Consider the following 72,089-nt stretch of genomic DNA (forward strand, 5'->3'; position numbering starts at 1 on the left):
TAGGAGCTTTTTTGTTCATTTTAGTTAGTAGAACCTACTGGCAAAGTTAACACGCTCAGTAGAAACTCACCCTGTATATAGCATATATGCTGTATATATTATTAGGTTGTAGTTGACAATAGTTTAGAAATAATGTGTATCAGAGAATAAATAGCAAATGAAGACGTTTTCATCAATTGATCCATCCAATATTTTATTCAGCAATACCATGTATAACATTAAACTAGTGCTCGGGTACTTCATCATGGATGCCTCTTGTACGGAGGGCAGGGGACTGAGACGTTACCCAGACAGACAGGAGTACAACTGGCTTGTGTTAGGATACACTTGAGCACGATAAACATACTTGGTAGACACCACTTGATCTCTGCGCTCTCGTTGTATCCGCTGTCAAAATATTTGGTCTCAAAGCTACATCGTCTTTGGTCATGTCTCAAACAATGCTTGATGAGTCTTCAGATTGTAAATGTTTCCTTTTCGTGATGTAGATTCTATCGAATTGAACTAAGCAAATTCTAACTATCATACCTTATTTCAAGTATTAGGTTGTTCAATGAAATAAAAAAGAGCATGTTAATGCTGTTACGTAAAAAAGTACCTTGCTCTATTATGACAAGGAGATGAAATTTACTAGTCATAATCCTGTTTTCTTATTGTAAAAATCTTTGCTATAGAATTAGATTAGCTGAAATAGATTTGCATTCAATAGGGGTGTTTTCTTTATATACATTTTAAAAAGTGACCTTGAGAAATTTAAAACAGTTAAATGATCTTATTAAATAGGTATACACACTTTAGAGGCGATTTAGGTAAACAATTACCGTATGGGTGTTTTGATGTAAGATTTTTTTCGCGCAATGGACTTCTATACAAAAATTAACATATTGACATTTCATAATACTTATCCTAGGATTTTTTATCTATGATTAAAAAAAAAGATAAGCTATTTTTTTAAGGCACGAATGTCAGAATACGAAATCCGGCTCGAAGGACCTTTTCCTCGACCTAGCATCTGCTATTTGCTTTGCATTGTTTTAGAAAACCGGTCGAGTTGAAAATCAAATAGCAGAGACCGCGGACCAAGTTATGTGAGAACAGTGCTTCAAGAAATAAGTAACAAGTCGATCAAGTTATAAATATGTATTGGTAAATAAATCGTTTAGTATCGGCGAAGATCTGTTCGACCACATTGGACTTTCAATGTGCCTATCTAATCGCGCATCGTGGTCTGTTTGCAATGTATCCCCCTCCCCCTTCTGTCGCCCACTATCTACAGTTGTCTCTTTGGGTGTTCCATTATTAAAATTGATACATAAATCCGATCGGAACACGAAGCATGTTTGCCCTTTCACGCTGAGCTGGGTGCGTCCGAGTTGAGATAGGAACTCGGATGTGCGAGTCGACTTGATGCAGAGGTCTTTGGAGGATTGTGTAATTTGTATAAGCGTTCTTGAAAAAGATCTAGAAAAATGTTAACTAACGTTTAGTTAATAAACGAACTATAAAACGACTAAACATACTTACACCCCCAATTTAGAATATCAAAAACATAAATGTAGCGACATGTAGCCGGGTCGTCTATGTCTTCATATGAATGTGTAGAATATACAGGGTGTTTTTTTAAAAACTTGCTATCTTTATTTGTGTAAAAACTGCAAAAGATAGAAATATGCAGTTTTAGGGGGCCCGATTGTTTTGAATTCAAAGTTACATTCACATTCCCCTTCTTTCCCCCCCTGCCCCAACTTATTTTTTTTTAATAGCAAGGTACCCCTTGTGACATAACAAATGAAAGAGCATGAAAAAAATTTAAAATCGGCTCACGAATTTGTGAGATAATCCCCCCCCCCTTCCCCCTACCCATAACTTTTTTTAAATAGCAAGAAAAACAATTCTCGAAAGAAATTGGTTGGCAGTTGAAAGAGCATGAAAAAAGAATATGTTTGGTGAAATTCATTTTTCATTTGATATGTCACAAGGGGTACCTTGCTATTAAAAAAAAAAGTTATGGGTAGGGGGGAAGGGGGGGGATTATCGCACAAGTTCATGAGTCAATTTTTTTCACCAAACATTTTCTTTTTTCATGCTTTTCCATTTGATATGTCACAAGGGGTACCGTGCTATTAAAAAAAATAAGTTCCGGGGAGGGGGGGGAATTTCTCACAAATTTATGAGCGAATTTTTTTCACTAAACATTTTCATTTTTCATGCTCTTTCATTTGATATATCACAAGGGGTACCTTGCTATTAAAAAAAAAATAAGTCGTGGGCAGGGGGGAAAGGGGGGATGTGAATGTAACGTTGAATTCAAAACAATTGGGCCCCCTACGTCAATAGATGATTCCCGCAAACTGCATATTTCTATCTATTGCGGTTTTTACATAAATTAAGATGCATGTTTAAAAAAAACACCCTGTATGAGCTTTGCTGTTTTCCTTGGAAGGATGTGTGTATTTCAAATTAAAGATATTTACTCTTGCTTATTATTTTACACTTGTTCAAAAACATGACCAGACTTGAAAAAGTACGTATCCATACGAAAAAATCAATATTTTCCCACCATTGAAGTGGGAAGCATTTTATATTTGTATAAAATCTCCAAAATTGTAATACCTTACAATATATATTGCCATAGTTAATTTTTCTATTCTGTTTATTAGAATGCAACTTGAAACTGATTACAAATTCATTTGAACCATTGTCTATTGGCCATTGTATTATTTTATTTAAATGAATTTTCCGTTTTGCAGAGAATGATTTTCCGTTTTAATTGAATTGATTCCATGCCAAAACGCTGGAATTCAATACATGTCAATAACATGATTATGTTAGGTATGTACATATAATCATCACAACTCGAGACCTATCCAATTTTTTTACCCTTAGATATCCGTAGAATATAATTCAAAATACTGGCCTTACTTCATATCAGTATTCAAAGAATATAATTTCCATGATCGCTTTGTTTACCTTACTTTACAATGTATGGACCGGGTGGGTATAATTGATGTACTTGTCATATAATTTACAAAGATAAGGTAATGGGAAGTGTTGGGTTGTGTCCTGGGAGCGGGAAGGGCGAGTGGGCAGAAATGTGTTACAAGAGCGCTTACAATCTTGTGTCGATATCGGTAATGTGCAATAATGTGTGGGCCACCCCTATGTACATGAGTGGTACACCCCTTACATTAAGGCACGACGTAACCAAATTGAGTTGATGACTTTTATCTAACATTAAATGTATAGTAAAATGTCACGAATCGTGCATTAAGATGGACATTTAATCGGTGACATGTTTTTATCATTTATTAATAACTTTTTATTTCTCTTGGTGCTATAAAACGGATTAAATAATATACGTTTTCTAACACCACTTGAGAAAATTGTTGACTTTCCTACATGTCTAAGCAGAGTCTGTAACGTCCGAAATGCCCATCGTACATTTCAAATATATTCGTATAACGAAACGTAAGCATAACATTATATTGCGTAGCAAAAGCTCCTTAGATTCTTTTTTGTACTTCAACTAAACTAATATCATAACAGCTTGCTGATTTAATATTTTTTGAAATTTATTTTTGAAACATAAACGAAAATAAGCTATTTCTAATTCACCTTTACAGTAAAAGACATACCGTATATTGCGACCACCATTAAACGTATAAAGCAGCGTCTTGTTTTACAATAAACCATTCTAGGGACCATAAAATCAATGATTGTACCACAAGTGTCTACAGTTTTGACCATGTTGCCGCTCCATACTTTTCTCCCACTCTGTCCAAGAGGCGAGACAAAGTCTCGGAGACACTGGCACGGACGTAGACGTGTAGACCGATAAAACAGATTGATTGTCTGTATACAGACACCAGATAGCCGGAGATGTTTATCGGTCTGTTTGCGCAGGGTCGTCTATGTCTTCATCTATCTGCACGATCTGATACTCTGAGAGTGAACAAAGTCGCAGCGATCTTCGGGCGCAACATCAGTCTAACTTTTAGGAATATTTTAAATTAACAATGTTGAAAGGCTAGTGTGATGACGTTATTAGACGTTTAGAGAATAGCATTGAATAGAATGATCCAGAAAGTGCGTTATGTGTCTGGAGTAGAATGCTCACAGCTTTTAACATGGTTTTGACGTCATTTATCGTTTCAACGCCAAAGTATCTTGGGAATAGAATGATTAGTGCACAATGTATTTCCAGTCAAATATACACAGTTTTGAAAGATGTTTTTACCTACGACCGTTTTTTAAAGTAGCCATTTCAGTACAGTTCTTAGAATGGAAAAGTTTCACTTAACAGCTGTTTACTTTCATAACAGCATAGTTTTTCTTATATCAACACGGGTAACGGACCAATGAGGTTCAAGGATTGAGAGAAAAGAAGTACAATTTTAATACTTCGAACGTCAACTAATCAGCTGATCAGCTGATCAGTTGACAATTATTGTAATTGTTGATCCGGCTTGTTCCTGTTTATACTCGCGTATTCTTAACCTAAGTTGGTGGAAGTTAAATGAAGGTTGATTTTAAAATATCAGTTAGTGAAAGTGATGTTGACGAGATGGAAATGAGAGCACAAACTGTTTGTGCTAATCTTTTGCCACCAAAATCAAAACAAAGGTATGCAATTACATAACAGCAATTCATCAAATGGACAAAACAAAATAAGGTTAAATTGATAATTGAAAATGTTCTTCTGGTTTATTTTGAAACCTCTTAACCACTTTTTCACCCAACTCGTTGTGGACCACATATTCGATGCTGAGATCTAACTGTAAATTAACTGTTTCACTATATTATTCAGTTGTCCAAAAATATATGCAATATTTCTCTAATTGTACCTAATACAGTATTTATGGTAAGAATGCTGATAGCAGAACCTATTCCCTGAAAAAGTAACGTAATAAACAAAGTTTTACAATCACGTAATTACATGAAATCAGCTGATTATACAATAAGTCGTTGCATCACTTTCAGTGACAATGACAAAAAACGAAAACATAACCTCTCTAGGAAGTTATGAGTAGTGATTGTTAGTAATAAAAAACCAGATTTTTAGTAATTAAAAAACGGTCGTAGGTAAAGTAGTGTACGCAACTCGCGTTAATAGTCTTTACGACACTCGTAGAAGTTTTCTACCCGTGTCGTAAAGACTAACTAAACGCAATCGTTGCGTAAACTACTATAACGCCACGGGTATTTAGTGATTGAGAGCATTAAAAGTTTTAAATGGCCCAACCCTCTTCAATCCTTTGAGATGTGCCAAGGATCAAATAAGTCAGAAACCAAAATGCTCTTACTATAGTAACGGGGTTTCATGTGAGGGGAAGGGGGTTATGAGGTAAAATTGGTTAGTCCTACTTTTGACCCTCAAAATATTAAATGTAGTGATTTTTTTCACGCAATTTCTAGAGCTTAAAAAGCAAACAATTGAAGATTTGTTGCACCCTTAATTTCAATCCATTAATCCACAAATCCAAAAAAAGCTTGTAAAAGCAGAAAAGATTTTTGGAATCCATATCATTCTTATGGAGAATAATAGTATCTTGTAGTTTGCTTGGTCATTGATATATTTCGATCAAAAGTTGGTTAATTAAATTTCATATAAACATTTCACAAATATACACTGTATTACATTCCTTGTACGTAGCAGCAAACATAAGTACTCAGTAAACCTGGTGTTATTTGAATATTCAATACATCTACATGTTTAAAGAACTACTTTTGTAAAAATCCAATCAAGAAATGGAAACTTACTTAGTCTACAGGGTTGCCGCGCTGAGGGTATTTATTGACTGCAATGGAGTTAAATCATGAAGCTAGTAATGAAAGGACATATTCCAACGTGTACAGCACTGAGCTTACGGTCAAACAAATGCCACCTGATTCTGATTTACACTCAAGAGCGTGTTAACCTTCTATTGAAGAATAGCTTGAGCCAGTGGATGCTGAGTATCAGTATCAGAATGGTTGGCGGCGGGTTGGGTGTTGGGTGCGGTATCCCACCAGGCAGTAAATACTATCTGGCCGTGTCCGCCTCGTTGTAAGGTAGGAAGGGTACACGAAAGAAGTTGTGAAGGAGTGGAGGGGGTCCCTGTAGCCCCAGAGTTATAGCGCCTGTTAGTAAAACATGGTCCCAGTATCGTGATGTATAACTTAACATGCACGTCGTCTCACACACACACAAGATCTCACATACACACGCACTCGCACACTCCTACCACCACCTTACCACTCTCTTCCACGGCCATATTGATCGTCTTTTCCTTTTTGGTCCCTACGATTTTCTCCAACGGATTCGACTTATTTATCCACTCGACTATCATAACTAATAGCCGGGAGATTATATCGGTAGAGCCAGAGAATAAGTCGCACTAGAGTAGTAAATTGTGAAGCGGTCAATAGCGGAAGGGAAACTACAGTTGTTCCGTACTCGAACAAGCCCTGCTAATAAAACGGATTTTTCATTAACTCCGTATTGAGCATTTTCTATATTAGCTTACATCAAAGAAAATAATTGTTTCCTAAGAACTAATCTAAATCATGGGAAATCGATCAGCTGATGTTCACTTGCTCTCAATCAGTTCTCCATTTGTCCTCTACGAGCACTGGTATTTCTTAATCATTCATTTATATAACTGAGAACAGTCGTTTTTATTGTTGAACAATCTAACAGCAAACAGAAATAGGTACAATTGATGAAAAGCATCGCTCATAACTTGTACCAAAAGTGAATTTCCAGCACTTGCTCCAATTATCCACTTCCTCGGCTTCGTTCGCACGTTATATTCGGTGCTCCTGTGCCAGGGCAGAATCTTTAGATTTAATTTTAATAATTTTATGTAATTAACCTTTTCTATATCTATCTATAACAGTAAACAAGGCAATTTTATTAACTACCCTGACTATTTGACGAAGTATTAAAGCTGAAACGATACATCAAACAACAACATTAAAGACAATACGTCTGTAACTAGAAGATCGTCCTTACTAAAAATATTTGGCAAATTTTTAAACAACAATTTTTATATTGTATTAAATTTATATAAAATATTTTACAAAAAGCATATAGTCAACTTTGAAGTGTTAATGGTTGTGATTTTATCCTTTGAGGTAGAGTTTAGCACTTTCATTTCGCTTTCTTAGGTTAGGTTAGGTTGGTCTTCCTCTTGAATCATTAAGGATTATTGATAAAATGATTGTTTTTCATCCTTAAATAACACTACCCTAAACATTAAAATATTTATCTGAATCGTATAACAACATGTTTAAAGCAGGAGGTTTAATGTCATCTATCATTTCAAACACTGGTTTACGATCCGAGATTTGGGTGCCGACAGCAGGTCATTGAAGTGGTTTCGATCCTATTTAACTCAGAGATCTCAGTATGTTGAAATGAAGCAATTAAAAAATAACGTTTTTTCAACCTCCTGCTCAAAGTTATCTACATGGGGTCACACAGGGCTCGATTTTGGAACCTGTTTTATTTCTTTCTTACATCAAAGGAATGTCCGGGTTATTTCAAAACAATATATATTTAATAAAATAAGTTTGTATGCAGACGATGCAAGTTTAAAAGTAAGCATTACATCTGTTTCCGGTTTGGAATTTAACTCTTTAAATTGCCTAAAAACAATAAATGCTTTCTGAAACTAACATCAATTACTTTTAAATTCCAGTAAAAACAACTTTATGGTATTTTCAACAGGTAAACAAAAAATCAAATTGATCCAGTGATTAATTTTAAAAACTCTAATCTTAATCAAGTTACTACAACTAAATTTTTGGGCTTAGTAGTTGATGAAAATCTTTCATGGAACTCCCATGTTGACCATGTTGTCAGCAAAATCAGATCTGGAATTTATGTTTGTTCAGCAGATATTTTGAAAAAGCTTCATTTTGCTTTCATTGAATCCGCAATATCATTTGGCACAAATGTTTATGGTGGAACACCAAAGACAAATTTGGATAGAATTTTAATTTTGCAGAAAAGGGCAATAAGACTAATGTTAAATTTAAACTGGGATGTTTCCGTAAGTGATCATTTCTTAGCCATGGGTATAATGACTGTGTACGGCATTTACGTTTTCCATACCGTTCTTTTAACTAAAAATCTTTTGTCTGAAAGTATGTTACCTAAACTAGGGGATAACCATGAATATGGCACCCGGCATAGAAACAAAATTGCTGTTGGTGCCCATAGATTGGAATTGTATAACAAAAAACCGTCATGTGCTGGAAGAAAATTTTTGGAAGGGCTTCCAGAGTGGTTGAGGAAAATTGATGATTGTAAAAAATTTAAAACCCAGCTTAAAATATACTTAACACAAAAAGTACTTTATAATTTTGATGAACTGTACAGCTGATATTATGTTGTAAGTTTAAGTAGTTTAAGAATTTTGACGCCATTCAATGTACATACTTGTATGATTTATGAATAAAGTTATTTTCAATTCAATTCAATTCAACTAATCAGGGCTGATGAAATGTTTGTCACGTGAATCAGCGACAGTGGGAGAGTATATTGGGAACAATTACGGAATACCCTCTATCAAGGCCAATGAAAAAGTATCAAATTAACTTCATTTAATATATTGATTATTGAACTTAATTGGGGTGGATGAAATCCAAAATGTCGATAAATCAGAACAAGAACCTTCAATTCTACAAGTATTGCCAATCCTCAACAAACCCCTACAATCGAGTAAATTTTGATGGTATTTATTTATTGTACTATACTCTGCCCTACTAATTTTCCTCCTAATTAGTCGTTTATGTCAATGAATCATGTGTTATATTAATCATCCATTGTCAAATGGTGTAAAAAACATAAATCTTGTCTCATTATTACAAATTCTAAATAAGTTGAATTATTCTTTTATAACAAATACTGTGTCGTTTATTCTTCCTTCAAAAATGTCTCTTATGCCATAGATATTTACTATACTGTATATTCCGTGATACTTTATCTAACTCAATTCAACTCACCTAATGCCTAACAGATCACACAACTCATATAAACGCGAATCTCAAAATTGTTTATTCAATAATGACCCCTTATGCACCACTCCCGTAGTAACTGCCGCTGGAGACAATAAAGTTGGAGGAAACAAAATGCGTAGGAAACTAAAACACGATATTTCCTCAGCTTGATACATGCGCGATCAGATAAAATTTTGAAACACGATTCGTTTTCGTTGCTGGACGTCATAAACCACGCCGTTCTTCCGTTGCCCAATCCGGGGACTTGTATTAATAAGACATTAACGGAGTCCTGTGGTGTCGGAGCCACAATTAACGTTAATGTGTTTTCTGTGTCCACCGAGGATTATCTAAGGCTCCACTGGAGTTGGAGTTGTAACTCTAGCAAGAGAGTTATGCCTGCTTGGGAACTTACTTGGTGGGGAGCGTCCAAAATGGCTCTCGTAACACCGGGGCACTATTTATCTACTTTGGTAATGTTAATGTAAAGGAGATTTAATGTTGGTTCCGGTGAAAATGGCTTTACGGATATATTGAAATGAGTTACTTGAATAAATTATTATGTTAGCATTATCAACACAGGTTTGGGACGATGAGACATTGTTTAATACAACGTATTATGGAATATTTTGTAATTTGAGCTAGCGCATAATCAAAGTAATATTTAACTTTTGATAAATATTTAATATATAATTTTTTAATGTAAAATCGTTTTAAATAAACTTTTTTCATTAATTGGATGTTTGGTGACTTAATCTCGAACACCTTAAAACTTGGTTTATGATTTTTCGATGTATCTTGCATAAGTACGATTATATTTTACATAAATTAAAACTATCATTAATGCAAAGTTAGGGAACGTTATATTTTCTCGTTATATATATATAGTTTCTCCTTTCCTTTTCTTTCATGAATTTATTTCATCTATCCAAAGCTCAGGTCTCAAGTACCATATTAACATGTGGCAAAAAACATCAATTGTAAGAAACTTTGCATTTTCAGCCGTTCTATTGAATCACCCAAACGCGTATACAGTATATCATTACAAAAATAATAAACAATCATTGAGAAAATGAAATATTCGCGAAGCAGCGAACTTAAATACAAAGGATAGTTGTAGTTAGTTTATTGTATTTTCATCCCACGAAATCTTAAAAGTAATGTTTGGAAAACCCCAAACTAAGAAGTATAACATCGCTATGCTACTCAATGATTAATTATTCGATTTTCTGATAAAACAATTAGACAGATTTATACAGTATTTCTACTTAAATGACCAAGGTATATTTTACATAACAAAAATAAAACTAAAAAACTAACCCTCTCCCCATACTCAACTTCATATTACCGTTTTGGAGTATTTGAAAACTTGTTCCTATAAGTTGTTTTAGACTTCTGATCAACATTTCACAAAACTTATGATTATGATAGTTATTTACTCAGTATTTGTTTGATGTTTATTAATACGGAGGAACTCCTCAACATTTTGAACAAACTATATTTTCTTTGCATTATGAGACATTGAACTATAAAATACAGTGGTCCTGAATCTTTTGATTGCCGTATGGAATTCGGTGATAGCTTTAAGAAAAATTACCTCAAGTTAATTAGTAAGGGTAGGTGACAACAGACATAACAACAAAAACATATATTTTGCTTGGTTTCCATGTTGAGCTGGAAGTCCATTCAAGTGTAAAACGACTATCGAATATAGGATTTCCTGCGTATTGGCAAATATTTATTTACGTATTTCTTTAGCAATGTAGAGGTGTTTTATATCATTTTTCTTCATTGCCTTATGTCATTGAAGTCTATCGTATCTTGTTTATGGGTGCTACATTCAACTAAAACGTTTTAACGTTGCAATATTTTAGCAATACAAAAGGACATATAACAAATAAAAATCCGGTGAGAATTTGATTCTATGATACGTTTGCAATGAATTTAACCCAATTTCTGCTTTACTATCCACTGACTTCCACAAGCAATGCTGTAGAGCTGCTGTTGTATGTTAGAGCTTTTTCAAAATGACGGTTTTCGTGACGCAGCGAGTTGCACCGAGGTAATAGGTGCAAATTATGTAATCGATAGAGCAACCACCATCGCCAATCGCCATGCCATCGGGTAATGGGGGCCTGATGGACGGTGGATAAGTGAAATTATCCCAGGGCCGAAATTGGACAACGGCTTAGGTGTTTTTAATGACGGCTCATCAGGGTTTGAACGAACGCTCTGCGGTTATTGGCAATTGCTGTTATAAATATATAAACACTCGGTGCTTTCAATGCATCCATTAAGCCTCATTTGCAGTTTGAATTATGTAAATGTATTCATAATCTAAACAAATGGCCCAAGTTTCATTACTGTATTGCTTATTTAAAACGGATCCTCAAATGCGAGCATTTGTTGTTATTTTGGTTGTAGAAAAGATGTTTTACGGTATTTCAACAAATTTAATTATATTAACGAATGTAGTTGGTGTTAAATTGTTAAAGTTGTGAAATACATTTATGCAGCAATACAATTTCGTAAGGTATACATGTGTGCAAAATTTTAACTGTTGAGATATATCTAGCCACAAGGACACGTGGAATATTTCAAAGTTGGGAAAAGTAACATGTTTTAGGAGTCTTCTTTTAAGTCATTAGAGATAACTCTTAGAGTGTTTTGTGGCTGATTTCAGACGAAGTAAATTTTAGTCGAAAAACTCAGACAAAACGTAAAAGAAAAACAAAAACTTAAAAAAAGAAAAAGAAGAGTTAAGTATTAATTTACCAATGAATAATATTGCATGGTAATATAAGATGCACTAAGAAAAAGATAAACGCTGCCTACTCAACACTTACTTTAAAAAGCATCTTAAAATCAACATTTAAATATACATTATACAGGAAGAATAAAAAGTCAAGACCCCCCCTCTAATATGTTTCCAAGTAAATATACAGAGATATCCTTTTGGTGGTCATGCAATCTTAGCAGGAAGTTTCATTTTATGATTTTGAAATTTTTGAGTGTCAAATGGGGGGATTTGGGGGGTAACTCAAATATTTTAAATGTAAAACCCCTTCAAGTGACACCTCATTTTAAAGTGTTTACAAAAACTTACAGAATGGTGAAAACCAGAGTTCGCTATCTCTTCTCTATCCAAAATGGTAGCCAATATTACCATTACGAACCAATTTTACCATTGATTTTCTACAACATTTGACGGGCAACCATTTTGGATGGAGAAGAGATAGCGACCTCTAGTTTTCACCATTCTTTAAGTTTTTGTAAACACTTCAAAATGTGTCACTTGAAGGGGGTTTACATTTAAAATATATGAGTTACCCCCCAAATCCCCCCTTTTGGGGGGACACTCAAAAATTTCAAAATCATAAAATGAAACTTCCTGCTAAGATTACACGACCACCAAAAGGATATCTCTGTATATTTACTTGGAAAAATATTAGAGGGGGGGGGTCTTGACTTTTTATTCACCCTGTATAATACAAAACAATTATGAATTTCCTTCGCTCCGCAATCACGACTCAACATTTCACATCTTACCTCATCTTAATTATTTTAATAATAACCTTTTTTACTTTAACCTCCGGAATATATGTTTATGAACAGTAATACAGGTTTTTGGTACTTTAACATTTGGACTGTCCCTGAATTACTAGCGTATTTTAGTTGTATTTCGGTACAGTTGTAACTCTCGAGTTTCTAGTCCAGAAACAATTTGTAACTACGCAGCCATATAACTCAGGTCACACCTCTCGTTAAATAGGAATATTTCACTTTCGCTGGCCGCCATTGATAACCATCGTGACGCCATTAAAAAGATAAGGATCTATTAGGTGAAGGAAACCGGCCAAAGCTTAACAAGTATTTAATTGTGATTTAATAAACTCGAAGATGATTAGTTCCCGTCCGATACCTTCCCAAATAGTAGCGACAATAGTATACAAATTATAGCCGTGTGCTCATTAGCAATAAACCGCTATGTATATTCATGAGCGCGCCCATTTACAGCTGATTGTATCGTTTGTCAGCTGATGATCATGCAGTAGTGCCAACCTAGAACGATGAAACCGACCAATCATGAGATATGTAACAAAGTGTAAATGGAGTGAGAATTTAAAAATAGTTGTTTTTACTTGCATTTTATCCACTCAATTGACGAACACCAGCTAGATGAAATGTAACATAATAGTTTATCAGATTTTAAAATATATTTTTGCATGGTTTTTTTCTGTGGTAACTACCAAAACAATAAATATAACTTAATAACATGTACTAAAAGGGTCGTAATCACGCACAAACCGATTGTTTACTGCTTTACACATTGGAATACAAACATTTTATAACGACTTGAATAAAATGAATACTGCTGAGATATGTGAATTCACTCTTGGTCGAACCAACGGTATATGATTTAATAACCACGACATGTTTTCGCCACATCTCCACGTCATTGAACATGCATACATTGATATCGTAATGATATCCACTTAATTGGTAATGTTAGTATGCGTTCGTCATATATTTAATCTTTAGTGTTATCTAATAGTTTGAACTTGCACTGCTAATGAAGACGAACTATTTTTTCGTCAGAAGTATTTACCTCAATAAACATAAACGAAAGTTGTACGTTTGATACCTCTTTGTGGTCCAACGTACGTCCGAGATCTATACGTCCGAGATCTATACGTCCGAGATCTATACGTCCGAGATCTATACGTCCGAGATCTATACGTCCGAGATCTATACGTCCGAGATCTATACGTCCGAGATATATACGTCCGAGATCTATACGTCCGAGATCTCTGCTACGCCGATCATTCTCCCACACGAGCTGTCTCTGAAACGAGTTTTGATCAACGTCCATTTGTGTCGAGATCAAGTTGGTTTTGGATTTTCGCCCACAATCGTTAGCGATGGCAATCGTGGGTTTTGTCGCGCCGTTAAAGTCCTTGTATATTTCCCTTGAAATTCAGATGTTGGCTTTTATGGAAGCCGTTGAGCTACCGGACCTAAGTTATTGGTCGTTCGGGCCTCGACGGTGCTATGAATAAATTTCTTTATCAACTTGACACGCGATTTAACATTAATTAACAATACCGAAATCTACATTCATATGTGAAGGGTACATAAAATGACAAGAATAGGAACGCGGACGGTTTTAAATTATGTCTGTGTAAATGTATTCATAACATAACTTTATTTGTCCACTTACTGTATTAAGTATGTATATGCACTAATGGTTTAACTTAACATGCCTTAGCTCTTACAATTTTCTTTGGGTTTTTAAAGAAATGTTTACCATTCATGCAGGTTATGAATTGATAGCTTTTGTTATTCATTAACATCAGCTAAAATATTTGTTATTTTAAGATTTATGATAAATATGGCTGTTGTGAGTAGAAATAGAATATAACATGTAATGTAAATACGTTAACGGAGTAGTTGGAGAAGAATTGGTCAATGATTTTTTCTCTCTACTGTTACCTACATCTATCTAGGACACATCAAAATCCCTAATCTACACCGGGGTTTCCCAACAAGAACTCGCTCGACAGACATTAGATTTGAGTTTTCTTTTGAAGCCCGTATACATTACATAATATGACCCATAACAAGTATTATTGTGAAATTGACAGAAGGTTATGTATAAGGATGGCGCCTCGCGTAGACCAGGGCAGGACCCGGGAGATAGCCTGGCCATGCATGCTAACAAGGGGCTGAGGTCGTTTGTCTTAGTTAAGGGTTTTGTCGAGGTGTCCAAGAGAATTAAGACCGTTCCACAATGGGTACTTGGACCTCGTGATCGGATCACCACCACCTCCATCGTCGTCGCTACGGCGCGGACATAGCGGCGCGGGCGTACCAGCTGCCCAACTGCCCAACTGCCCAGACACTGATGACCGTTGTATTGAATATCAAGGGTATGTTCAATATGTAGCAAATACAGCTTGTGATGTATTTCAAAACTCTGGTTAACTCCGGCAGTTAAAACAAGTATTCTCGTATTTATACCTTTAAACACCAGATTGATCACATGAGTATATGAATGGCTTGGATTTAGATAAGCCCACTATGAATGAATATTTAATACATTTAGATGGTGGTACAGTAGTTCAATTGCAACAATTTGACCTGCCCTGATCCGGGGCCTAGGGCGGGTCATAAACTAGTAGTTCGATTGCGACAAGACGGCTAAATCATAGATCTCTAGAAATTGTAAAGGGGATTGTAGTGTGCAAAAATTGCAGCGAACCAAAATATTCTTTGCGCCATACTACACTGTTTTAATGGACTTTCCACACATGGATTTGATCTGTTAACAGCTGTTTGTTGCTTGCTTAGTCAAATTAGATTCCATTACGTACCTCAGTATTGTAATGATATTTCACCGGACACCAGCTAATTATAATTGGCAATGAGTGGTTCTAAACGAGAACATAACCTGTCTTAGGGCCGCTTTCCCCAAATCTAGTTTAACTTAACCTCAGTTAACTTTAAACGACGGGTTGAACTTAGGATGGCTTTCCCCACTATTTGATCATGAAAGTTTAGTTTAACCTAGCTTTTCTTTGCAAGCAACTGAGTTGGCAACACTGAACCACCATTTCGTCTGAAATATTAGTTGATTAACTCCACTTTGACATCATCTGTAATTTATATTTTCGTGTTTTGGTTATTTTTATTTAGATTTTGTCACTCCCTCCAATTGTTGACATTAAAAAGAAACATATTTTCAGGCTACTGATAATGTATAAGCTTTTCTTGTTTTTAAGTTCAAACTTATTACCTACGCATAAAATACCTGCAATAATTACAATCATGGGCGAATGAAATGTTGGGAAAGACGCAAATTAAAGTTTGTACATTACAAATTTAGAGGCTATCCTTTGTAATGTAATGCCGTTGATAGGCCAACTTGTTGGACTATAATAATACAGTACTAGTTGTTGAGAATTGAATAAAAAAATTTTATCAGGAAATTACCAACGCCATAAAATTACACATATAAGTTAACTTAAGCATTTTGAAAGGTTATAGTCCTTACACTCATTTTTTGTCTCATAACATTGCATAAACTTAAATTACTTCTAAGACACATTTGCCGTTCTTTATTGTGTTTTAAATCTACAAAAATATCAGTGAGGGCCTATACCATTTACTAAATATTTTGTAATGTAAGAATCCGGTTGAATTGAAATAAACCCAATAAATTTAAGCTACTTATGACCAAACTGTACAAATACTTTGCTGTGGACGAGGTAGCTTATCGCGTGTAACTTATACAACTACAACAGAAAAAATAAGTTAGGCCTTCACTAACTTACACATTTATAACATAACTCCATTATATGTAACCTTATATCCCTAGACTCGCAATAGTCATGAATTATGTACATAGGTTCTGGTTCGCTATTTCTTTTTCCAGTCCATTTTATATTAGGTTATGTTGAACAAACGTCAAACAAGGATTTGAGTTTAAACGGCCCACTTAGAAGTGTTAACTTAAACCTAGTTTAAACGGAGAAATTATTTTGGGGAAAGTGAATTTAAGGTTAAACTAGAGTTTAAACCACGATCAAAGTCAAACTAGATTTGGGGATAGCGGCCCTTAGATGTTATGAGGAGTGATTTTTAAGACCCTTAGTCGGTGGGGATATACAAATTTGTAACGGATTTGTACAGTTAATTTATTGGTAGGTTAGTTTTGAGTAGTACGGCGAAAAATCGTCAAATCAATCGTCAATCGTCCAAAATATCGCACGTCAATCGGCCAAAATGTGTTTCTTACACCTATTTTCAGGATGAGTGACGTAATACAGTATTTTTTAAATGGGGCTTCAGAATGAGTTCGACGTTGAAGTATTTCGTGCCAGCTATAGTGATTATTAAGCTATTATCAATTGTTGTATCCACTATGTGTATGCCAATAATCATTACATAGCCTATATTACCGGTAATTGTTATTTAACCAACCTAAATCCTATTTTATTAATTTTGTACTATAGCTGTTGCACTTATTTACTCCAAAATAGATGAAAGTCTCTTATTTCTAGAAGCTATAATGAAGAAGAACGTGAACCATGGACATTGCAACCACGTTATCACGTTTCTTATAGATTTTTAATTTCAAATATTTAGATCTATATTTGAAAATAATCATCAATGTTGCATACTCATTTTGTTAATATATTCACTATTAGATTAAAGAGAATTAAATATTAGAAGATATTTTAAATCATTTAAAAGTGTTTTGTCTATTTGAATAGAATCCGGTAGAAATCCACAATACGTAATGTAATAAGGTAATGTTGAAACCATTAACGATTTTGGCACTGTTCATGAAAATATAATTAAAAGACTCTAAAACAATTGGTTGTTTAAAACTAACTAGTTTACTACCAAAGCAATGATAGCCTATTTTCTTTTTATAATTAAAAACATTGCATTTCTGGAGTATTTGAAAGACGTTTTGAGACATGTTATCTGTCACGAGTTACAAAAGACATTCATGTTAAACGGATCATTTCGTTTTTAGCTTGAACTTAAACCACGACGATTATTTTCACTGTCCCTTGATGGATCCACAGTGCGTTGAATATGATGAAATAGTTGATCCTAAGAAAAGATCCATGTTTAATTTAGTACTGACATGTATTTTTAACATTATATATCAACTGAACTAAAGTAACAATGAAATTCGTGTTACAAGTTGCCCAACAAACATATGATGGAGAAGAAGGTAGCCCCACCCAAGTGAACGCTTCTAGGCGACGATTGTCAGGAGCTAAATGGACAACAGCATCCATACATCGGGTAACGACCCAAAGGTGACAAACAGGGTAAACAGGTGAGGAGTAGACATGGAGTAAAGTGTCTAAATGGGAGAGGCCATTAGAACATAACGGATGATGGACTGGAGCTTTGTCGGCTCTTCCTCTGCATATATTACCGAACACGATCACCGGGAAATTACAACCGATCACGAGAGGAAATTAAACTGTTTAAAATAATTGTGTTAAAACGGTCGGGAATTATTGGCGGGTGTGCAATAGGCGACGGGCGATGGATGATAGGCGATGGATGATGGGCGATGGAGTGAGAGACAGTGGCGATTACTGGTATTACTGGAGGAAGAGGGAGGTTACACGTTCCAAACTGGCACGTTTCTCAGTTTGACCTGAAACGTGTCTTTTGACACTTCCGTTCAACAGGCTATGTTGTGTGTTGTTTATATCCAATTGAAGAATTACCGGCGATAGCCTAATATATAACATCTATATGTTTGGTTTCATTTGACAACTTTAATATTGAGTACAAACTGCTCACGTAAAATATACTAGAGAACCATCCCGTATCGTGAACGTGACGACGATGGATGGTTGCCATGTTAGTATATATCGTATCATATTTTAGTTTGCCATCACACGTAGAAAATTTATATTTATTAAATACAATTTCTTTGACGTTTCGTCGTGTCAAGTACTCGACAATATAACCTATCGGCAAGCGGAGCAAAACATACTTTTGAAGTGAAAATAGGAACTTCTTTTCTTTAGACTTCAAAGATACCGACTAGGGGGAACTTAGAGTGGTGAAAAGTGACTTTAAGTGAACTATGCTGAACAGAGTTTTGATCTCTTTGACTAAGGTTTTCACCTTGTAATTGAAAAATATGCGGTTAGTTGAAACACTCAAGTCGACCGACCGATTTACATGGCACAAACACAATTGTTTGTCTATATGATAACTTACACAGTATAGTATATTGATTGTTTCTTAGGTAACGAAATAGTAATTTTCAAACAATACATTTCCACCTTATAGTCAAATATGCATCGTGATGTGACTAATAAGATTTACTCACAGGGTTATCCCAGTTATTGTCCCGGTTTACCACTACGTAAGTTGGTGGTAAAACAGTTTTGACCTATTCTGGTTCAGGATACTTTATATTTTATTTGTCTTGATATATCGGTCAATAAAACACTACTCCTGCGAGGAAAATGTTTTCTACATAAGAAGCAATGCATTCCTTTTGATTAATTGGGCTGGAAATGGCCAATTGAATGACTATATCATTAAATAGCATTGAGACTAACTAGTAATTGTTAGCAGCATTTCTCACTCAATATGAATCCAACATAATCCACGATGCAGTGTCTTACTACAGAAGCCAAACAAGAGGCAAATAAAGGAATGTCTATTCATTAGAACAGATACGATGCGACGGTGGTGAACACGCGCAATCGAACAACACATTTCAAAACGGCTGTCAAATAAAAAAGGTGTAAAGAAAACAGAAGACTAGTTCAATTGGAATATTTAATGGAGGATGCATAGTGAGGCTATCGTTATTCAAACACGACTCTGGAGCCCCGACAGCGGGGCAGAGTCGATTGAAATTCAAATCATAGATGAGTCAAGGTCTGGGACACGGAGGGAATGCGTGGCTCAAGAGAAATGGACTGGAGACGATCATCAGAGACGTTTAAACTATTGACAAACTGCTGTAGAATGGGGTTGGCCATTCAATGTAGTTTTAGTTGAGATAACATATGATATGTAGACATCGGTTGAGTAATGAAACATGCTTATTTTGTTTTTATTAGAGGTGGTTCAAAAAATTTTCTTTTTTCATTTTGTGTATTGCTTCCGGATTACTTCATGAATTGTATACAAGAGGTTAAGTTACCTTTATTCTGTCCAAGTAATCCTTTAAGTCGTCATTAGGGCGGTCGGTTTCGATGTCCAGCTTGACAATGATGCCATCATAGACATCGAAACTGACCGCCCTAATGACGACTTGAAGGATTACTTGGACAGAATAAAGGTAACTTAACCTATTGTATACAATGTATTTTAGTTTAAATACCACACAAGATTTAATAATAGCAAAACATTTATAAAACCCAAAACGTGTACATAGCTTTGTCATTATTACTTATGTAGTTTTACATCACTCACATGTTCTCAGATTTCCGCAGGAGTTCAACTTTGCTTCTTCTGGATGAATCATAGTCATAGGAATCACAGCAGCATCATCATTGGCGCTGATCTTCAGTTTGGCGATGAAGTTAGGGTTAGTAAGTAATGTTTAACCCTTCAAGGTCCAGGGGGTATATTCAACGTTCCACAAAATCCGCAAATCCTGTGGAATGAGTTTATTATTAACAAAATAATCATTATAAACCCCCAATGTGTCTACCCCAAAAATAAATTACTTAATTCTGCCAAATCCTGCAGCAATGAATTCCATGCAAAAAGTACAGAAAACCCTGTTGGTTAAGGTATTTGTAAGGCACCTAGTACCTTATTTTAAACGATGCTAAAATTGTATTATTTCTAAATTGATTAATAGTCAACGCTTATCATTATTCACAACGGAAGAAATATGATTTTACGTTTTGGACAGTGATTTGTCTCCATTTGAAGTGAGGCTTGATCATAAAGATTTGAAATTCATGTAAGATCTTAGTTTTAAATAAGGACATGATTCGATGGAAACAAAGGTCAGTCCACGTGGTTATCTATAGTCAATACCAATCTATTTCCTCAATTATATTGTAATCTCAAGGCTACCTAAAATCAGAACAAGCTCTAAACCAACCACTTTGACGGCGGTCTTTTGAATTGCTGTGGCAATCAAGTGTTATCAAAGGATCTTAGATAAGACCAAATAACTTCACGCCTTCTAATTCGCGATTTCATTTAGATATTCTGCACATATTTTAATACTGACGCGCTAATTTTAATAAATCTTACGATATAAATCAACGGAATATGGCTTTACTGACGAAGAACTTGCGTCATAGTTCAGGTAAATGTGATAGAAATGTACACATTAAATATACAGTGTGGCCCAAAAAAGGTACTCATCTGAACTGCTGCTATAACTTAAATTAGTTTTTAATGGACATCACTCCACAACAATGTTCAGGAATGGTTGAAAAAATGCTAAGACGAATGGAATAAGTGATGGAATAAGTAATAGTGGAAAACATGAATAGCACGTAGCTGGATGATTGCGTAAGTTTGTACAGCTAATAAATAATAATTAACTTCTGTGAAATTACGAATACCTTTTTTTTTGGCCACCCTGTATAATTCGTTTATCATCGTCAAGAACGACACAAGTTGCGTATTATTATTGACTTTTTGATACTGAGGTTTAGTCATTTCATCTATATGCACCAGCTCTGTAGCCAGTATTTTAATATAAAATAACATCGTTAAATAAGCCACGCACAGATTGTGCCGAAGTCTTTGTTACTGTGATAGATTATGTGACATAGAAGATGCATTACTTTACTACGAGTTATCCTTCCAATTTGTCTGTGTTAACAATTTTGCGTATTTGTCATTTAAATTAAATCACACAAGCATATTCTGCTGGCAGCTCAATTACGTTAATTTCAAGCGAGTGGAATTATATAGTTCTATCCAAAAATGCAAAAGGAGAACAAAGTCCGCTTCTGAGGTAAAGGTCATGAACTTGGTAAAGCTTGATTTTTTTGTATTTTTGGTTGCTTTGCAGCGTTTGATACCTAGAAGCATCGGTCCTCCTAATAGATGGATGAAACCCCGGTGTATATATGCTAACAAAGACTAACATGATTCATGCGAGAACTAATTTAAAAAACTACACACCATGCTTGAACGGTTAAAGATATTAATACAAAATAAAGTTGTTTTCACTTTATGTCAAATTTGTATTCTTTCACAGATTTTTTCATTGGAATAAAGTTTTAAGGTTCGCGGGTTCAAATCAGAACAATTACAACAAATATGAAAGCTTGGATACATATAATTTTTAAGTTTTTCCACTAAATTTCACATTCGTATTCTTTTTAACATTGGGATATATTTCTAAGGTTTACGGGGTGAATTCCAAAAGGATAAAATCTTGTTAACACATAATTTTAATGGCATAGTCACGTAAAATAATTTACGCATAGTACAAATAATTAACCTAACATATTTGGCCATTAAAGTATAACAAAATGTTAATTTCATGATAACCCCATATTTTTTGTTTAACTCTATTACTTGAATGGGCTTAACTTAGCTCCATGCGAATGTTGAATAGGGTTTCGGGGTAGGGGCGTTTTTACCCTAAACATATTTCCTTATTTATTACCTTTATTTTTTATCTCATATTTTTTTCTTATATTTTTTTAGCTGTAACAAAAAAATGTTTTAAGAATGTTAATTAAATATATATATATATATATAATTATAATAGCCTATATAATTGGCATAACAATTAGCTTATGAGACAAACAATTCAATGCGATACAATTTAATTAGATTAAATCTTATATTTGATTAGTTGTTTTTTACATAAAACTTGAATTATCATCTCTATTTCTATGTAATTTGATTAAGTATCGATTACAAAAATGTATTTTAAGTTCTGAATGCAATATGTCGTCTTCCGTGTCATAATAACATAGAAAACAAATTAAATGATCAATATTGCCTTCTACGTGTTCTTTTAAACATATTTCAAAATGCATTCTGCTCATTGTAAGCTTTTGTAAGCAATAAAGAATGTTAAGTGGACATTCTAGCAACAAACCTAAGTATTGATTGAGCTAAGGTTATTTATATCGGCTTTATTAAGCTTAAATACACATTCTGATTCTACAGATGTTCAATTTCTATTCACACATTTATGAGCAAAAAATATTATAAATATATACAATATAACGGCCAATGAAGAAGAAATATTTTAATTTGATGAAAACCTTATATTGACATTCCATCGCTCATTATAGTCCGTTTTGGCAGCTCTAGACTGTAGACAACCTACTTTGAGTAGCATAAATGAAGTGTAGTAAATTAAATTGGCGACATTTTAAGGCGCACAACACACATTGGTCTCCACTCCCTAACACAAGTCATAGTCCCCACCCTTCGAACGCGGGCGCCCTTTCACACGAGCGTCATGGTCTTCTACTTTTTGTCGGCCTAAACAATCCTCGAAACGATAATTTGGGAATTTATCGCGCAATAATTCCCTTTTAATGACTAAATCTAACTATTGCCCGCCCGGTTATGAAGAGATAATTCGTTTTTTTATCGGAGGAAAGGTATATTTTAGTTTGTCGGGTTGGCAATCATATTAGCATAGCCGTAAGTCAGCTGGGAGGCCGGCCAAGTTCACTGACCACAACCGGTTCGGCCGACAAAAACTGTTGCCTTTACATTGGAGATGGTTTATACGCATGCGCCGAGGGAGGGGGCAGCCTGGTCCGAATTTGTGTCGGCTAAATCTTCCCTTCCCAAGATGGAGTGGTTTATGAGCGAAAAAGAACGAACACGAGAGATGACTTAGGAGGATGTAGACTCTTTTGTGTTGGAGATATTTCGCCAATGTGTTTTGTTGCTGATCGAGGAACAAACAAACATCATCTAATGAAAGGGTCAATGACCTAACCGTTGATCTATAGTTTTACTTTCATGTCCAAAGAAACCTGTGAACATCAAACATAATACTTAGCAACGATACAGTAACAGTATTGCTAAGAGAATTATAAAAAATTAAATTTAGTATTTCCATCGCAAAGTCGACAAAAATGTAACGGAATTGGAGGGTGAAAATTATTAAACTCGTCGGAAAGAACAATACAGAACTCCTCGCAAGGAATACAAATTTAAGTTGTTTGAAACCTCGAGGTAGACCAATTTGTGGTTACAACGATTTTTACAGGCAACACTTAGTGTCAAGTTCCCAATAAACTTTCTCGTAATAGTTACAAAACGATAATAATACAAAATATAAGCGTTACTACTCAATTTATCATTCGTCAATATTTCAAAACACCCAATACAGTTACAATACTATTTAAAATATTTCTCAAGGAATTAATTTAAACATTCATTTAACACTAAAGCCCAAATGTGTCGGTCATAAAAAGTTCGTTACGTAAAATAATTATATTCAGGTTGTCCATTTGGTACACCAGAGTAACGAATTCAATAGGTTTTTTTTATACTTTAATTAATATCTCCATGTTCAGACGTCAGATACATGGATTCATCAGTTGAATTTGCTTCAATTCTTACTGTGATGTCTGGGCTCTATAACAAGGCGGCCAGTACAACACCATGAGTACAATCTTTATTTGTTGATCACCTGACAATAGAGCCATTAAACCCGGTACCTTACTACAGAATACTCGCAGGTACCTACGGTACACAGTATATACGACTTTTTAAACTTCGACCGCAATTGTTTATAAACAAATAACTTGCAGTAAAAAGGTAAAAAGCGCCTAGTACGATGGTTCTAGAAGAAAATAAAAGCAGGAGAAAATTAATTTAAATAAACTTAGACAACTACCAATACATTGTAATTACTTTGTTACAATTCCTTAGTTATATCAATTTTATCAACTAAGTTATTATTTTATAGGACTGTAAAAACAGGCTTTTAAGAAGGCTTTTACAGTTACAGTATAAATTAATAAGTATAGATTAGCATTTTTTATGAAGAGGATGAGCACAAATTTTCTGCGGCTCGGCTTTGGTTTTGACGTCTACAAAATGGCTTTAGGTTCACATGTCCTTTCCCAAGGTCTGCCAACCTAGACCTGTAGTGTACGGGATACAAATTAGAATTGCGACCAAGCCAAACATGTGCCTTCCCAAACCCAGCCAGTGATTCTTTGGTTATTAAAAAGAAACTTGATGAAAACCCCCTAAAACCGAAAATTGAGATAAGATTAGTTGATAGTGGAAAGTTTATTGTTGATTTCCCCGTGTAGTTTGGTTAGGATATGAAATTCTTACACAAGATAGACACATTTTATTTTGTAGGCAGAAGTTTTACCAATATTCTTTATACACGAATCAAACGCAAATAATAACTGTATCTAAGGGTAGTTCCAGACCAAGGACATCCAGCAGACGCGAGAGTTGACGAAGAGGTCCTGGCCGCCGGTATATATATAGGCTTAGGCCCCAACGACCTTTAAACTGGATTTATTTTCACAGGACACGCGGCCAGGACTTCATTACTCCTGCTTGTAAGATAAGCCGCATGTAACTCAGATGATTATCTCTAGAAGCCTGGTAAATCGATCTGACTCTGAGGTATCTGCTGACAATAGCTTCGTCGTAAATAGATTACACTACCTTGTAAATATTAGATGTGGTCGACGGTCGTCTTAAGGTACAAAGTACATGTTCGAGTCAATGCTTGATGCGGCAAAGTCAGCTTGACCATTTCCATATAATTCTGTGTAAAAAGTAAATGATAGCGTCGTCTCTTTAACAAACATATACGATTGAAGTGGCAAAAATTACCTATCTTTTCTGGGTCACCGGAAAACTACCCCCCAAGCAGGTTCCTTCGTCATATTGACGTCAGAGACCGGGGGGGGGGGGCAGTTTTCCAGTCACGGACACTCAAATTTAGTTGTAAAACAGTTCTAATCTAACCTAACCTAACCAACCAAACTTGCTGTAACATTTTGAAAATCTGTTTTATATTCATCACATGCCTTTTCTATTATCCAACGGAATTACTTGAATTAAAATTAAAATTACATACCATGATTTGTCTAGGGAGGGTAGTATTCCAGTCGCGGACACGGCTTCCATATTGGTTAGTTAGCAGATTTTGTGACGTCACGTTTCACCTGGGGGGGTAGTTTTCCGGGGGATAGAATTCCGCATCCCCTCTTTTCTGTTCTAAATTTACTAAAGGTTACTAAGAAACAGCGCACCAACTTGTTTTGTCTAGTGTATACATGAGCATTAACGTATTTTTGTTTTCAGGTGTTTTGGATTTCCATATGGGGATTATGGGTAAGTCATACCCACTTATTTGTTTAATTAATTGATTTGGGTTTGTTCTTAGCTTTACTAACAAGCAGTCATTGAAGGATTTATAACAGTAGATGTTACAAATTTCCAATAACAATTTTAGTTTTTATTAAAGTGGAAGTAAATGTAGGTATTAGATAACTATTTTAAATATTAAATATTTTTTACTATACATAAATATGTATTAGATCATAAAACTGTGAACACCTATATACTAGATTCGTACACAGTGTGTATGAAGGTAAATCAGAAATAATAATCCAATCGCTCACAGACCTGCTTATTTTACATTGTATATATATAACCTAATTGTTATTTTGTTTGTGTATTGTGATCAGATAAATATATTGTACAGATAAATCATTTATATTAATCTGAAAACAGATCGGTGCTTATAGGCATTTAACACCACCAAGCATCGCATAGTATATGCCACATCATGTATTCCCTGTGCAATTCCACAGTGCATGTCAGAAGTGATGTTTGACGTCTTCTAATTACATTTCCCCTTTTTTTCTGGTAAAATGTTTATAAAATCTTTGTTTGAGAACATGAAATTAAGAATTGTTTAATTTCCCCCGTTTCTCATAATAATTTGGTATTATTAAAATAGAGTTTGGTTTATAATGGTTTAAATACCTGCATTCAGTAATCCAAACTGCTGCTTGTAGCAACTGTAGTTTCGGCTCACTAGGATCTTCAGGCCGTACAAGGTGTCGTTATTTACCTCCGTATATGAAAGCAGTTGTTGGTGCGGCCAAATCCCGCCTTGGGCATAAATGGCCATGGGAGTGAGTGAGTATATGAAGGTCGTCATTTAAAATATAAGTACATAAAACACACACAAACACGCACATTGATTGAACCTTTAACATTTAAAAACTACCGAGTACTCGACACCTCGCTCGAGTACTCGAGTACCGAATAACGACACCTTGTACGGCCTGAAGATGGTTCCTAGTGAACCGAAACTATAGTTGCCACAAGCAGTATGGATAACTGAATGCAGGTATATAAACCATTATAAACATTCAAACGTAATCCGGAGGCTAACAACTCTTGAAAATGAGAATTTTGTTCTTAATGATATGACATTGATGCCTGTAATAAGATGTATTCCGTAAATGAAGATTTTCATTAGAAACGTTTTATCAAGATGTTAAGATTAAAAAATTCTGTTCACGAGAACACTTTATATGAAACCCTAAAATTGGATGTATGATTCAACATGTGTTGTTCAAATATAGATTCGCTTCATGTGACTTAAAAAGATTATAATACTTTATTATATTAGCACTTGCAGTTTATAGGGGGTTTATTATTTTTTATATTCATATTTATTTTTTATCATATCATAAGCCATAAAAATTATTGCGAAAAATGTTTGCTACTTAAACCAAGTGTTTAAGTATACACTTTTAAAACATAAGCAGGTCTGTCCATAAAATGTTACTAATAGTGACCCTGACATAGAACACGTCCTGTTTGTTATTAAATTATTTTAAATTGTGCAATGAATACGTGCTTAATGGTTTAAAACTAAAAGTATCAATTTAAGAAGAAAAAGAAAAGTAGACCCGACGGGTGACGATGGGCGCATAGTATTGATTTAGTCATTAGCAAGACATAAGCACAGTCATTATGACTCCACAGAGAATATTTTTATCTCAACACTTTACTAAATAACAATCACATTAGCTGTAGTCTTCATAAAAAGATATAGAAGATAAGCTCTCGTATTGTTAATGCTTTAGGCGAGAAAACGTCGCATCTGTGATTAACTAAACATCTCACTAACGTATTGTTGATTTACTTTGACACAAATTAGGACTTTGCACTAAAGATCAGCTGTTAAACATGAACCGATTATTTGAATTTGATAGTAATTTAACCAATTTAAACATTTAAAGCGTTAAATATTTCAAAATCATCACTTACTACCTCGTTTTGAATATCATTAGCGGCTGTACTCGTTGATTAGTTTTAACGGAGATTATTGACAGAAATGTCATAAAAGTGCAGAATAGAGATAATGTTTGGTTTAATTCTAACTAAACAGATGAATATGTTTCTGTTTATAAGTATATAACTTATAAATTTTTTATTGTAGATTAACAGATTGCTGATTATTGCACATGTCAGCGGGTACAAAGATGTTTACTGCTTCCTTTAGGTAAGCTAATAAATGACCAATCCACGTAACATCTGAAAGGGATGTAGGAAAATGATTGTTTATGGCCTATTGGCAGTTTTTGGCTATCTAGGCCCCTGTTCACTAAAGAAAATATGCTTGGATTTATTGCTAATGATCTTTGTAAATGTTTTATCACTGACATTTTTTGTTCTCCGTTTGCCAGGTACACTATTCTGATACAATAATCACTCTACCCTTTCTATTCTTACACCCTTATCTAAAACCTATGAATTCATTACAGTTATTGATTAAAAATAATTTAGATCAACAGAAAACCTTGAGCCCCCTTGGCCCTGTCTTACTACCTATGTAATATGTTTGATGACGTTGATACATTTAAAAAATTTTCCAAAAATAACAAAATGAAAATGAAAAAGGAGAACAAAGTCTGCTTCTGAGGTATAGGTCATAAAGCTTGGCATAACTTGATTTTTTTGTATTTTTGGTTACTTTTCAGCGTTGGATACCTAGAAGCATCCTGACCTCCTAATAGATTAATGAAACCTGAATATATGCTAACATAGACTAACATGATTCCTGCGAGAACTAATTTATAAACAACTTTTAACCCTGCTTATTTACTTTTGAAGATATTAATTTAAAAAAAAATCTTTCCTTGTTACATATATGATTCTTATTCTTATAACTTATTTTAACTACATTAAATCTTAAAGGTTCTCGGGTTAAATTCCAAACAAATACCATAATATGACACATTAAATATTTACGTATATTTTTATAGGCACAATCAAAATAAACAAATTTCCGAAAAATACGAATAATTTTCTGATTATTTTTACAAAATAGTGGTCATTCAAGAAGAAAAGAATTGTAGTTTCATGATAAACCAGTGTAAAATCTTGAAAACGTTAAGTATTTTAATATCATAATTCACTAACTGATTTGGAACATATTCGTGGTTATAATAATATGTACTAAATGATACGTTTTAACGGAGATTAAAGACAATGTCATAACAGTTCAAAATCTGTATTGGAAGCCAAAATCTTATAAATAGACAGATCGCTGATTATTAAAAGTGTCAACTAGAGCCAACGATGTTAAAAGCTTCGTTTATGTCAACTATCTAGCACCATATAACACATACACATTACATCCGAAAGAGATGCAGCAAGAACACATATATAACTATGTGCTCTAGACATAAAATTATTGTTTACTCTCCAGGCCTTTAGGGAAATGAACAGTTTGTTAGTATTTAGAAACCCATTTACTAATCAAAATATTCTAGGAACTATTGGTAGTATAATGTTTTTGTTGTAAAAAAAAACGCAGAGTATAACATGAAAACTATTAAGGAACGTTCTTAATTCAATATAAGTGAGTTTGTGAATTTAAGTACACCAATGCGTAAAGAAGTTTACAGTTGGTTCTGTCATTTTCATCGTTCCATTACAGTTATTCTTCTTATCTGTAATTTTAAACTGCTATTGGTAGTTTAATGGATGTTTCATGTGCCTAAGTCATCATTGGAGTCACTGTATTTTTTATTAATGATGTGTGTGTTCCCATACAGAACTATACTTTCAATACGTTTATGTTGTTTGTGACTTTCAATTTTGTTCTTCTACACCATGAGCAGGTTTAACATAGTTTGTACGTGTAATTGAAGGATACTGTATAAAGCGTAATCTATACAATCCGTAGCATTTTCTTTTATATTTCCTTCTAAACTTAAAACCCGAGCAGATTTTATAACGTCTTAGTATGGATTTGAAAATATTTTCAACTAGAACGTCACGATAACATCAGGTTATATTACAGATACAGTATTGAACGGAAGACGGAACCCATACTCTCCGAAGGTTCGAATTGAACAAAGCATCGAAAAACGGCGGTCTCTGTTTTAATAAACGGCGTCGTGTAGTGGTGTAGTGCCGTTAGAGTAAGCAACATGTGTAAGATGTCGTCTAATGTCCTTATAACTTGGAGAAGGTCGGGCGCAGCTGTCTCCTGATTAAAGGCTCCAGGGGGTGTAGTACTCCACAATAAGTCGTCCCCGCCCCTTTCTTAATCCGAAAGTAAAACAATAAAACATGCCATCCGCGAGGGAAGGGTGCGAACATCTCAGTACTTTAGTCTAATGACGCCTCCCCCTCAAAACACCCCTTACGCCGAGTCTGGAACCCGGATTTATTCGTAGGATGTTTTCCTTTCGAGGGCTTTTAATAAATGAATCCGGCTGGAGGGTTAGGAATGGTGAAGTTTTAGGATTACGGTTGTCTTCACTCTATTTAAAGATAACTCATTGAACTCAGAGTACTCGTGGTCTGACAACACCAATTAGGTCAGTGTACCGATTGGAGGAAAGAATGGAATAATTAGTTATTTTAGAAAGAAACCCCACACGTTATTCCGAAGAAGCGTAGAGAGAAAATTACTTACTATGCTGAAAAAATATTGCAGCTCTCATAGAGAATCAGTATTGTGATTATGACTAGAGATACAACTTGTGTTTCATTCTCCTAACGTTTTGTTTTTTTAATATATATTGTATTGTTTGGTTTTAATTATTCTTTTAATTCCGTAAAAGTAATGTTTCATTAATCAGTTAAATAATACGTAATTTTTTAAACATTAAAGGTTGTATAAAAAAAAATGTATATAAAAGAAATCATAAGACCCATTATTGCATTCAAATTTATTCCGTCCATAAAAATTCACACAAAATTTATTCAAGATTAAGAAAATGACAAGTATAGGTTGGGATAGTTTCTTATATTTATTTCTAATCCCTCAATAAAAGTCAGTAAGATCTCGTACTCAATGAGAAAAAAATATATTTTGGACATCGTCAATTTATGTTAGTCTATCCTACTGAGAAGTATTTCATTAATGCCATAATAAATTCACGAACGCTTCTTAGCCATTACTTTGATTTTGACAAATACAAAAGTAGTTTGAATTTGGAAGTTTTTTTTAAGTAAAACCTCCACTTTCGTCTTGGCATTTATTCTGTTATTAGTAAGTTGTCATTCTAGTCATTCTGGTGATTCAGGTCATAATAACCAGACCTCTCAACATGTGTAACTGACATTTTGTATCTCTTTTATTTCCATTAGATCGGAACCTCAATTATTGTAATTTTAAGATTAGATTAAATGCTCAATAGCAGTAGATGATCGGAGACGGTCTTTCTAAATCGATTTTATACAGAGGTGCGTTTTTATTGTTTCAAGGGGTGCGAAGGGTGACTTCATCGTGCCAGAAAGACCTTAGGGAAAGGGTGCTTCGTAAGGGGAACCCTCTGTATTCATGGCGCCTTCATCTCCCTCTGATTTCTTCATCAAAATGTTTATCTACAGGACCTTCCCGCTAAGGATGATTTTTGTTGGATAATCAAACCCGCTGTGCAACAGCATCTATGTTGCCCTAGTCCATAAACAAAAGGATAGAAATTTCAAAAAAAGTTATTTATATAATAATTGTGCAAGATAATTATTTTGAATTTTTTAATAGTCGAGTTTAAAACATTTACAACTTCCTTCGATATTCTCCATCTTAAAATATCAATGTATTTACTACTTTCAATATTGTGTTCGAGTTAAAAAACTGCATATAGGTATTTAAATTTTTACTTTTAATTTTGTGTTAGGCAACACTTTTTAATCTCGGATGATCTGACTCCTCAAGATATTAGTAGTCTAAAACTAGTTACAATTGCTATTGACTATGATCCATCTATGTATATTTTCAATTGTAAAAAAGTCCTTCATACAGATTTTGAGGATTTTAATAAGTTTCGTAATAAACGAAATATCAACCGGAAAAGTTAATTTGTTAGCAATAAGCATAATGTAATTATTCCAATAAATTATGAGCTTCATGGTGAATCATTATTTTAAAACTAGTATCCCATTAGAAGTATTAAATACAAGTGATAAATGATTTTTTCCGAACTCTTAATGTTGTCATTTTAGCAAAGGTTTAATGCAATTTAAAATAAATCCAAACTCGAGAAATACTCGAATCTTTAATGTTGAAAGACAAATATTTTCTTAAAAAAATGTTATACCTTGTCCTTTTCCATAAGCGAATTTGTCTTTAATAACAACTTTACCCCTACATGGATAAAACAAACCGCGTAGGTGTTTGTTGAGATTTGGGAAACGACACAAAAGCGATTTTGAAATACTGGTTAGAGTTTGTCGTATGGGGATGGGAGGGTTGAATCGATGTTGGCCGGGTCGTACTGTAGATCATCGCCCGGGGTTGTGCAGCCCCCCTCGGCCCCCCTCAGCCCCCCTACATTAACTTGTGCTGCCACCTAGAGTCTTGTAGCGGTATCGTATATGAGCTACTGACCATCGATATACTTCGCCCTCCATAGGGGTGATAATAGTACCACTCTCCACTAACGACAATTTAACAAGTTATCTGTAAATGTGAAATATGTTAATCGTATCTCCTTCGGCTAAAAAACTCTTGTCGGAGTGCAGATGCCAAACTCTCTCGCAATACCTTTCAATCTGGAACTATATACAACAGTACAAGGAACGACCGCCGGACAACAACAATGTACACCATTTCTTCGGTTTTAGCCCGTTTTTTCGCTATAAAAATATAAAGCCCCTAGATTATTGTCAGGTGATACTGTTTTCGGTGTCGTCGATTAGTTTTGAGCCTAAAGATGGAATTTGAAAGGTATTCAACATCAGAGTGAATATTTAGTTAAAACGTTGGTCGTTATAAAAACCAGGATCGGGTGACAGTTTTTTGAGGTATTTTAACATTTTATTTATTTTTTATAATACATTTAGAATGTTATGTTATAAATAACGTAGATTGCTTGACAAAATAGAGTAAACGTTTGGTTAACTCCTGCTTTTAATCATAAATATCAGTTGACGATCTGTTAAAAATAGATTGTCTTTTTCGAAATTAAATGATAAGTCTTCAGTGAATTGTAGGGACATCGATACCGTCACAATACCTTTGCTCTCACATCAGCTCGGTAGAAAATAGAGGTTTTTTTCGTACATCTCTGATCGTTGTTGGGTAATATTTTCCCTGCTGGATTTTGTTGGTTAACGTTTTGTATTTCATATAAGTATAATTACGCTCGAATGTCACTACCTCCGTGATCTTCTTTGCACTACTACGTACACGCCCTGTTGTATGTGTTGTGTACATGTGTACCTCTCATGTGGTGTTGTGTACAGTGTTTCACACACACAACACTACAACGGCCACAACTAACACCTCCCCCCTCCCGCCAACCATCATACTGCACTGCACTGCACTACATACGTCATCCATCATGCACTTGTGCCTGCATCATGCATAACTTCCTCCTTAGCTTTACTGGCCGTTGACATGGAAATGTTCGCCGGTTGTTTTAATCAGATCGCAACTCGTATTTCCGTATGCGATTTTAGTTAGCGTTGCTGGGCGTTGGCGTGCATGCTTTGTTGATTACTGATTGTTGACAGGTGTTATCGGTTGGCTATTAGTTGAGTGTTTACTTTGTCCCTGACATATGCTTTCAAATCGTGGTTTGTTTGTATTTACTTTGACCCGAGTAAAATGTAATTAGTTACCACAGATCACGTGTTGATTGAGTTGTATTGCTTTTCATCAACTGTATTTGCATTCGTTGTGATAAAATACACCGAAGTTTACACGTAAATGATCGCGCGTGTGTCAAGGTAATGTTTATATTTTAGTACTTAGTACTTCATCTCTTGAGCGTGAAGTGGATCTTTTCGAAGCTCTAGTTTATTGACCTGGAGTATTGAGTGAAGGACAAAAAGTATTTTTGCAAGTGTGATCTATTATATTTATCGTTGCACTGTGGATTCTGTAAGATAACTACTATACAAAATTAAATTTTGTACAACAACATAGAAAGTCCAAGCTATCACTGAAACTATAATATTTACAATGCAATACAAATATCATAAAAACATCTACCCTCCAAGACATGAAATAAAGTTGAATCTGTTTCAAGTAACGTATTAAAACACGCAAACAGTCACTTTACCTTTATAAATTTCACTAATAATGTATCGGCTATATCGCGATAAAATCAAAAACTCTCAGTTGGTATTTCTAGATTCATCTAAACTGTATTTTCCTCCCTAACAAAATAGTTGTTACATTATCACTCTTATTACATCAGTACCAGCACACAAAAAAGTTCAAAAATCATATTCCTGTAGCTCGAATCCAACGAAATCTGAGGTGAGTAATGATTAGTTCAGTTACACATCTTCCTGGAAGTTCGTACACATCAGTTCGATGATGCTACACTAATATATATATTCCGAATGTAAATTTAACTTTTACTGCGTTATTTAAAAGATGTATGTCCCAACCAAAATTATAATATTTTAAAATAAAAGTTCTCATTATAACAGTCCGTAAAAGATGATAGAAGTACGTTTATGTTGTGGAAAACGGCATAATACTGGACTTAAAATTATATCGTTTTAATGTTTATTCAATTTTGTATCTATAAAATCTATAATTTTCCGTTAGATTGAACCCATATTAGAATCACGACATTAGATCGATTCAAAACTAGATGATCTAATGCTATGACTAATTGACTACAACTTGAGTTTTACACAGTGAAATGTATATTATTAAGAATTCAAATATATAGCTTGTTTTTATATATGGACTTACCCTCCTTCTGTACATTTACCTATCCATTTTTAGGAGCTCCAAACTGAAAGACATCTCTTAAATTCCAGCATCTACCATCGCAAACTTGCTCAGTATGACTTGGGCACATAAGATTTAGGACTTAAGATATATTCGTCAGGGTAAAACAAGGTCTCCTATTTGAATTCAGCAGTATGTGACATGCAGCAACGTCAGTAGGGTATGCTTTGTTCAACCTGGTTTTCACCGATTTGGGCTTTCATCATTTGGCTGTCAAGTTAAAATTCCAATTCATAACGCAGATTAAGAGTCGCTAACTATCGTTAATGAACTTGGCTTGTGTCTCCCTGGTAATAGGCTTTTGTTCTAATTTGTATATAAGAAATGTTATTGGCTTTATAATAAACCACCCTTTAAGTCGTAACATATTTTGACTTTTCATGCTGTGTTGTAAAGGTCATTAAACGGGAGTACTAAGTACCTATTTGTATCAGAGTCTCTCGCAAACCAATGAGAGGCTTCTTACAGTTGTTTCCCACCCTCACTTTGCTAGGTCGCTCCTAACTCTCGTGTCTCAGTCCTTTTCGTTTGTACAACGTCTAAATCACGCCCAACCGAGCGGAAAGGAAATTAAAGAAGTAAAAGATTACTTTTTGCATTAGCAATTCAACAAGCGACTAAGGGTGATGTACTCCCTCGGTAAATATTCCGAATTCAGGATTTTCATAACCGGTAGATAAATCTGTAGAGGCGAGAGATACGACGAGGCGTTGCTTTAAGCCGCCGTAACTCAGAATAAATAAGGCGTTCATTCGTTATAGTTTGCATGTATTACGGTAGGGCGCTGCGTGTGTGTCCGCTGGTTCAAGACCGTGAGACTTATGTTCTTTCTTATTAAACTTGCCCCCTTCCCGTCCCCCGCCGCCGACCCTTGATCGTACCGAGGATAAAACATCGAGTGGCTGATGTAAATCTTGAAATATGCCATTACCTCACCGAAATTGTGTTCTAGCAGCTAAAAGTGAGCTAATATGTAAAGTCTACGGAAAACCTCAACTTAGGCGGTTGTGTTTATGTAACATAAAAAAATGTACGACGAAGAGCGATAGTTTCCCTACAGAACACTCCAAACGGTTGAGATCAACCCTACGTTCTCCCTCGTCGTCGGATCTAGGTTATCTCAACTATCGACATTACGTAGCCATCTTGGACGGCAATCTGTCTAGTGGTATTTGACGATAAGATCGCACGGGCTGTCCCAACCATTATATACCGGGGTAATCACGGCCATTCGCGCAAACGCTCTTAGTTACGTGGCAAAACAGCGCGGTCCATTTTATAAATAACATACATACGGTGAAGCGTGAACCTGCGCGAGGTAATTGTCGATCGGAGATAAACTCAAAAGTGGATAGTTGAAACCCAGCGATCAAAATTACATATTTCACTTTTAACCCCGCCCTCTGTAATGAGGGGTGCCCGGCGACGGAGATCTGGAGAACTGGAGCTGGGGCCGCTAGAGTCCAGGTCCGGGTCTAGCTGGTCTTAGTGCACAATAGGCTGGACTGAGCAGGAGTAAGAAGGTGCCAGGTCAGGTGAATAAATTAAAATAACAGTGTTTTCAGGATACGGTAAGCTTCCGTGATGATTTAGGCTATTCTGCTTTCTCATAGTGAATCGTATAAATTCCGTTGCTGTAATATAACTAGATATAGATTTGATTTAATCAATTGCTCTTCGACACACATAAAACGTAGAGCTGTAAGGGGAGGGCTTGACGAGCATTTAAATGCTCCCATGAATTGAACATCAAAATTCCATTAATCACTGGTATGCGACTGATTTGAGGAATAAGTCAATCAAATACAATTCAAGCAACACACCAAACGACATTTTCCCTTGATTTTGTTTGAGTGGATTGTCCTATATTGAAGCATAGATTAAAGGAGTAGTAGCGTCTACTCTTTTAATTTTTAATCTATGATTGAAGTTATTATATCAAAGGGTCTTCATGGTAAAACCTAAGGCAGGAACCTATGTGCTTATTGTTTTGTCACTCACACTCGGAGCCAATATACCTTTCATGTAAGTTACTAAAATACTGTGAGAATAATCGTCTTATACATTTCACATAAATATACATAAATCATATAGTTTAAGTGAAGGAATCCAGCCCATGCAGTGACTTAAGATTGTGATATGCTGATGAGTTGGTAAAGTACGATAGATCTACATTGTTATACACAGTCGAAGTAGCAAAGATGTACAAGTGATGCTGTAAACAAGTCGTGCAATTATATATCAATATTCATTCAACTGTCCAATTTGTGCGCTCACCAATTTCATTGTAATGGCTCTCTCAATTAAAAGCTATTTTAGGAGCTTCTTACACGGCTTATCTGATTTCCAGACTTACCGCTCCCGAACCTGCTATAATTACAACCTGTTTTATGAAGGAATATTTCAGTGGTTGTAAATTGCTTTTGTCTATTATTAAATTGAAACCAATTCGTCTTCTCCTGTATTTATCACGCTCTATGAGTTTCTTTGCATTTATAATTTGAGGCTAAGGTTATCCTGTGGTAATTAACAAAGGATCGTCTGGTTAACAGATTACGAATAAGTTTTATAAACAACTGACCCAAACAAGGTGTCTAGGATTCTGCAATGCCAGCTATAAAATGTTCCTTAACATAATTGTCAACAAAACTAATGAAGGTGTCGTTATGAATATATCAACACTACCTTTGTATCCATTGATTTAATTCGGTTGTTTTGTTTTATTTTTTCATACAAGTTGTGATAGTCCAATTGTGGGTGGGGATATTATGTTCTAAAAATTTTAAGCTATAGAAAAAATGTAATCAAAATTGATAGAGCCATAACAAAATGTACGGGTTTTAATGCTGCTAATCAAACGCTAACTTCAAAAGACTTTAAGTAAACTTGGATGTATAGAGGTAAAAAGCAACCACCGGTGCTATCTCCACCATTGTTCACATTTAGACGTGCGACTTGCGCGATGCCAGAGTTTTTAGAACTTTTGTAACATTTAAATTAATAGAAAATCAACCTCTCCATATCTAGTTTTAGTTATCACGTGTATGTAGCTACTAGCCAGCAGCCCAATATCAGAAATACAGAGCATCGAAACTCTTCTAACATTGGAACAATCTTTATATTTGGTATCTGTAGGCAAGGGTAGCCCCAAAATGTATGAACCCATGTTTTGCACCAGCTAAAGGACTTCTGCTTTATTTAAAAAGCCACGACAAACTCACTGGAAATTCAATAACTGGTCCAAGCCTTTATATATACAATTAAATAAATAAACTATTGAAAACTAAACGTACAATTTAAATTATTACCAAGACACATAGGTGACTTTAAACTTCCAGATCTCGATCTATAAACAACACAAACAAATGAATCCTTGATTATATAATTAAAACGGGGTATGGGTATAGGGTCTTCGTGCGGTTAAAGTGGGACCTTAACTTATAACTGCAGTGGCAAGAAATCCACTTAATTGAACACGTAGGTAGGTAGGGTGTTGGTCGTTCGGGGGGGGGGGGGGGTAGGGGGGGGCGTGCAATCGCCAATGTGCAGCGTGCGATGTGCAATGTGCAATGCTGGTGACGTTATTGCACATTGCACGTGACGCGGTTAATACACACTATATCTTTGATTTGCTGCGCGTACCACTTGTAATAATCAGCGAGACTGGAATTTTAATTCTCCGTTTTATATTTTGGAAGGCCAACCGTGAAGGAATTAGCGGAAACTATTTGTTTTATTCAACGCACATGTGTATACCTCCTACGGGAGAGGTATTTTATAGTAGAGGCCTACCAACTAGTTACGTATGACCTGTGAGATACTTATGGCAAAGAAGATTGGTTTTACGTCATTTGCTTAAATCATTTCACATATATGCATTTCCGTTTGAATAAATACATAAGCCTAATCTAGAACTATAGCTTATTCCCTATAAAGGAAATTTGCTAAAAAGAGGATTAGATTCATTATAGACGGTATAATATAGCCATGGGTATATTTGTAACAACTCGTTTGTAATAGACAACTCGTTTTGTCATGATTTAAGTATTTAATTTTTATATCATATTGATCCTTCAATGAGTACATTATTCCTGTTTAACAAATTAATCGTAATCTAGACTTTTATACATTATAACCATACTTTATGTAGCTTTATGTAAACACAAGTCGAAGTATCGAATCAGATATCTCGGTTCCTCAAAAATCCTACATTATACCCACTCATAAGCCTGACAAAAAACTCAACAAAAACTGTTTACTTCAATATGTGAAGACATGTTTTAATAAGCAAAGAGCGATGGACCCTGAGGAACACCCAACATGATCCCGCAACCTCGCACCAATCCCAACTCATGTGACGTCACTCCATTTATTTAGAAAAGAACACAAATCGAGTGAGTGGAAGATGGAATATAAGACTAGGACGGGTCATAAGTCGACCTCACTATACGACTGCCCCGAGAGCTCGGTTATCTCCGCCACTTACTCAAACCAGCCGTAATAACTCAGCAAATTAATTATTTTTCCCGACCACCGATGGTATCGCTGTTGCCCAGTTCGGTTCTGCTCTGTGTTCGCTTCTATTTATATATCTCGTTTTAATCTAACAGAGGCGGTAGGCAATGCAAGAAAGTAGCTCGCCTTTTCCAGGTGGGGATGTAGAGATTTTGATTGGCTTGATTTTCAACGCGATTAGATATCTTTTAAGATAAATAAAAGCAGTGATTCTGCTCCAAATTAAAATAAATAAATAATTTATATATATATATATATGTCTAATTCAATACTATACAGTATGTTTTTAGTATAGTTACAAGAACTGACAATTTTAAACGACAATACATACAGGATGTGTTGGTATCACTGTGTTTCTTACTTCATTGCCAATCAGCTCATATACATTGTTGCAATGGCAATTATCTATGAGGTTGAGTGTTATTGGGAGTTTATTGTGAATAAGAATAATCAAGGTGTTTTCCCAAGCTCAAGGAGTATTTAGGCTATTTTTGAAGAATACTTGAAATGTATAAAGTAGCTTTACCAAGAAAGGTTTGCAATTAAGTTTCCTGGTGTGATTCCAGTACCTGATAAGTCGATTTATCAAAAATAGAAGGAACCCTGATCTGAAGAAACTTATTACAACACATTTTTTACATGAGCTTGTGAATCCCACATTTTGAGATATACATATTGTCAATAAAACCCCAATAACATTAAACTATGCAACAATGCATATTAGGTGATTGTCTATAAATTAAAGAAAAAAGAAGGGATACCAACATATCAGCTTGTTTTCTCTTCAAACAGTGTCTCTCAGTACTTGTTTTTTGGGTTGCTAAAAACATCCTATATTACAGTTGAAAAGAGGTGATGGTAATCTTACTTACAATAATAACTGTACTATTACATAACTAAGTGCTTATAACAAACTAGTTCTCTCAAATTATAGTTAATTATAATAGCTATACGATGATAATAATTGAATAGGAGAGCATAAAGAAAAGTAAATTAGAACATTCACTAGACATTTTTTGTTAATTGATTAACTGAAGTAACTTAAGTTAATTCCTCGTCCAACGTTTCTCTGAATGAATAAAATTGTATTAGAGCGTGATCGGAAACGCCACTTTTGTTTTTATCTTGTTTTTGACGTAAGCCTAAAATTTCAGATAAGATTTTTTGCACCAATTTGTGAATACAATCTCCTGGATGTATACGAAGTACTACAAATACTTGCACAATGTTCAATAACTCTTATCCCATGGAGGTCAGTTCCTATCACAACACTAGGGGCTGCGCATCGTCTAGGACAGGCAAGTTCGTAGCTCATTTTTTCTCTACGTCTTACCCCCAGCCCCCGCATTGTCCCGGGTTTTTTGGTTCTAATTGCGATGTTTACAACCGAAATTTCACGGTTCCGAAGGACGCCCGACTTTTTTACAGCGGTTGATAGTTTTTTACCGGTTTTGTTTTGGTATTTGGGGTTTAACGCTGCAGGTCAACATTACCCCCTTGGTCTTCTTCAGTCGTCTCGTTCACCTTCCAAAGGCGGGCCGGGTTTTGATCACGGGGAGGAATTTTATACAAAATTCATTTTGGGCCGCTTAGGGGCGTCTTTTATAACGAGGTTGATTTAATTAACTTAGATTTAAACTGGTTTTTGAGTGTTGACTTTACCCAACTACACAGGTAAGGTGTTTTGTTTTACAAGGTTCTGTTTAATTTTTTTCAGACATTTATTTTTTGATTCACGATATGTAAATGTAAGTTAGATATTGTTGAAGTACAACTAAATTTTGTAATACCTATTTTCATTTTACTTCAATCTGTTTAGTTAGGGTTCATATTCTGTTAAGTGCATTGCAATTAAACATTTGTTAAAACCAAAACATATATTACAGCTGCTTTGTTCGACGAATGCGTCTTGTATAAAACGTGATGACGTCATGTATATGAAAGTGGTGTTTGTTTGTCGTGGTTTTGTTTTGTTTTCTTCTATAATCTACTGCTATCAATAATCTTATCATGAAGAGGGTCTTTGTCACACAACACGAGTTATTTTTCCTCCGGCCATTAGGTCCAGACATAACAAATAAAGCACATGACTATTCACTCGATGTATTTTTTGTTTTAAGACTGTTTGGCTTTCACTTTAAACACGCGTTCAATAATTCCAACCACCGGACACCGCTTTGATAATTAACGCTGTTTACAAGTGTCAAGACATAGGTTTTGCAGCTTTCACATTTCTCGCAGCATTCTTTCGTACTTGAAACTTGTCGTCCGGTTTGATCGGCGGTAGCGACGACTTTCCATCGTCGACACAGTATCTATCAACACAATATCAGTGCGATCGTTGCATCTGAACACGGCTGGGAACCACTTTCACTAGCCGGGTCGCTCGGGTCTATAGTGTTTTTTAAAGTTAAAGCTATTTCCTTAACCATATTACCTCCGCTTGTAATTGACCCGATGAAAACAATATTTAGTTAGTAATTTAATCATCGTATAGGATTTCGATCGGGTTTTCTTATCCTTAAAGATTTCCTTTTTTTGTTCGGTTTCGATTGCTAGTTCTACAGCTGAAGGTAGATTTGAACCACCTCTTTAGCACATAACTAAAGCAACTGGTGATTGACTGTATACGAACCCGGGGCCCCACGACAGAATTCCTGCGTTCCAACCACTATACCGGCTGCACCTCCCGGTTGGGTGGTGACGAACGATGAACAATAAATGTAGTCAATATTATAGTTTTCAATCGGTGGTTTACACATATTTTTCAGTTGAAAACATGCATTTTTATATTCCTGTAGCCTACGCATGCTTTGATATGAGGGCATGAAAAGCAAAGGGGTCTAAGTGCCATTTTATTACTTTTGAGAAAATCCATCTCAAAGTTTCTTGGTTACACTAAATTCTAGAAAAAATATTTTTTTTTATATATATTTTTGAAATCTCCATCTCTTTAGATATTTTAAGATATGCTTATTATAAAGTTAAAACCTACATAGACACCCCAAAATCATATTTTTCCATCCCCTAGTGTCTAGTGCACGTCTTCAGTGTTTCATTTCGTAACAGTATTTTGGAAACCCATCTAAGTTTAGGCCTTTAACAATCATACAGTAAATTACAGATTGTATTTTACCAGACGAAATGTTTTTGAACGCATTTTCTGTTCAAACAGTTAGCGTGAAGCGACTGAGACGAATTTTACGATAGTTTTAATTGCCGTTTGTCTAAATCAGCTAATTTTACCCCGGCGTAGGCCAGAGAAAGTTCTGAGAATTCAAAAGGATTTTGTCTAAAATTCGTTGCCAACCCGGATGATCCTATTGACCTTTTTATACGTGGATAAAACCGCAGTAGTACTGTTTCTCTGGAAGCGAAAGATAGGTCAGACAATGATTCAAAACGTAGTTAAGATTGGTTGAGTAAAATATAGTTTCTCATAAGTTATAATATTAGGGTCTTGTATTGTAGCCGCAATAACGAACAAAAACATCTTCCCAAATACTCGTATATCATAGCTTCCAGCTTTTGCAGAGGGGTAGTGTCCTCGTTTATATGTAATTTAACAGTTAAAATATATTGGTTCAGGTAGCCGAGTTGTTAAAGTACTCGCCTTCAAATCTGAGAGTCGCTAGTTCGACCCTTCGCCGGTCCAATTCTGGTCCCAGATGCCATTAAATTTGTCATTGGGCTATGAATAAATTTGATACTATCTTAAAAAATTTGACTCTAGATAGAAAAACACCAGGGACCGTATCCTTATAAAACCGTAAACCATTCCAATGGTCTTAAAACACAAAAAAATACTAAAATAAACTGATAAAATTGACTGTACATTAGGTTTTGAGCTTATTGAACTTTTATTCATCTAAATTGTAATGCACAATATAATTAACTTAAAATCGGTTGATTAACTTAACCTTTCAAATGAATAACTGACAATTACTTTACCTCGGCTGTGTTTAATTTTGGTTTAATTTACCTTGCTATGAAATGTGTTGCACTACACTATAGTCCCGAAGTAGTACTAAATAAATACTAAATATACGATTAGAGTGAGTCAGCTAACAGGCAGTAGTAATAACGTAAATGCTGTAATGTGTAGGAATAAAGGAATAATATATATTATTTTCTTACCTCAGATATAAATAACAACTCGTGTTATAGTGATATATATTCAATCTTTATAATTAATTAATCGCACTAAAAACTCAATTATACGTACTCACAAGTTACACCAAGAGACAAACTAAATGTACTATAATTAAAACTTTACATAGGCTATGGTTGGATATTTTTGATGCAGGCATTACTTTAATTGTATTATTCTGGTCTACCCAAACTATCTTTGATGAATTAACTGTTATCACTAAATCATGGATTACACAAATTATTCGTGTTATACTTCAATAAGTTAACTGACTTTCAAATTTTACTAGGTGAATATAATCCTAATTATTGTGATATTTTTGATTTTTTTTTAATCGTTGTAGTCTAATTGGCTGATGGGTTTTAATGGTCTGGGATGAAATAATATTATCTATACATTATAGTAAACTTTAAAATAATGATAAAAATATAAATAGTAAACTAATAAAATATATAGAATATAAATAACATAAACATATTTTAAATTAACAATAAAATTTAAATGTTAACAATAAATGTTTTGTTCTATTATTTTGAATTATCTTATTATATTTTAGTTTAAATAAGTACTCGTGATACTCATAGATATACGATAGTGATTGAAATGTATCTCAAAACCTGAACCTTAAACGAGTTTTTGTATGAATCGTTAATGCCATTAATTTTAACAAAGAATTTTCCTTTTTATTTACTCTCTTATCTATTTGTTTTACATTTAACTTGTTGACCCTCTTATTGCCGACTAAACTGAAATAGACAAACTATTTTCACCCTGTGCCTTTAATGATTACTTTTCAGAAAACTCGCACTATTTTATTTAACCTCTTTACGTCTACAATATTATTTATAATTAGATTCTTATGGGCCTATAGTTGTTGAAGGAATAAGTTGAGCCGTCAGCCATTTGTGGGTCGCCGCGCGCCGAGCGATGCTGTGGCAAGATGGCTGACGCTCGACAGCGCGGGACGGCTCATGCAAATGGCCGAAGATGTGGGGAGTTCTCGGCCATGCGTCTGGTGCCGGTCCCCTGCCTCTTTGCCGCGCCGCGCCGCACACCACACTGCTGTATTTTTTAAACTTGAACTTTTCATTTATTACAATTTTAACATGTGATTTCAATTTTAGGTTTTACCTATTTATGTTATTTGGTCGAAAATTGCATTTTATTATAAAAATATGAAGGAAGTTATAGTGAAATTATTAGTGCTATAATCTATAATGTAATAACATTTTATTGAACCTTGAACCTCGTAGTGTACCTTCTTTTTATATGATTGCCTTTATACACTCGATTTATATTGTAACTACATGTTTATTGTTGATTCAAACTAATTAATAAAATTAAGATGGAGCAGGTTTGTTAACAACTGGCTGTGGATTAGTTTTTTTAAAAGGCTGAACAAATAAAACATAGATACTGAAAATGATACGGTACAACATTTACCACAAGTACATTTGAGAAACATATTAAAGTGAATTGTATAAAATATACAATATCACTTAGGCCTAATGTATTTATTAACTATTTTATATATTTAATTTTCGTCCACCGTATGATCTCATGCGTGATTTCAATAACTGTATAGTTCTGCAGTTTGTTAAAAAAAAGTGAGATAATTTATTAATTAAATAATTCAATCGTAGGAAAAGTAAATAATTTTCCATTCACAATTCATTTATAAAATAAAATGAAAAATATCACAATACCAATGTAATAATCTTGGCTACCCCATAGGCTTATACCTTTAAACATATAAAATCCATTGTTTGTATTTATCTATACTATTATATAAAAATCTAATGGTGTCTGTATGTGTATTACTAATAGGTGCAAAAACTACTGAACCAACTGGGCTTAAATTTTACAAAAATATAGCTACTATACCAAGGACCATTATAGGACTATTCACATTTCGATACTGACCGTAGGCTTTGCCCCTTTGGCTTTAAAAGTTCTGAGATGAACATTTTAAAAGTAAATATTGATTGGTCTCCATGGCTGTAATGAGAACACTAACAATGTTTGTTTACATTTACTTTGACATATAAACAAGAAGAACTGCTAAACTGCATATTTCACAATTTCAGACAGCTGATACAAAGAAATTAAATATAATATTTTCCATAAATATGAGGTAGGTTTATTTTAATCTAACCTTTTATCATGGATTATTTATTCTAAAACTATGACAATGATTATAGAAAAAAAAAGATTTTATAACCGTTTTTGGATTTTTTAAAGCGTCTTAAGTTAATAATCTTAAGTGAAAATAATGTTATTGATATGTTTTCATGGAAACAGTATGAAAATTACAATGTATAGATGTTTTGTACGCATTTGGAGGCTACTTTAAATAAATTCTAACTGCTTCACATGTGTTAAATTAACTTAACATAGCTTTCACATCACATTGTTTTTTATATGTATATTTAGGTAAATTAAGTTATTGTGTTTTAAATTAAACTAAAGAATATCATCAATAACTAAATTGTCGTTGATTTTTGTTTTCTAAAATCTGTTATATATGTGTAACTATATTTAATTATCAAATGGTAATACAAAATACTCTTATTTTATCCTAACAAAGCTTTCAGTTCACATTTACTTTATTTGATACATTTATTATTTGTGTTTTGCCACACCACTGATTAAATTAAACCAAGGAAAATATCATAAAACTAAGCAGTACACAGTGTTCTTTTGTTTCTAAAATCAATGAAATATCTGTTACTATGTTTTCTTAATGGTAAGTGTGAAAATGTAAAAGCAATGGATGATGGAACTGATTAAAAGAACTGGTTTGTATATTAAGTTGTTTGTTGATATTTTTGTTTAGTAGAATCAGAGATGCAATGAAACATATACTGTATTTGCTATTACATTTTTTAGTCCTTGATAATCATATTAGTTTTGTCTGCTGTATTAATGCTACATTATTTGTTTGACATTTTTAAGTACCTATAGATATAGTTTCTTTAATATTTCAAAAGACTGTATGTATTGGTAAGGCACAGCAATATTTCTAAAGTTTATAACAGCTGACTTAGTTTTGCTATTGATTTATTGTGAGTGAAAAACTGAAGATGAAAGGATTTGTGATTTAATATAAAGAAGAGTTTAATATAAAGATATTTAAATTTAATAATTAGTATTTTTGCAACTTCAAAATTGAAATTGAAAATGTCAATAATAAATTAAAACATGTGTAATTAAGGGAGATGAAGGTAAATCTGGTAAATCATGTATGTCAAGGTTTTACTCGAAGATTTGGTCAGTTTTTCTCATATCAGCCTACACAAGATTTAAAATTAATCAAAATCAAAATGGTGGTATCCACTACTTACCAGATTTAAAGGTCATAACTAAAACGTTTCTATTAAGGCCATAAAAGTTGAATTTTGTTTCTAAAAGCGTTGGCGGATGTGTAACTATTGTATGCAAGAGATAAAGATTAAAATGTTTCTATTTTGTGTCCTCTCCCCGTTGCAAAGCACGGGTACAACAGCTAGTAAATATATAAATACAAAAGTTTAATTCTTTTCCGATTAAATAAATGTGTTATTACTTTATCTTTTTTATCTGTACACAAAATGCAAAGATATCATCATTGTAAAAAAGAACCTCAAACAAAATCGCACAGCCTAATCGAATTATTATTTGCTTTGTTGACAAGTTTACAATCAATTTTATTATAAATTAAAATGAACCCTAATGTCCACTCAAAAAACTTAACAAGAACTTGTTATAGCTGAAAGGAACTCTAAAAATTATTATTTTTGTTTGATTAATCTCTAGAATAAATAAATAAATCTACTAAATTGTACGAGAAGATTACTTACTAATCAATAAAATATTTTTACTGAAATTTAACAAGCACCCTATATGGTTATAATTTTAGACTAGAGTTCATAATTTTTTATACATATCACATTAACCAATATGCAACCGACCAAAAGGCGAAGAAAAAATGTTTTAAACTAAATACTTTTTACGTTTAAATGCATAACAAGTCTTTTAAGCAATTAAGTTGCAATTAAGTTTAAAAGGAAAACTATTATAGGGCTGTGAAACCACTCTTCCAATCAGGCTGATTCGTCTAGGCTACCTATAATAGTATTTTTGTTTACTCTTTGATACAAATTACATTGCCATTTTACACTGACTTACTGTATAGGTTCGGGCTTCTGAAAGCTGATGAGATGACCAGTAAAATATTTTCTTTGCTTAGACTTTTCAAATTTGTAGGAACGCAGTTTTTTTTATAAATCCCAAAGATAGCCAAAATACTGTAAATCAATGTTGACAAGCATTTTTTTGAGGTTTGGATAAAAAGTTAAGCAACAAAATGTATGTTTAAGCAAATTTATTATGGTTAATTTTTATAGCCCCCGAAGTGCGTTTTATGACAAATATTGGCTATAACATACCTCGTCAGACAATCCTTCAAAAGTGGAATTAGTTTCGTGTGGAGAACTTGCTACATAATATGTTTTGGCAATGATTACAACTCCGCTTACGATTTCACCTCGTTAAAACATTATTTTGGGTTTAAGGAACGTTTGAGGACATTTCCTATCTAAAAACATAAATGCCAACCGTTACCAATTAAAGGAAACTTCCTCAAGAATTTCATCGATAAACGAAAAACAATAATAAATAAAACAAAGTACCAAGCAATGTTTATCTTAAAGCTTTTACACCTAGTAATAACATCATTTCGTAAGTACTTTTGGGTTTTACAAAATTGTTTGTTTACAATTGTTTAAAATATTTCCCTAAGAATTTCCTAAATTTAAAAACAACAGTGAGAAACGATAAACAAAACAAATCAATCAAAATGTATCTACCAAGAAGTGTTTAGGCCTATGTTTAAGCTTAACGCCTCTTATAAACATAATTTTGTCTATCAGTTTCTTATAGATTTTTGTTTGTTTCCGACCAAAATTCCTTGCATAATCTTGTATCAATTGAATGATTACGTTTAATTTGTTATAAACTTGTATTTGTCTAAGCGGCGACAAAGTAAGTCGAGTGCGTGTGTGGCTGAGCGACGCGACGTGGAGTGTGTCTGCCTACTCCTCGCCTGGCCTGCCTTGCATTGCTTGTCCCCGATCTATGAACATAGTCATAAACCGTTTATAGCCACCTCTCAAAACACAACAAGCCCTTTCCCTCTCGCCCTCCCCCCACCCGACAGTTTTATTGCACTAGGTGTTTATTTTGATGCCACTATAAATGTCTAGGGCCGCGTGAGTCGGCTGTTAACTTTTATGGCATTATTTGCCAACCATGATTGACTACTTGTTTTCTAAGTGGTGGTTCCGGTGGTTTTGTATCACTCGCACGAGCTTTCTGCACTTTTTGCTCCGCTCTGTTGATATTTGTGGGTGGGAATGTTTTACACTCAAATTAGAAGCAAATCAATTCTTACCTACGCCCTGGCGTTTTGTATAGTTGAGATTCTATCAGTTACTATTATTAATTAATCACATTAATATCCTACAAATTATTATCACTCACAGTTATTATGTTAACGCTCATAGACGTAGCGTTTTCCCAAAACATTAATACATTTGGTACAAATAAATCTTTTATTCCCTGTAACAATAATTATTATCGATAACATAATTTCATCCAAATTGTCCAAGGATTTAATTACTTTTGGTAATTTTAACTCGTTTTCACTTAATTTGTTGATTGAAATTAATCAGTCTGTGCTTCATGCTTAAAAAAGTTGTACACAAAATGATTATATTTAGTCCTTGTTACGTGACATAATATTGTGGTGGCTTTATATTTTACAAATTTAGTTTTTCATTTTCCCCTTTGGACATTAAAGTACCACCTTCTGGGTGTAGGTGTTCCTATGTGCATTACCAACCTAGGAACACAAAATACCAGTACACTCATTAACCTTTGCCTCTAGCCCAAACTATTAGTTTCATCTCGCGTCGCTCCCAACCAAAGTTCCCAGAAGTCCCTTTTTCCCGCTCGGATGTCCCAATTTCCCCGCTCTCCTTCAGGCACGAATGTCCGTTGTAATCTGAGAGCGCCCGGTTTGTTTTATTATGTTCGGTTCGACGCGCGTTCCTTATTTCTTATCGGATTTACGATGCTTTCTCGGGGACCCCACGTAGGCCTTATAAATCCAGGCGCCACGCATGTTTCAGCAGACTAATCGAGCTTTCGTGTCCACCGGGATGTTTGAGAACACGGCACTAAAACATACACACGCACCGCACGCACGTAATACGTATGAGCGCACACCGCGCACCACGCACACCACGCACAGACGTAAACTAGGCTGCACGCTGCATGGTCAACGTGACCGCTACTACATAGTCTACATTCGTATCATATCCAACAAATTTGCTTTACGTATTTTCATTGGGTTTATTTGCAAGTCTTCTATTTTTATATCTAAAGAAAATTCTATACTTGGTCCAATTGGTTTTGTAAGCACGCTTTTTTCAATAGATGGCTTCGTAAAGTTTTTTTTCGCACCTCGATGGTAAAACTAAGAGGTAAGAATGCCTGCAAATAATTGGAAAACGTTTAAATTGTACTTATCACGATTAAAAATTATGATAAAATCCCAATAAAATTTGAGTTATTTCAAATAAGTTGTTAGTTATATTCCATATATTTAAGTTTATGTTCACAATTCTATTGTCTCATTTTCGAAAGCCCTTACGAGTTGTGGTGATCAAATAGTTTGAGGATAAGGTTTGGATGATGTTTTCGGAGCTAATACTACACTTATTAAGGCGGCTTCTTTTTAAGGTTTGTTTTTGTGAGGTAGCCTAACAAAAATTATAATCAATATATCATAAGCAATCTAAATGACTGTATATCATGCGTAGCTTACAAAAACTAATGTGTTATTATGTAAAAATTTTTGAGAATTTCCCATATAGGGAGTAAGTTACTGGATTACAGTAGGTGGCTTGTTCGGACAAGTCCACGAACCAGCATGATCGGACTATGGGGACGAGGTTTTAAATAGTAAACATTGGGGTTCCCTTTTTTCACCGAATAACTATGAAATGTCACTAAGCCTATTGCATCTTTTAACAAACATACTTTAATACCTTCTCTGTAGCAGCAAATCAGAGTACTTGGTCAACATAATGTTGACATTTTAAAGTAAATATATGCGTTAAAATCAAATAGGACAAATTAAATTACGCCTATTCTGCAGGTTTGCTGCGGTGTTGGTATTTACGCTGTATTTGTACCGCACTTTGGAAAACACATGCGATAGGTATTGAAGTTATGTTTATCTATCATTCAAATATTGGAACGGTCGTTTCTGAGTAAATTAAAGTCAATAATTCAAATAATTGCATCTATACTATTTATAGTCTAATTGTTACTGAAATGTTGATATTATTAAATAAAACACACCAATCAAATAATATATTAAAAGCACATAATAAGCAAATAATAAAAGCTCATCAATCTTGACCAGATTTTTATAAATTACCTCAGTTTGCACAACGAGTTTTTTTATCGTTAATTTCATTCCAGAAAACTGAAAAATTAGTTTAAAATACCCCCGCCGCAGCAAACCTGCCGTCTAAGCGAATTTCCATTTGGCCGGATTGATTTTCAATTGATCTATTTAAATAACATTAGGTTTAACGAGTACCTAGGTTTGCTGCTACAAGGGAACTAATAAAGTAGTGTGTTTTTAGTAAAATATTGATAGCTTACTATAAAAAAAAAAATTTGCCAAGTTTGGTCAAAATATATCCATAAACAAGCAAACTACAACATTTAACAATGTTCTCCATAAGAATAACATGGGAATTTTAAATTTACCATTTTTTTAGTTTTCTCCGTAACCAATAACCGTACAAGAACACTTTGATATACTGAATTGTTTGTTTTTTTAAGCTCTTTAAGAAGGTTTAGAGGAAAAATGGGAAATTTTGTGTTTTGAGGGTAAGAAGTGAGAAAAACCAATTTTTACCCCATAAAACCCCCCATAAAACCCTGTTCCCATGGTCCGATCATGCTGGATCGCGAACTCATTCAAGTTTATCCCGCCTTACACCTTCAAACCAAATTTCATCAAAATCGGATAAAAATTACTCAAGTTATCGTGTTCACGGACACATATATATATAAATCTATATATATATATATCTATATATATATATATATACATATATAAAAATTTGAACGAATGGTGTTTTTGGCCTCTGGGGACATTAAAATGAAAAAGTAAATCGGTCCCGGGCCTAAGTCTTACCATGAGACCTACGGTAATAGCTACTTCCCTATAGGGAAATTCGCTAAAAAAAGAAAAATGTATAGAAGGTATTTTTATAAATTTCTGTTCACTTTATTTATATGGTATATAATTTTTGTTATCTAGATAGTAATGTTTGCTGTATTATTTATAAGAAAAAAAATGTACTGATGTATATAATTAATGGGAAGTAAAATATTATTTCATTCCATTTCACATAAAATTATAGCTTTACTTTAAGTCAAACGTATGAAGCGTTACTGTGAAAGAATAAATAACCGGATGCTGTAGATTATTTACTCAAAATAATAATAATTTGTAAAGATATTGTCGTATAAAAAAGTTCCAAGGCCACTATAAAAATAAAATTAAATAATTGGATCCAAAATCAATGTACTGTACACTATTGTATTTAAAATGGTGTGGCTATTCTGGTTATTGTACAAGAATCATTTATATGTATTATATTTGTACAATTCAAAAGGCCTTAGCTTAAAACAATAGGCCTATTGCGTTTTCCATAGATATTGTCAACTGGATTCTCTATTTAAATAGCATACACAATATTTAAATACTGACGTGGTGCAATGATGGTTAAAACTATTATCTGTTAATTCTCACAAGTGAGCTAAAAGGGCATATGAAGTGCTTGGCGCCGAGCTATTGGGAAAGATCCAAGACAGCTTGAGGAATCTTTTACCAAGGAATGCCATGTCAAGTCCCAGCCCTTTTAGCTGCCATGTTGATGAATTTATTGCTACAATCTGTTAAACGAAAGTCCACAGCCTCCTGGTTGTTCCTCTATAACTTCAGTTCGTCGAAAAGGTCTTTCGAATTCATTTGATATCTTTAGAAACAAATTGAATTTTTGTGCCAACAAATAACATAACTGAAAGCTTGTGGTTAATTTTGCAAAAAAATAATCTACTTAATCGTTTAACAAACAAGGGGTATCATTATCTAATTTTGCTTACTACGGTACTTAATTGTAACCACATTGCTACTAAGAGTAGCAGCAGTAGTAGTACTTAAAATCCACCAAAAAATGTTTCGCCGTTGAATAAGTTTTTTTTCAACCAATTTGGGATTTACCTTGTAAAAGTTTATCTACCAACTCTAGAACGGTATACAACGGGAAATGTTTGTTATATTTTTTACGATTGTCTTAAACCCCTTTAACCAAAACCAACATAACCTTTTGACTTGATGTGCACACATTGCTTCCAAATGAAAAAGTAATTCTAACCATTTGGATTTTAGTGGCCGGAGTCCTCTTTTAAGGAGAAGGGTGACGTATCTTTCTAGATATGTGTGATCTGTGCCAAAGGGTCTCGACAGTAACTCGTACCTTAAGCCACGATCTGTTTAGGTAATTAGGACAGAAGGTTTACGATCAACCGACAAAATAAAGAAACACTAAAACTAAAGTTATTTTCCAAAACATTTCCGTCAGGAGTTTCATTTCTCAGTTCAAACTTGGGTATATTTAACACCTTGAAAATATCGACAAATTTCCATTCTGTTGGTCGTCTGTTATCGAAGTGTGTATGATATGTGTCAACAGTGCGGGCCTGGAGAGGAATGCAGCCCCAGCCCCGGGCGTCAGCGTCAACTCCTATCGTTTTGTTTACGCCGGGTCACTCAGGGTTAGCTACACTTTGTATCTGACTGCGAGAGTTATGCCCAAACACCCTGATAACTCGTCTGATTTATATTTCTGTTAATTGTATACGAACCGGTTCCAACTCTCGCTCGATAACTAGGAACCGACGAGGCCCACCTACGCATCTCCATTGACGAAGCAGTTGTGAAATTGCCGAAATTACTCGATTTGAAATAATATTCATACGTTTTACTAGAAATAGTAAGTCGAATTCGTAGCTGAGGGGTTTAATATAATTGTTGAATATAGTGGAATATGTTAATAATAATCCTCTTCAAAGTCTTTGAGTCAATATGTAAATCTCTATAGGCCTACACTCTAATAGATACAGTTTGAACTTTCTACGCATGGGCAATGTTAAAACAAATTAACGAATACTTTACCAGCAAGTATGTGTGTTAGGTAGACACAGGGTTGCATAAAGTTACCATTCCAATTAAAATTGAGACGATCAATAAGCGGTCTATATTTGTCATTTAAACTTAGGCCTAAATACATTTAGTCCTAAGCTTATCGAATCATTATAAAACATGTTAGCGAATCAATCATGTTATAATGTTTACGTAAGAGTCAATAGCTGTGATGGTAATTGGTTATTGAATTGCATAAATGCATTGTATTGGTGTTTGTTAAATTCTAATTAAATGTTAAATGAATAGTCAACCGATTTTATGAAACCATCTCAAAGAAGTAAGAAATGATATTACTGTAACATATAATTATGAAGATTTCCTGGTATTCTAGACTCAAAGTTAATTTTAAAATCAGAAACATGCTATTTATTTAAGGTTCATTCAATAAAAGCGAAATCTATCTGTACACATTTACAAGTTTTCAACCGATACATTAAAATTAAATTAAGAATTTAAAAATGTTGTGATTCATATAGACTTAAGTGTAAAACTTGGGCATTTTGAGTGACTGAACTACATGATATTACCGTTACTATAATTATAAATATCGCTTTGTAATCATGACTCAAAGTTAATTGTTAAAGCCTAAACATATTATTTAAAGTTCGTTTAGTAAAGAAAAATCTATTTGTCCAAATTTATAAACTTTCAACCTCTATAGGCCTAGGTTAGAACCTCTATAGAAATATAAAATCTTGCGATGCATAAGGATTGGAGTAAAACTTAGGAATGTTGAGTTAGTGAACTGCTTTTGAATTCACAATGGCAAGTACGAAAAAAGTTGTCGGTAAATTGGGTTTTCACTTTTCAGTGGTATGTACTGCAGTCTGAGCATTAATTTTACATGTAGGCTATATTCTGATCTTGTATAGAAGATTTGGTGAAATTCATTAAAATCATTTGACTAACTTTCATAGTAACTGAAGGTGACAAACTCAAACAAAATGGTATTGACAAGTTAAATAACTTTTTACTTTGTATATTAGGATTATAAACGATTCAAATCCGTGTTGTGTTCATGAATTTCTGTAGTAGGGGTGGAATCTTGTCATACACATATTAAGATCTAAATCTTTACTAATTAAGTAGATTTAAATTGACACACAGAATCTGTACATGACTGCATCATCATACATGATGATTGATTGTATGCGTATATCTATCATATATGCAAATGCTTATGCATATTCTAGTTGATCTAGGCCAAATATCATTTGTAACCTATAAGTCTAATTTGTTAGATGAACATGTTAATAATGTACAGTAGGTGTAATGTTCTAAACTTGTCAAATCTTACACTAACAAATTAAATAATCCTACACTAACTTCTACATTACCACTAGTCTACATAAAATACTAGAAACTGGATGTTAGGAATTTTTAATGTTCGATAATTAAAATTATGTAAGTATTGCAACGTTTTATGTTATAATTGTAATGGATTTATTAAAAAATATATTTAAGTACAATAATTTACAATACGCTTTATGAGTGTTAATATCTTTACTTATATTTTGTGTTTTAATCCAGACATCTTAAACAAATATAATATACGTAATACTCTCTTTGATGGTTAAATATGAGTTTTTTACTCATACAGACCTATACTTTAAATAGCTTATTCACTATGTAGGTAATACGCTAAAACACAAAAGTCAGATTAACTATGGCAAGATCAGTTTGTTTCACGTATATTAGTTTTCGAAAAAAATAACAAATAGGATGAGATTAATTATTAGCAATTATTATACATTTTTTAAACGGATAGCTTACATTTGTTCAGGTAAAATATTGCATTGAATGTTAACATTTTTAAATTATCTCTCTGATAATAGATTAAACATGAAATTTGTTAAAAGGAAGGAAGAAAGTTAATTAAAGAATAAAAGGGAATATTATTTATTGTGTTGTTAAATTATTTCTTCATTAAGCGATAAGCGGCACAACCAAAGAATTATTTCACTTCGGACAACGTAGCCAGCAAATTTATTTTTAGTCGTGGGCCGTTCTAGTGAACGACGGGGCCCAGATGGCATTTTAATCAGAAAACGCGACAGCCATAACATAAATCGGTGCCATCTACGTTTCGGCTACATCATGCATCTGTCTACCAAACTCGTCACTGTAAAACAAAACACTAAGCAAACAGAAAACTTACCGATAGGTAAACGGAGAAAAATATAACTCAAAACCCGTAATTAATAATAAAATATAAAATTAAAGCGAGCGAAACGCCGCCTGGCTCGTTGTTTTGGTCGTTTTGGGTCGAAGGCTGCAAGAGAGGGGAGAGCACCAATATGGCTGCGTCCAGTCGCTCCTCATACCGCTCAAATCATTCCTTTCTGAAACATCGCAAGGTGTGAACGTATTACCAGAGCGTCTAGTCTTATAAGGTCGATGTTATAATAATTAAATATTTTATTTCCCAATATTCACATCTTCTAAGTGATGATTTGTGTTTACAAGTAACAACAATCACTCATTTGACTCCTCTGTGATGCGGCTGTGCCGACGACGGCGGGAAGCGCTGCGGAAGCCATCTTGCCTCGCGAGGGATTCTGGGTACTCCCGCTCTCTCGGCTACCTCGGCACCGCTCGCCGATCGCTCTCCGAATGGCTTCTTCTCTACGCTTCGTCATTATCATTCTTAAATCGAAAACAATCATGAATGTGACGAGGTCGGCCGAGCCGTCGTAATCACCGCCGAAATGCAACCTTGGCCCCGTCAGTACCGCACTGCTGTAGTATGAGCATCTCGCTGAGATCACACGCCAGATATCTCGACTACCGGGGCCGTTTATTGATCTAATAAAATGGCCACCTAACGGCCGTTCCCGAGACATCTGTCTGCCGCTACTCAGTCTCTTTCTGTGTTCTCGTCAATCCAGAGCTTATTTCTCTGTTTTGATCCGAAATATCTTTAGTTTTATTTAGTTTTATAGCATATCCTTTGTTGTTTATCACCTCAGCCTTATGCCAACGCGCCGTGGATTATTATTTACGTAAGACTTTTATATTTATTTTAATGTTAGTAGCGGTTTTATTTTATTTTTTTTATCATTCTAAATAACTAACTATTCTTTCTCAGTTTTACTTTGAAAATAGTATATTTACTCAACAAACTTAGTTCTGTATAGTAAACGCATATTATAATTTGTTCGGTATTAAATATAAATTCATATTTATATTATATTGTATGGTCATTGGTACATAAAACTTCTTTTTTGAAACAAATAACCAACGCTTCACTAGTAAATTTCCAATTTGATTTCAATATTTTTCATTATTCAAGGTAACTTATTGCAATAAAATAAAATAATAAGCTACATAATATCTTCAATTATCGCTCAACGAATTGCCATACCTTTTATTTGCGATAGCTTTTAAAAGTTGGTTGCTTTAACATTTTATCTTTCGAGATTAATTAAAAAATACCTGAAAATTAACCATGTATTTCAATAAATAGGCTATTATCGATTCATATCATACCACCACCGGTTCCCAACCTATAATGTTAACTAGAAGTCAACCTTATTGAATCGATAAGAATTTATGCAGCTGTCTTAAATTCGTATGGATTTAATTTTGAATGACAAACAATAACTGTCTTCAAACAAAAAAGTTGTCTGCGGTTTTTATTTTAGTAATAACCCCAAAAGCTCTCTAGACGCGATTACTATTTTATTTCAGTATTTTAATGGATGCATATCCATTTTTCTACCTCATGACTTAGTATGCATTTGTGTTTAGGATGGTAAAACAAACTAGCCATCATCTTGTAGTGGTATTATCATCACTGAGTTAATAATATTTAAGAAAAATGCATACTGCTTGTCTTTTATTGAGTTTTTTTACTTTTTGATAATTTTCTTATGAAACTACCACTACGAATATACTATGTGAATTAATTTAACTAGGTTTTATGCTGTCAGATTTTGATGGGTTTCAGTTAATGCAGGATAAATGATTCTTTACTCTTTCTCATTCTGTGTAATCGTATTTTTACTATTCATAGTACAGTACTAGTTTTGAGAAAATGTCTTTGTTGTTTCTATTTTTAGGAGTCTGCTGTATGTTGATCGTGTTCTAGTATGTAACATCAAGATTTAACTGTAAAATACTTTTGTTAAATATCACTTTTGAAACTAAAACAACTGTATATTATGACTTTTTAAAAGATTTTTAATAATTCTTAAAAAAAAGGTTACTGTGTTTTTACTACATTAGATTAGACATATAGTGAATCAAAATTAAAATCATAAATCATAAATTTAATGTCATGCAGCTATTTTCCATTGCAATGCCAAACGTCCAGACGTGTGATAAAAATTAAATCTGTCACAAATAAAAATAAAATTACGACAATTTTATTTCTTACGCTACTTTTTGTCATTTAGGCCCAAGAGTCAGGCTTTGAACGATCGGGGTCTAAAAATGTGTCAAATAAACTAATCTATATTTTTTAAAAACCTGAAATAAAGTTTAAGTTAAGCTTTGTATCTGTATTCAAAACACACACAAAGTTTATACAAACAGTCGGAACGCTGGTGCACGCGCGGCTCCTACTGCCTTGTGGCTATTGGAGCCAATAAAGATCAATTTTGAATCATTCGATGGCCGACCTCTGCACCCTTGGATTCTGCTGACCAATTCAGCATCACCAATATGTTCATTTCAAAGAATATATACTTATCCATGTACAAGTTATGGTAATATGTTATACCAAACTAATATTGTTTGATTTTCTTAAGTCATAATATATAGGACACATTATATACGGTTCTAAAATGAAGAAGTAATACCGCCATTTTAAAACAATAATACTTACCTCGTGTTTAACTGATGTCTTAGATTCGACGTAAATTACATTTCAACCAGTAAGCTTTGAAATTTTTGGACAGAAATTTAAATTGCCAAGTAATTATTATGTATGTTTACCTAGTTTTATAAAAAAGTTCCATGTTAAATTCCTCTTGTGTTATCCCCTTCTTTAAAAAAAAAAAAGATTCGAGTATAGTTTTCTACGAATATTTTTCTTTAAATTTAATTTTAACTAAACTTACTACCTATTTTAATTTTAACTATGGAACTTTGGGATAAAGATAACGGTATTTTTATCAGAAAACATCACGGTCACACATGACAAATTTGAACACACAGTAATACATATTCAACCAACTAGAGAACCAGTGGTGGTTTCTCTACGCATGGAAACACCATTGTATCGATAATAAAGTCGTACTATAATTTATAGACAAAAACTTACTGTATAGTTCATAGAAGTCTTAACACCCAACATACATGCTAGCGATTCAGCATCAGGACTTTGAGACTTATTTAGGACTCCCGTTTTATTGTAATCATAAAAAAAGTCAAGCTGTTTTCCACTACTCTGTCTCCAGATTTCTTAAACAAGTATGGTTTGAAGCACGCTGTAAGAGTTCAGAGCGGCTAAGGGTATCGCACCCGGGCATCCAAAGGGTAACGAATCACACCCTCCTTGGACTGCGATGCAAAAAACCTTGACCGACTTTACCTTGCCGCAAAAAACCAAAGGACGATTGCTCAGGACAAAACGTCTTTCAAGAAAGGGTTCTTCCTTGGACTGTTTTAGGGTTGAATTATAACGGTTGTAAATCTAGCATTGTTGCGGGAAGTTTTGCCCTTTCTTTGTCGCTCTAATTGTGATTGCACCCGCTTTTGTTTCCGATTTTTTGTCCTCGTTTTTTACTTGTAAAGAAGCGTAGCCTTCGAGTCAATAGTCATTATTCGGTTGGACTTTTTCGCTCAGTCTGCGAACTTCAAGGTATGAATTGCAAATGAATGTAAGGCTATTAACTATATTGACCCTCTAGGTATTATTTAATGCTTTTTTGTTAAACATTAAAAAGAGCTTGCGGTTAAGTTTTTATTTGTAATTGCTATTCAATTGGAAGGGAGCCTATATCTTTGGCACGTATATAGCCTACATTTTAAAACTTAAAATTTAGAATGTAATACTATTTTAAAAGACACCAAAATAATCTTGGCAAAGTGTTGAAGGTTTTTATACTATACGATAAATATAATTAATTTATATAAATTGTAGCTGAGATTTATTTCTTACATATCCTCTAAGATTTAGTCTAGTGATACACCATTATCTGTATATGATATGTGATATAGTCCACGACATTATTACTAGTATCAACAAAAGTCTTCTTTTTGAATGTTATTTAAAAAGGATACAGATTAGTTTAGCTAAGAATTAAATATTATCTTCTAGATTAATATGAATATTAATATGAATATACACAGCATGCATGATAGATATCTTCATATAATTTTAAGAAACTATATTCATAAACCTATAGGCCTACTTTCTTATTTGAACCTTGATGTTTCAAGATTCTCGAGAAGGTTGTGAACAATTACAATTACTAGAGGTCGTCCAGTGATCGAAAACTCAACCAAAAATATGTAATGTAGATACTTCTCTATTTTCCCCCACGCTGTAAATAAAACATGTGATTAGATTTTTTTTATTTTTTTTTTCATTTTCTGTTTATGTTTCGTTGTTATTTTGTCACCAGCATGGCAACCCATAAGACTCATGTAAATGTTTTTTACATTTTAAATTAATTTTTTGTGCTTATTTTTTAGATTATTTTAATTTATAAAAGGATTCTGCACATCTACAGGATAATATCTTTCTAACGGTATGCGTAGATTTTCCCTGTGATGCACACGAGCTGAGAAACAAAGTTTTAGAGAAATATGCTTGACAAATTAATATATATATATATATATTCCAGTGTCATGAGATATCAAATAGATCCACCCAAATCATAATTTAGTTGGAAATCAACACCGTAATTAAATAAATCGAATTTACCATAATGCTGTGCCCTACTGCACAATCATGACAGAAAGAAGCACCAACCGTAAGCAAATGGTTTGTTACGTATATCTAATTCGCACAGAAATAAATGTAACTTCAGTGCTACCCATCATGCTTAAATTCCTGCCACGTGTGTAAGTAGGCTTGCGCAATAGCTTCGGCTCAATCCCCTATAATGAGTTGATCCCAAGTTGAAAAGTGTTAATAACGGGCAATCTACGTTGGTGGGCAGTTGAAAAACTGTTTTTGTATCTTTAATCAGCCGAAATTAGTCCATGACAATCACAGTTATTGTGGGGGAACCAGTTTAGAGTCGTCCTTGTGCTTTGATTGCGCCGGCGCGCGGCTGTGCTCGGAGTGGCGCGCGGCGCAATCTCAAACCATAGCAGAGCGCAAGCAGGTGCCACATGTTCGACTATTGAACATAAACGATGAATAAACGTCACAGATCAAACAGTGTGACCTAGGTGCTTTGATTTTTCTAAGGTAAGATGCACAGTAGTAAACCTACCCAAGTTCCGTCAAAAGTGTAAAACCTCTATACGTGGTGTACGTATACGTGGCGTTGCAAATAAAAAACTTGTATGAGAGGTGTTTATCATTTACCGTCTTGTCTGTGAAGTCTGTTGAAACAGAAATATATTGTCGACGTGCTTAGAGATGCATTAAATTGTAACAATAACATTTTTATGTAAAGGGACCGAATTTAAAATTCTATTTTGTAATGGAAAATGTTTGTAAACTCGTGTCATATTTTCTTATTACTGTATAAATTAAACCATACAATAGTCATATGTTTACGTTCTTTCATATTTCCTCTACTAAACTTTATTAATAATTCTAAGTTTGTACGGCGAACGGAGTATGCGATTTTTCTAACTCGTTTTAAATAAGTTAATAATATATCGTACTAAATTGATAGTACACAATGCGTTAATATTGTTGAGTTAAGGAATGTATATCGAATAAACCGCACACTGCCTTTAACATTATGACTTTGAATTAGGTGTTGTATCAGCAACGGGAAATGAGTTAAAATGTAAATAAATTTGCTATGAAACTCTCTACGCTCTTGTAACCTGATCTGACTAGCATCATATAGCAGTCGACTGAAAACAAAACGTTCCTTGATGGATGTGATTGGATCGCTTCCCCAGCTCATCAATATTTAAATAAAACCATCGTCAAGCGACCTTCTGTTGTCTTTGATTTTCACATAATTATCCTGCTATCGCAGATCTACCGGGGCATCTCAGAGATACACACTCAGATAAAATTATATTCAATTATGATTGGGCCGTAAATAAGGTCGCAAAGAGACCGCCACGATGCAATAGCAGCAGTGCAGATGCAGTTTTGTCGAGTGCATTTGAGTAGGATTTGTTATCATTAAGATTATCTAGTCCGGACTCCCACATAAGCCCCGGGTGTTACGAGCCGAGCCCCGTATCTCCGGATCTACAAAGACCCAATACCGCTGATATATTTTTAATTGCTCCTACTTTCCTTGGTCATCCGAACTCTGTGTTCACGTCTTTATGCCACATATACTTGACTAGAATACCCCGGGATGGCAACACGGTTTGTTTCAGTAGCTTTGAAAGGTTAAGGTTTTCCCACGATAGTTTACATGTGGATGCACTGACAATAACCGACTATGAGAATTAATTGTAAATTGAATTTTTGTTGCAATGGAGAAAATGATAATTTGTATTTTTATTTGCGTTCGCTTATGACACATTTTTAAGGAAATAATCACAAACCATTACTGTACCGATACAGTAACCCTTTTGCAACGTGTACCAAAAGTCATATAACATTGTTCAAATATAAAATAATACAATCTATACTTTTGTTCTACTTGTTTTACAACCTTAACAGCTTGGAAGATTATATTTATTTTTAAGCGTAAGTAGCCTAATGCATACAGCTGAAAACTATTGAAAACACAACAGAATCTGACAACATTTACAACCACAATAAATTCGCTCGCATTTTGGATAACAACACTAGCAGAAAGATTCCTAGGAAGAGTAACGACTGTGTCAGTAGTACATCAAGGGTTATCTGTGTAGCCCCATAACTCTGGGGTACGGGGGCAGACGAGGACTACACGATCAATATACATACAGGGCGTACCGTAACACCCAGGGGAGTCATGCGCAATGTGCGATAAGTGGCCAGCCCAGCCGAAATAGGCTCCCTTCCACTAACTGTATTCTGAAATCGCAATTAATATCGTCTGGAGTCTTTGTGTTAAAAATCGTGTTGTGCCCCATCTTTTGTAGATATAGAGTACGCATTTCGGCTAGGGATTTAAACAGAAAGTACAAGCAGTATTTTTTCTGCCTTTCTAGGAGAAACATACCATAAAAATCTATTTCCTAATTCATTAAATTAGAATTGTATTTATCTCTACCCGCAAACAATACTTAGCTTTAATCAGCATGGCGGATTTGAGTTTTGTCACGTCACCAATAATGTTTTGTGTGAAGAATAGGTAAACACATTCAAGTCCATACATAGTCGTAACTATGTCGTGCATACTTGCATTGTATATGTCAACCACTAGTAGTCGGGCCCTGGAAAGGTCAGATGTGTATCGCACGCCTCACGAGTCTCGAGCTCGACGTTCAAGTCTGTCGTCGCGCGGTTCCACAGTCACAGTTCCAATGTATTTCCATGACACAGCAAAGAAGCTTTTGAATTTTTGACCATCATATAAACAATCTACAAACGGTGAAAATGTTTGTATCACCAATTGGATAAGGGAACGCCTCTAAAATAACACCGAGGGTTTACTTTTATGTTATTTGAAAAGTAAAAATAATATTATTAAATATTTCATCCATTCAATGTGAAGATTGTTCACAGGAATACAGTATGCAATATTTTATCAGCATTAATTTTATTTGAATAATACAATCACATCCACATAATTTACACCCCCTAGTTCCAATCCTATGAGAAGAGTTCAAAAATCCATTTTAGATAAAAATTTATATTTATTTAAATTATTTTTTTATTTTTTGGGATTGTTTTGGACATCTTCCATTATGATTACTGAAAAAAGCAAAGTGTCTGTGGTGTTTTGGAAACTATAATCTGATACCGTCCTAACGTTAGAAAATACATAAAATATAACAATCTTATACAAACCCAGGCATGGTCACATAATACCCTCCTTTTGTACTAATGATTGTTTTTATTACAAGGTTTGTATTGGCTACTGTATACGACTGTATTCTCTGTGCAATACTAATTATATTGTGTTTTTGTTAGCTTCTCACTTGAGTACGGAATCAGATTCTAAATCTCTGTAAGTCGTGGAAACTTTGTTTTCTACTATTTGTGATGGGAAATGTCAGCAATAACCACTTAAATAAAAATTCACCGACACAAAAAAATGAACTTCAAACAAAGTGTTTTTGGTTTAGCTTTAAATTTTACAATATATAATTTCAATTATTTAGTGACACATTTAAAAAAATCTCACCTCTAAGTGAAGGTATTTTTTAGTAAAATTCAATTCTAAATGGATGTGCACATCTTGATAATAAGAGAAGCGTATCTTTACCAACATACTACTAATTATTAATACTTGCATGTGATAACTCCGTACTTTTTCTAAACATAACATTATTTTAGAACAAGCAAATCAATCAAACGCATGAGTTGCTATTCTGATTTATTTTCTCAGTAAACATTCTATGTCAATATCTCCTTTGTGTCGCTACTGAAGATAATTTCGCAACAAGATTACGAAACTAATTAGATGATTGTAAATCAACGATGGTGGGACTCGACTCAGACATTTGATGGTTGATGGCTGATAGCTGATGGCTGATAGTGCTGATGAGGTGGTTATCGGAAGTCATCAGTCGTTATCTTAAAGGCTGGGTCACTGATAAGGATACAGAGTTAGCTGATACTTTGTCGCCTTTTGAAGACAACTTTCATTGTTTGATTATACACTTTGATCAGTATTTTTTTAAATAGAGAACTACCTTGTTTACTTAAATCTATTGATCTATCGAATCAAAATCAATAAATGACAATATTGTTTACTTTAGGCTATCCACTGACTTTTAATTTTCCAACTTTGTTGTGGTGGTTTGCATATTTGGTTAAGACAATTGCTATCCATTTCGATTTTACGTATATTAATACTAATATGACAGAATTATTGGACACTTACATCTGTGAAAACCGACGCGCATTTATTTGTTGGAACTTGTATTAACTTGGTCGTTTGTTGTAAGTGTAAAAAACAAATAAAATCCACACATCTTTTCTACCATTGACGAGCATTTATGATACTAAAACTGAACTTTCCTTTATTAAAAAAAAAAAAAAAGAATTGTGAAAGATGGATGTGAATATGGAAAGATCGTGTGTAGGAAGTCAATAAGGAATACCGTAAAACACTGTAACAAAGTAATATTAAATAGAAATATTTATTTCTATTTTGATAGTATAATGCGTTTTTATTAAAGCACTGCATTTAAAAGTTTTATTCGGCTTTCACACATTGACTTAGAAAGGTCAATTAAATCAAACTAAGGTTGATGATGAAAGTAATGATTGATATTTGAAGGTAGGTGCAACAAATGTTTTTTTTATATTATTTTTGAAAAAACTAGGTTATTTATCATTTAACTATAAAATTGAGTCCAACAAAAATTAGTGTTAAACAATATTTCACACTCTTTAGAATTTTCGCAGTAACACTAAAATAAATGGAGGGTTTAAGAAAATAAAACCATCTATCATTTTTGTATCTACATTCCCCTGAGGTAAATTTTTTTTAATTACTTGTTTTCTTGTTATATTTTTAAACACAAAAAATACTTAGCGTGTGTTAAATATTAAATATTATCGTTTACTCTTATAATTACTTATGTTTGATGACATATACCCGATTGCAACTGTAATGCCATGTTTTGCAGCTAGAATCGTTTGAGTCTGGGTTGAGCTGTTAGACGATTGATTTTCGCTGCGACCTCACCGGAATGCAAGACGAAAATAAGTTGTACAAATAGATATTTTTCATATTCCCATTATAGTAAACCTACTATCATATTTGTTCATAATTTCATTTCAACGATGATAAATTATAAACTAATATTGTTAAATCTTTTGGATAAATATTATATTAATTTCAAATTGTATTGATGTGTTTATAATTACATTTTTGGAGATAATTTGGAATACCTAAAGCAACATTGTGGTGATTTAATAAAGCGATATGGAACAATTTTTTTATTCTATAAGCCTCTTACCATACATATATTGTTTCTCTATAAAAAACAAAACTGATATTTTATTGAAAGGATTATTTAAAACACAATAATTATTAACATACTGTCTAGAAACTTTGTTGTAATAACCATTCATTATTCATCAAGAAACATAGGTTTATACGGGTTTGCTCTTAAATAACCAGATATGTGAAGTATTTCAAATAACAATATACTTCGTTGAAACGAATATATATTCGAAATCAAATGACGGTGCACATGGAAACCAATGATTATACAAGTAAAGGTGTATTTTACTGTATACCCACCTAATAATGAGATTCTGAATATATGCATAGCTATATATTTTGTTGTTATTTGTTATTTTTTTTATTATTATTAAGTTATACATACCAACATATTTCAAACCTTTTAAAATCGAGATTTTGCTTAAAAGCCAATAATCATAAAATCTTGAATCAAACTATACTAATGTTTACTCCCAGTCAGAGTATTATTTAACACGGGAAGCGGAGAACTGGCCACCTCTGGCCTTAATCCACATATAGAAATTTGGTTAGGTTGTTTAGGTTATGTTAAGTTAGATTATATAAATATGGTCACCGGATTTACGACCAGTGGTCGGGACCCCTATACTTATTTTAAACAATAGGAAACCGCTTTATCAATGTACAGAATGTGATTGTACTCAAAATCTTTAGTAAACATTGTTGTTTTTAGAATGGAAAAAACATTCCTTGTGACTTGAGATTTTCAAATTTATTTATAAACACATTCAGATAAGCTAGAGAAATTGAGGTATAGGAGTTTGTTTAGCAAAATATTCAACTAGGCTGAATTGGTTTTATGTAAATAATTAAATCAAAGTTTTCCATATAAAAGATATAATCAAACCTTTATTAATATAATTTATAATAATATGAGATGCCTCAACAGTTATTTGACTACTATTAGCCGTTAATACACCCATGGCTTTTTTTACTTAACAAAATCTAAAAAAAATCTATTTATCTAAATAAATTTTAGTTATTATATTTAATAGCTTGAATGCCTAGCCTGACAATCTATTTAGATGGTAATAGATAGTACAAAGATAATACAATTTAATTGTTATTTTTTCTTAATAAAATTATTTGATTTCTGTGTGGAGGATAAATTACAGTTATTCTTAAGATATAATACTACTAATAAAAGATTTGTAATTGGTTGTTTTTGGATGATTTAAAACTTACTTAACATTACTGGAGGTAAATCGTTACTGTTATGGTTCCACTTAAAATGTGGAATGGAAGGTTTGTTTTTTCGCTACATCAAAACCTGTCGATAGTATAAAGTTGAACTTTTTTCATGATTTTAGCAATGGTAAATACCCGCACATCCGTTAATATGAGATCTGAAATAATTACGAGAGGTTAGTTTGTTATAAGAGTGTATTAAAAAGGGTAGGTATAACAATTATAATCATAAACATTTCTAGAATAATCTTTATTATCAGGTAACAAGAATGCATAAACTTTAAATACTTCCCAAACCGTGATGTAACGGTTATCAAAACATCATTATTTTCTACTAAAAACTCCCTCCCCTTTCGCTTTTTTAAGACCTCAAACCGGCCATACTACACTTTTGGTCAGTGTTCAATAGGTTTTATTTAGGTGTTTTTAGTTATCATTATGGTTAGTTGCCTTATGCCAATATTGCTCACAATTCCATGCTATGTTGTTTTTACGGTATTATGGTACAGCGATTTGTAATCACTTCAATGAATACTTATGATATTTAATTGATTTATTTTTTCCGACATCATTTGTTTATGCTCTACATCGTGAAAAGTGCTATGACCTTTCAAGTTAGGAGATTTTTAGGTTTCAGCATTATTATGAAAGATATATTCATTGTTAACGATGACAAAATTCTCGAAACTCCAAAAAGTCGGATACAAATAGTTTTCTGAGAGTTTAAAAAACAGTTCACTGACAACACATATAAATCAAACCCCAGGGTCATTTGAGTAAGCTAAATAACAATTATAAACCATTCTAAAAATTCTTATTGGCTCTTTTAAATAACGAATCCAATCCTTATTTTCATATAAAATATTTTTATAATAATGTTTTTTTAGACATAAACACCTTAAGTACCTACTATATTTCTTCCTTATAACCTTTATCAAAATGTATATCCTTACGTTTATGGTTATTATTAAAACATTTACAGAGATTAAAAACAAACTAATTGTAATGCTGTGCTTTCGATAGATGCGTCTATTGTAGACAAGCATTAATATCAGGATTATAAAATGTCGTACCATACATCTTTCTTCTTTTTCTACGGGCATAACCGGTGAAGGCTAATAAGACTTTCGTGCCTAGTTGCGACGGAATTACTGCTCGAGGTGGTAATTTTCTCAAAATATTCAAAAGTAATTGCGCGAACGAGAAAGCGTTGGTGCTAGAGACAGAAAATTACGTTAATATAATTACACAAATCGCCTTTTATACGTAACTTAACGCGTTTCGAAAATACAACTACGTAACAAAACCAGATCGCTATCGAAATGGTAGTCGATGAAATATCGGTCGATGGGAATAAAAGATGTTGTTTTATGAAGTGTTTTAACACTGCAGTTAGAAGCTGGAGGCGGACTGGAAAACAGGGCTGGGGATCGATGTCCGTGTTGGCAGCCCAAAATTGTTCTCCCCCCCCCCTAGCCAGGGCACATTACCCAAGGCGGGGCGGTTTGGCAAGGCTTCATTCTGCAATCAATATAACAGCCGATCCCACAGCACATAACTCCGGCCATGATGTAGGAATGTACATGTACAATGTACAACGTGTCTGTCTAACACGTAGTCGACGATTGTAAATAATTGAGTTACTCAGTCTACTCGTATTACCAGCTCAACTGTAGATCTAGCTGCAGTCCTTCTACTAACAAACATGTTAATGATTTGACTCACAAAAATCACATTATGACGGTTGATATTAAAAATAAGCATTTCATACTTCACCGGGGGAATTGGATTTCAAATAAAGGTTAAATATAACTTTGAAGAAAACTTACGACTGCAATATACATTAAAAATATTGCCTTACCGTTGTTATCACTTACATGTTCTGTTACCGTAGCGGAAAATCAAAATATACTCTCGATTAGAAATATATATATGGTGTTATTTTACGAATCCAATAAAATACAGCCACCAACATTATCCTATCTTATACTGTAAATATTAAATGTCTTGTAAATTGCAAAACGATAAATGTGTATAAAAGATCAATCAGATGACTGATGTAACTGGTTAATATCGATCACTATTATAACATGTCATATACGATTACCGATCGTGCTGTAAATGTTTACAGTATCTGTACCTACACCAGGAAGTGCTGGCTGTTGAATGACGTATTTATCATATTAAGAAAATAATGCTGTAAAAATAGAAGAACAAATACCTAAAAACACCATCACAAGAAAATCCCGAAGGTGTGGTCTGTCTTGAGTGTAGAGCCGCCTTCGGCGTTGGGTAGATTGTCGGCAAGGGGGTTAATTGGGGCGAACTGCTGAGCAATAAATTATCCTCCTGGGGGATGCAAATTGTGCGAAAAGTGCAGCTGCAGCAGAACAGGTCAGCGCCACCAATAACTTACGACCGTAGTTACAATCTTACACACTTTATACTCACTAGGAAATCACTGCATTTCTACACCCTGGACGGGTCAGTTAGTTACTATCCCCAGGTAACACATATCTTTGCAAACCGAGACATGTGCGGAACTATAATAGTTCATAGCATAAAATGTGCAATGCTACACTGAAGAAATTTTAGTTAAACAGCTATAGATTTGAGTGATGTTCGTTTTGTTTTGTGTTTCATATTGATGCTATTTTTAATTAGATACATCGAACAAAATTATTTTAAAAGTGTCAAAATGTACTCGTCGAGAAAAGCTAAAAATGGATGAACAAGTTACTGTTCTTATGAAAAAGTGTGTGGCTGTGCTATTAAATATTTTTAAGCTTCAAACTTTTTGCATGCCACTACAGTACTAGTAATCCAAGATTTCACATTTATTCTTGAATTTAAACTTAAAATAACTGTAAACCACCAAATTAAGGTTATCATAAATGTTATACTCCATAAATTAGGTAATTTCAATGACAATTTTATTTTTTGCTCAACCATAATTTTTATTCAATTATTTTAATGCAAGTCTAAAAAATAGTGTTTAAGCGGTAGAAAATCACAACAAACAATAAATAGTCTATAAAATGAAGCAATAATTTCGCCAGCTCTCGTCCTCCTAATTTTTCTCGGAGCGAGCGCAGCCGCCACTAAAACTTCACATTAATGGCAAGCTAATGGGCCATCAGTTTACTTTAATTGACAGTTCCTATTGAGGCAAACCGTGGCCATCTATAATTATATACAAAGTAACGCTCTCACACAATCTGTTACACTAATCACTAAACATTCGGCCTATCCAATAAATTCCTTTGATAACACTTGATTGTAGGTTTTTAGAACTACACTTCACAAATTTACATTAGTGATACATGGCTGATTCTAGTTTTAATTACTGGAATACAAGAATATTTACAAATTGTGGACTAAAGTACAATCGTGTTCATGATTTGATTTGCGTTACGTTTGATTTATTTTTTCCCAAAACCAGTTCATTCAAGACCAACGTCTTCTCAATACTGGATTTTCCCATAGCACAGAATAGCAGACTTTTTAGCATTTACTACAGAAAGTAACTTTAAAACAATGCTTGGAAATTTACATAGCAAGAACAACACAAATAACATATCAATATTTTTTTAAATATAAAATTTATGGATTTTATTTTACGTCTGATCTTTTATACGGATTAAATAGTGTCTTGAATGGGTTATAAAGCACACAGAGCTTAAAATGAACAACAAAAAGTTATGTATAGTTATACAAAAATACTATTACCGAATAGAAAGTTAATTATTACAAATAATTTTATAAAAGTTGGGAGGGATGTAAATTGAAATAGCGAGATAGGTTGGGTCCTACGTGTAACGATTTTTATTGGATGAATGTACGACGCTATGCTGTTTATTTTCCATTGAATAATTGCTGTAGTAGAGATGTTATTATTCTGAACCTCCTCCCCTCAACTTTTGAACATATTGTTTTTGTATATTCGGGCCATAATGCATCGGATGCTATAGACAGTGCAGTTGCATGGTACAGAATTTATGCCGTCCTACGCCGCTGCAGTCTCAGCCAGCGTCGCATCCATGCACCATTGCATTACATGACACATGACTTATGGCACGTTACGTCATCGTTCACCATAACTGTCTCATACGTTCTACGGATTGGCTACATCCAGCTGATTAACTTTTGGCTGGAAATATTAGTTACGGTGCGTCGTCGATTATTTTTGCTTATCAATTCGTTAGTGTTCCCCCACACGTCCGTTCGCCACGATATGTACGATAGTGATTAATTGTAATCGGTTGTTTGTCTAGTATATTGCCTGCCACAAACGTGTAATGGAATCGTATGTTATCTAGGCTTGGTGTATCAATACTACATTAACTTAGTGTTAATGTAAATTAATTGATTGGTTTACAATATGTGTTGTATGCATTACGTAGTTGGTTTTATTCGTAGGTTAATTGTCAGTCTTTACACCAATGTATCGTCTCTGTAAAATACGTAAAATCCTAAAACTGTATAGCTGTGCGGGTTAAATAACCCTTGGACGGGCGTTCTAGGTTTAGTAAACAATTTCAATAAAGTAACTTATAATAATGGTTAATAATGGGTCATTAAAGATTACTAATATTGTTATGTTTTTATTGGCAAAAATTTTGATTTTGCATGTTCTTTAACTGGTTATTCGGCACTAAATTTAATAATATTTTTTATTTCACAGAATTTTATTACAGTAATATTATGCATTAAATACTAAACAAATAATACACCAACACATTATTCAATAATAGAATCCACTTTAGTTAATTATTAATTATTTTACCCTTTAAATTAAACCATGTCTTTGTAAACAGTTTAACCTCTGGTTTATGACCCAATCAATATTCAAGAAAACTCTGTTCGTAGCAAATATCGCAACTTATTTATAAACAAAAACGATTTATTTCATCAAAACCATACCCTAATGATAATCTCTAAAAAATTTTACTCCTACAATAAAGGCAACAATGTATTCATTATTAAAAAGATTCAACTATACAT

Source organism: Macrosteles quadrilineatus, unplaced genomic scaffold (genome assembly GCF_028750875.1).
Source record: "Macrosteles quadrilineatus isolate MER2022 unplaced genomic scaffold, UCM_ALF_1.0 Scaffold_7__1_contigs__length_78375512, whole genome shotgun sequence".
Classification (NCBI taxonomy): domain Eukaryota; kingdom Metazoa; phylum Arthropoda; class Insecta; order Hemiptera; family Cicadellidae; genus Macrosteles; species Macrosteles quadrilineatus.